The 72,089-nt window shown below is 41.3% G+C and overlaps 1 protein-coding gene across 1 annotated transcript; it reads right to left on the minus strand.

Moving 5' to 3' along the window:
- Positions 1-44,196: 44,196 nt before the first annotated feature.
- On the minus strand, positions 44,197-59,870 carry SLC22A7 (solute carrier family 22 member 7; the record flags this gene model as incomplete). Its single annotated transcript, XM_083349188.1, has 10 exons — positions 44,197-44,785; positions 45,600-45,806; positions 46,737-46,845; positions 48,738-48,952; positions 49,048-49,163; positions 50,511-50,634; positions 54,031-54,199; positions 55,001-55,155; positions 56,804-56,907; positions 59,496-59,870. The coding sequence occupies 10 exons, from the start codon at positions 59,868-59,870 to the stop codon at positions 44,719-44,721; spliced, it is 1,641 nt and encodes a 546-aa protein (XP_083205314.1). The 3' UTR covers positions 44,197-44,718.
- Between the last annotated feature and the right edge of the window lie 12,219 nt (positions 59,871-72,089).

Below are 72,089 nucleotides of genomic sequence, written 5' to 3' on the forward strand. Positions count from 1 at the left end.
AGCTGGACAGAGTAATAGATCATGTTATGTTGCATTTATCTGTTATTTTATTTAGAAAGAGGGAATGTGACGAAATTGCTATTTACTAAACATTGAACCTACTCAGGTTACAGGGATGTTTTCCTATATTATTTATAACATGTTAAAATTCATTTTTGTTCCAAGTCAAAGTTGAGTCCAAGCTGATCTTAATAAAACTCAGGGCACCTCTCACATAAATGAACAACCTATCACTTGGTTTTTGACCCTTCCATCTCCTTTGCTGTCTATTTTGGGTGTGGGTAGACCCAAGATGACAGGTACTGATACTATGCCACTAATGGCACAAACAAATTCATATTTTTATTATGCTCTAATCAGTCACATATGCATTTATTTCCCTCTGTGTTTCAATTCAATAGATTCCCATAGAAATGCATTTTTTTTCTAAGACCAACCAAAATGCACACAAACTTTCAGGTTCTCCAGAACACCTTTTAGGCTTTCAGATTTTATACCCTTAACTAATAAAAAATTCAGGAGAACAGAAGTTTACAGACTCTTCTGAGGCGTGTTCTTTAATCCTACTCCAGGTAAAGTGTAATGGACAATAAAACTTGAAAAATACATTTATTTTTGCTTCATTGATTAGACTACAACAATTATGAAAAATGCTAGACTAGAAGAAGCACAAGTTAGAATTAATGTTCCTGGAAAAATATTAAGAATATAATGAAAATATCACTTTAGTGGCTGGAAGTGAGCAAACATTTTATTGATGGTAAAAGAGGATGTTCAAAAGAAATTCTGATGTTCAATATTTTGAAAAATGTCTGTGGCTGGAAGTGAGGAAACCTTAACTTTTGTTGAAGGTAAAAGAGGAGTGTTCAAAAGCTGTTCTGGTGCTCAATATTTTTAAAAATTACATTATGTCTGCTACCAACCCAGTGGAAATTAGTGGAAGTAGTAGATACTTTATCCTCCTGGGCTCAAACATTTACAAGAATGGTGACTGTAACCTTGAAAAAAGCAATGTCTGTTTCTTGGGAGGACAACTATGACACATCTAGACAAACTATTAAATCATAGAGATTTCGTTCTGACAACAGAGGTAAGTATTTCAAGGTCACACAGTCTTACTAATCTCAGCATACGGCTACGAAAGCTGGAACCTCCAAAAGGCTGAATGAAGAAAAATTGATGTTTATGAACTGGAGAAAATTGCTGAAAATATTCTGGACCATAAGAATAAGAAATTCTTACTCAGTATAAGTAGTCCTCCCTTAACAAAAGTAATTGGGGGAGCAGAATTTTCATTGCTAATTGATGAGGCCATAAAGTTCAATGTTATATGACCATGCTGCTTAGCAACAGAGCTGTGGTGGCACAGTAGTTAGAATGCAGTACTGCAGGCTAGCTCTGCCCACTGCCAGGAATTTGATCCTGACTGGCTCAAGGTTGGCTCAGCTTTCCATCCTTCCAAGGTCAGTAAAATGAGGACCCAGATTGTTTGCGGGCAATATGCTTACTTTGTACATTGCTTAGAGAAAGCTGCAAAGTACTATGAAGTGGTACATAAATCTACAGTAAGTGCTATTGCTAATAGCAGTTCCAGCAGTCCTTGGTTATTGTCCTTAAGTGAATTTCTATGGTTCATTAAGCAAAATGTCACATGATTGTGACTTCCAATGTCCTGCCAGTTTCACCATTACTTGTGAGCAGGGAAGGTCATAAATCATAATCACATGACTGCGGGACCCTACAGAGGTTGGTAATCTGGGCTGGTTGATAAATATCCAGATCACAGTCATGAGACCAGAGGGGCATTGTGAAGATAGAACTTCCAGGACTAGTTTAAGTATTACTCGTTCAATACTGTTGTAAATTTGAACAATCACTGAACAAGTGGTCATTAACCAAAGACATTTGCACTAGATTAAATAAAAACAGAACGTTCACTGAAAACAATAATAATGAAGATAAGCCTAAATATTTGGGATACAATGTGGAAGCAAGAGCCTTTGGAGAAGACCCTTTTGATACTTGGAAAAAGCCTGAGCTTTTAAAAACTCAAGTCAAAGAAACCACTACGACAAATTCCTGTTCATTGAATCACAAGGACAGAAGTGATTAAACATGAACAAATGTAGATATGCAAATTTGTTGTGGGAATAAATCCCAAACATCATCTTTTCCCACTTTTTTCATACATAAACATTTTCTGCAAAGCCTAGCTGCTAATAGCAATATAATATTTACAGCCAGATGTCATTCACTTTGACTCTTTTGGCATTACTTGCATGTAGCTCAATTCCACATTTTTACTTCTTTGTATCATTCTTCACAGTTCAGGGTGAGTTCTTATTTTCTATCATAGGCAATATTAGTTTTAAATTTTTATTTCATATTTTAGCTCTGAGGCTCCTGTCCAATTAATGATAGAATTCCTCTCAGCACTTTGAGCCTGTCTCTTTCGTTCTTTACAAGCATTGTCAGCGGTCATTTTTTTCTTGACGTGATTTGTATAGAATCTCAAAGGGAGGATCTTTTTTTAAATGATGTCAGATCTCAAGCTTCTCAAATATTAAAAGATTGGAAGTCCAGTGGGATTTCATTTAGATAAGAACGAACACCATTTCGATTCCGCTCTTGTACATTCTGAAAGTGGCTTTGCAGCTCTGCAGGTGCCTTTCTCTCCACTGGAAATCAGTCATGCATTGCTTTTGTTCTTCTTAGTTTTTCTAAAGCAGGTATGGGAATTTGCACCCCAAGAATGCCCATGCCCATTCGCCAACTCTGGCATGGTCCTCTGTCAGTGTTACATACTGGCCAGGTGAGCGGGTGGGAGGATCTGGAGGAAGAAGATAGACAGAGTGGGAATATGAGCAAAAAGGAGTTGATGCAGACAGGGCAATGGAAAAAACAGAGAAGCTTTCTTTATGGGTGATCAGTATAGACCTCTGGCAGTAGAGGATGAACCACGAGAGTAAGGCAAAATGGATAAAGAAGTCAGGGAGGCTGGAAGCCTCTTGAAGAGGTCTCTTCAGAAAAGCCACTCTTCTTTCTACTTTTGAGGAAGCCCCCATTCTCACTTTTGGCTCTTGCTCAACCCATAAGTGGCCATCAATTATATCAGGACATATTGCCCTTAACAGAATAAACCAAGCTTCTGCTATAAGTTGGCAGGAATTGACCACAACAGCCTAATTATGGTTGCTCGGAGCAATGCAGAGTAAACCCATCAAATGCAGAAGGCATTCATAGATGAGTAAAGATTCCCCTTTTTTGGTCCAAAAGATTCTTAAACAATATTATCTGGCATCCAAATCTGAATTGCCACATTCTGAAACTGTTCACAATGAAATAAAACAAGCAGAGGGAAGATCCAAGCTCTATACATGAGGCCAAAAGAGCAGTGATGAGATTCAGCTGGTTCACACCACTTCAGCAGAACCAGTAGCTAACTTTTTGTTGCCCAGGCCCAGAATGGACTTTCGGAAGCGGCATCCACACAGACAACTGGTTGTTCACATATTTGAATCCCACCACTGTGAAAGAGTTTTGTTAACTACTAGGAAGACCTTAGTAAGATGGCTTAATTAATTTTCAACTGATAATTCCATGTGGTATAGAAGTGAAGGTATTGTACTGGCACCAGAAAGTTTTAAGATCTACTCCACCCTCGATCACAGAAGTTACTTTGGTCATTCTCTCTCTCTGTATCTCTGTCTCTGTCTCTCTGTCTGTCTGTCTGTCTGTCTGTCTCTCTCTCTCTCTCTCTCTCCCCTCTCTTTCCCCCCCCCACAGTCAGTCTAACTTTTAATGCAATTATAACGCTGGGCATTCAGATGTGAATTGCCATGTTGTAGAAAAAATGGGAGGGGGGAACATTGCATATACCATCTTAAGTTAGATGGGGTTTATTATTGATTCATTATTTATTTATTTAAAAAATTATATAGATGTACAACTCAGACATAGGGTGGCTTGTAAATTTGAAAATCCACTGCATAATAAAAACTCAGAAAAATCCTAACTCCCTTTATCTCTTTGCTCCCATCTAGTGATCGACTGGATTTTTGCAGCAGAAGTATGATAGCTTAGCGACCTGAGAATCTAAATAGGGAGTGAGAAAAAGTTGTTTTGTATGTGTGGAAATGCAGTACTTAATTATGCATGATTGTATATCTGCATGATTATTAAAATTATCATTTGAATATTTAATGCCCTGCACAATGTAACTACAGATGGACTCATTAAAATGAAATTGATTAAAGATGAGCCCATATTTAAAAATATGCAGCCACATTTCTCCTGTACCACCATTGCAAAATTTATTTATGTCCAGCTTTGTATACAGAATCATATTAAGCTGGAGCAATTTGTTGTCTTACTTTACAAACCAACATATTTCAATTTAATTCAATAAGGTTTGTTAAGATTTCCTAATAAGAATCCTGCCTTGGCCCCAAAGAACGGCTATTCCTGTAAGTATATCAACTTTTGTCTTGCAAGTAATTATAGTATACTGTTTCTTACATGAACACAAATAGTTAAGAGTTTTCTTGGTGGCATTTGAACTTTGAACTATACCTGCACAAAAAGTAATGGCATCAGAAGAAGGAAAGGCAGATATGAAAGTATTTAGTAAAACCAGATCACTCAAAAATACGTTGGCAGTCCACATCTGAATGCCCAGGGCTCTACTTGCATTAAAAGTTGAAAAAACAACAATATATCTTGTCTAAAATGAAGAGTGGACAAGAGAAGAAAACCTAAACAAAACACTTTTGTTAGTGATTTCATCTGGACTAAGAACATGAATAATATTGATATTTAATATTTGGCATGATATTAATCCCAAAGAAATTGGTATTGGAAACCTCCATGATTCCTGCTCCAAGGTGTATGAAGGCAGAGATGAGAAAACTATGAAAATATAGGAACGTGTCAGTTACAATTTGATCCTTGCATTGCTTGAGTGACTCCACTCATAAAGAAACACAATTTTAGGTACAGATGTTTGTAAAATATTGCCTAAGCACATTGATCCCAATGCAGATAGACTCTCAGAAAAGCTATAAACCTGATCCCTTGGTGATGCATCTCCAAGAGAAGCATATGTCCAGAGATATTTTATGGCATGTGCCAATTCCACAAATGGGTGCTCTTTGTATGAAGAATAGTATAAGTTTCTTCATCCCAATCAGCATGCCTATTGACCTTCTTGACTGAGAATGATAAGATTTGTAATCTAGCACCTATCGACTGACAATTACATGCAAAGCCTCAGAAAGTAGGTGGTGATTTTCCAGTGAATCCAAGTCTTCCACCAGCACTGCACTCACCAGCTGTCATCCAAGTGGAATTGATTGTAGAAAAAAAAAATGTACAGCCTCCCTACAAGCAGGGGGAGCTGTGGTGGCACAGTGAATAGAATGCAGTGTTACAGGCTAATTCAGCTCACTGCCAGGAGTTCGATCCTCACCTGCTCAAGGTTGACTCCACCTTCCATCCTTCCGAAGTCAATAAAATGAAGGCCCAGATTGTTGGGGGCAATATGCTGACTCTGTAAATCGTTTAGAAAGGGTTGTAAAGCACTATGAAGCTGAATATAAGTTTAAATGCTGTTGCTATTGTTATTGTGAAGCAGAATTTTGTGTGCAAATGAAAAAACCCTGGAACGGATTGCACATCTACCTTAGTCCTTCGGGAAAGGGCGGTATATAAATCTAATAAAAATTAATTAAATTAAATTAGTATTAACTGCCCATTAAGAAAGAACAATCCTTGTACAGTTTTTTAAACTCTTAAAACATTGGCTAACATTGTAAAACTGGAATAATGTAATGGAAACACTGCAGTGGATAACGTGAAGTATATTAATGTTTTATGGCTGACTGAAAATCAAGGAGAAAGTCAAGAAACACACCACTTTCCCCTCACACCCCCAGATAGCTTAGTTAGGAGTTAACCCCGCTTCTGCGCTGATTACTTGGGCAACCAGAGTTCATAAGCATCTCTTGAAAAAATACTGTGAAGTTTTTTACATTAAGTGACGTTTCAGGGATCCCGGCATTGGGAAACAGGCCTGCTTGCTGCTGTCTTGGCTTTCTTTGGCCATTGCTGTTTTAAAAAACTTAAATAAGGAGAGAGGGTTTTAACATGAAATTTGAGTATTTTATAGAATTTAGGAGCAGGATCAAGCCAGTCCTTGAGAGACAAGAGCTGGTGGCTGGGATGGATATATTTCTAGTTCAGAACCACGTTACAAATCAAGACAAAAATCAGCAAAAAACTGAGCCTGCCTTTGTGTGAGAGAGTAATTTGTAAATGTGATTTGTCACCTCAAAAGCCATAAGAAGCACCCTGACGGTGGGAGCGGGTGCTTCTGGTGCAGTGTATTTAAGCCTAATTGCTGGAAGAGAAAGACAACTAGATGTGAGAAGAGGATCAGGAGAGCATTCTGATGAGAGTGATGTCTTCACTAACTCGGTGGTGCAATGCAGTAAGCTGGGTGGGTAAAATGCTCTGTCTGGATATAAACTGCAAAGAACGAGGGCTGTCAGAAATAGCTGCATAGAAATGCTGGGGGAGAGAGAAAGAGAGAGACAGCTGGCAAGAGAAACTTTGCTGGGTGGAAATAGCTGTCTCCCCGTGGGAAATTCTTGATATTGCAGTTCAATTCATTGTTGCTTTTCATTGTCACAACATTTCGGTTTCATTTTTCTTTTGGATGCAAATCAGCCTTTCTCAGAGAGAAAAAAAAATGGGCATGCACCAAGCCCTTGTCTTGCTCCTCTGTGTAGCATGACTGCAGAATGATTCCCCTTTGATCGAGACTGTTTCCTTTCTCTCTTCCAGCCTTCCCAACCGGCAACCTTGTTCAGAGAATATTTAAATATGCTTTAGGAGGGGTCTCCTTAGATGTAGATTCTGAAGAGCCAAGACTATACTTTTGACTGCGTGGCATCATTGTGGATGCTGATGAGCAAAGTGCCTTTGTCTGGCTGGAAGATAAATCCCTTTCTGTGCTAGTAGAAAGCTGATGCCATTGTGTTCTACCATAGTCCAAGGGACACGGTGGCTCAGTGGGTTAGGACGCTGAGGTTGTCGATCAGAAGGTCGGCAGTTTGGCGGGTCAAATCCCGAGTGCCGCGTAACAGAGTGAGCGCCTGTTACTCGTCCCAGCTTCTGCCAACCTAGCAGTTCGAAAGCACGTAAACATGCAAGTAGAAAAATAGGGACCACTAAGGTGGGAAGGTAACAGCGTTCCGTGCGCCTTTGGCGTCTAGTCATGCCGGCCACATGACCACGGAGACATCCTCGGACAAGCTCTGGCTCTTCGGCTTTGAAACGGAGATGAGCGCCAGCCCCTAGAGTTGGAAACGACTAGCATGCATGTGCGGGGGAACCTTTACCTTTAACCATTGAATGTATAGCAAAAACATCGACTCTAACCATTGTGGCAATCACAGTATAGATTGCCATCCCACCCCATCCCCCAACTGTAAAATCAGTAAAATCAGAAGCACAGAGGATGCCTGAGGCTCACTAGCAGATTTCCCTCCTTAGTGCTCCTTGGGGCCCGTTTTCTCATGATGAACCAGTACTGCAGCAGGAATGAACAGATCACCCAGGACAGCTTATCCTAGATGCCATCTGGTCAGGGTTAAGAGAGGGTTCCCAATGGGTTACCACCAGCACCTAGCCAAAGCATTTCAGCAGAGGTCACTATTGGTTCCTGTTGCTTCATTTCAATTTTATTTTCTGGCCTGTCACTTTAAACCGTTTCAAACTCCCCCTTTTAATGAGCTAGCATCATTGTAGGTCAGGATGTGATAGGAAAGACTTGGCTTAAACCACATTTAGCTTTCTCAGCACTGCATAAAGCTGTGCTGCATAGCCCAACAACAGAGCCCTGCCAGAGGGAGCCCTCTAGAGCAGTATTTCTCAACTTCAGCAACTTTTAAGATCTGCAAACTTCAAGTCCCAAAATTCCCTAGTTCCGGTAATCAAGAAGAGATAAACTCTCAGCTGGTTGGTGGTGGAATTCTGGAATTTGAAGTCCACTCAAACAAAAGCTTCCAAGGCTGAGAAAAACTGACCTATGGCATTTAACATATGCTTCATTTTTTTAAAAAAAATCATTTTAATTTAAAGCACTCATCCTTGTAAGCTGTCTAAACAACTTCACAGCATATGCACCCCTTTTAAATCCTTCTTTTTAAAAAAAGCCATTAGTCCTCTCCTTGTCCCCTCTATGGAGACCTTATGTAGTCCAGTTAAATCTGCTATATAGATAAGACAATATAAGTGGTATTCAACTTATGACTACAATTGGGACTAGAATCTTGATTGTTGAGTGAGGCAGTCATTAAGTGAGATGTCACATGAACGTTCAGTCAACGATCTCAATCCTGGCACTCCAGTTGCTGTTGTTAAGCAAGAATCATTGCTCTCTAAGCAGGCAGAGTCCCAGGCGAGGAGTGCAGTGGTGCCTTGGTGGGAGAAGCCCAATGCAAGCCATGTGCAAGTTGTGTGGTGCTCCTGCAGCCCACACACCTTTGGCTGTTTTTCTCCCATTACTGTACAAACAAGTGCTGTACACCATGCTGATATCCAATTCTCACACTCCTTCAGATTCTGCAAATTTCATTTGCCATTCTTTCTCCAAATCACATAATTTGCAGAGTGAGGCTTCCAAAGCACTGCAACAATTGGATGCTGGCACTGATAATGCTGTGCCAATATGTCAGCAGTGGGAGAAAAAAGGCTGAAGGTGAGCAGTTGAGTTGCAGTATTCCTGAGGTCATAAGTGCAGGCAGACTGCCAGATGCCTAATTTTGAGTCCCATGGTTGCTAAATCTACTTTAATTATAAAATTACAGGAACAGAACCTTGAAAGTCTCAACACACTTCCCCAATCACTTCTTTTGTGTTCAAGAGAATTAGGGAGGGTCATGTCTGAGACACTGAGATGCTCCCTCAGATTACGACTCGGGCTCAAATTTTCTTTTGTCTGGCTGTCTGCTCAAGGCTATTGCTATCACTTCACTATACAGATGCAGAAATTATGCAAATCTATTACTTTTTTATTTTTAATACTTTTCATAGTATTACCACTCATCTGTTAATAAAAAGATCCCATCTGTATCCATCCACCAGCTAGTGAAGCTTCAATTGCTCCAATATACTATCTTCCCTCAAACATCTCGTCTTTTTTTCTATCACTACTACATCATGCAACTCTTCAGCAGAACTAATCTTTCTGCATCTGTAAAGTCCTTAGAAATAAGCAGATGCTTTATAAATGCTTTATATGCTTTTTAAGATCATTGGCATTTACAACAATGACAATAATCCAAATAATAATCCTGGAAGCAGCAAACTGTATAGGGTGGGATGACCTGATAAGCAATAAGTATCACTCAGTGACTAGGTTCAAACTACATATTGTGGACTCTCAGGAGTTGTTTCTTGCATCTCCAAAGTATCATAACATATATACAATACGAATATTAATATGTATACAGTATTAGTAACACAGAACAGCTCCGACCGCCACGTCACTAGCATCGGCTTGCACAACGTATGGCGCTGCTGGGTCGGGATGCAACAGTATGGGCTCTCGGGTAAACAAGAGGTTTCAAGGTCTCGAAGGCCCGTTGACACTCTATGGTCCACGTTACACGCAACCCTGGCCGTGGCTTCACCTTAAGCAGAGTCTACTGAAAGGCTTGGGAGCATACAAACTCAGATTAGACATAGGACTGGACTTTACAGAGGAAGGACCCCAGTGTTGCACCAGTTCCCTGTCCCAAATTCTGTTGGCTGCAACAAACAGAAGGTCATCTTGGTGAGGGAAAGCACAGCTGCTCAGAGCCCATATCATCATTAGTACTACTCACAGACTGTTTGGACTGTTGCCCAATTCAGAGAAATTGGAGAGAGCTGCATGAAGAGCAAGGATGAAAGCTAGAGGACAAATAAATATTGTGGAAGAAATTTTGCCACTTAAAATTCAGTCATCAAGCTTAAGCACTATTCCATTAACACCACAGTTGTATAATCAGAGGGAAAACTACTTAAACATACTGCAACAGCCCCCTTCCCCTTCATTAGTAATGGTGTCAATAAATATTTATATGGATTATTCAAGTTTAGATAATCCCTTTTCGACATACAAGTTACTCCGCATACAGTCAAACCTGGCCCTTCTGTGATGCTCACTAGGGCCAGTCTTAGGCTCCTTAGAGACCACACCTGGCTTTCTTTCTTTCATTCATTCATTTAGTTTCTTTTATTTAAATGCAAAATAGCTTTGGTCTTTACTTTTTATAGGCAATGGGCCCTGTCAGACTCTCACATCCTCAGCTAAATAAACCGAAGTTAACACAGCTGGAACAGATCCTCAGCCTTACTCCAGAAGAGCACAGATTATCAGAGCAGGCAGGGCAGGCTGGATGCATTCAGTCTAAGACAGCGGTAGGCAACCTCGGCTCTTTTATGACTCATGGACTTCAACTCCCAGAATTTCTGAGTCAGCTATGCTATGCTGACTCAGGAATTCTGGGAGTTGAAGTCCATGAGTCATAAAAGAGCTGCCTACCCCTGTTCTAAGAACTTTTGGTCACTTACACCAATCAACATACTGTGCAACCTACTGTATATTTTGTGCTCTGGCTTCACCGTGTTGCTTTCAAACCCTCCCTGGACCATAAATGAGACAACTGTACATCATCCTTAATTGTCAAGAGGTTAACATAATATTTTCCCAGTCATTCTGACACCTTCCAAAAGTAGCCTCAAGGCATTAAATCCTATTAAATTTCATCATTAAATTAGAGGAAAGTTAGGTGATTGCTGCTATTTGAAGCAGAGGCCAGAGTGGCAGGCCAGCGAAGAGCAATTGAGACTATACATCTCATGTGAATCTAGTTTTCAGTTGCCTCAAGCATGGGTGGATACAATTTTTAACTCAGCAACAGGAAATGCCCTAAGATCACCTTGTGTTCAATTGGCTGGCTCTACTATTTAAGTCTTAAATTAATACTATTGACTCTGCAATTATTTATTCCTAAGGTAAATAAACATTGAGTGGGAAATAATCTCACCTCTTAAGAGATAAGCAGGGATAAATTTGGCAACAAAATTCAGAATGGAGGAATGTATAAATCTGTCCAAAGCAGTTGAATTTGGAAAGTGCCACAACTGAAAAAAAATAACGATGTAATCTATGCCCCACCCCATTCTAAATAACTCTCCATTGTACTATTTTCAGCCCCCAATACCTTCACATTGTTTTAAAGCTGGCTCATGAGATCATCTTACACCAGTGCAGACCTTAGAATGCAGAAAACACCCTACTCTGGGCACTGAACTCACCCACTGCATCCAAGCTCTTTTAAAAAACAAACCAACCAAGTTTGATGCTTTGCAGCTGCCTAGTATCTGCCAAAGAAAAGGGCAAAACAGATGGAACTTTTCTAATTTCACCCCAGCTCCTTTTTCCTGGAGTACTGTAGCTAATGGAACAGTTGCAGCATCTACAAAGAATGAAAATCATCCACATTAATTTCAACAGAGTTTTAATATGTAATCAATTGGGCGGTGTAAATATGTTTAGCAATGTGCAAAAAAATTTTTTTTTTAATGTGAGTGGTTGCTGTGAAGGGGGATTTGTGAAGCCATCAAGCCATCTTTCTCCTTCAAGGATTCATGAAAAGAATGTTATATCAGCTGAACCCCAGACACCAGAAGGTTGGGTGAGACAGGGTTCATGCTAATAGAAAAGCAAATCATTTAAAGGCTTTGTATAAAGACTGCATAGTCCCCTTCCCATGGCTTGGTGTATAATGAATCAAGAAATCTAAGGACACCTTGTCTATCTTCAGGAGATTCCATGTCCTTATAGCTCTAACTTTGTTCCCATCGTCTTACCCCAAGTCACTACATGGACAATATATTTAACAAAATCTACCTTAAATTGGATCTTATTTTTTATTAAACTTAATATTTTTAGCATGCATTATTGCCGTTATCTGATACAAAATATGAACATGGTCTTCTGGAGTTTTTGCTGCAATAATCGTATCATCTGCTGTCACCTGCAATATATTCTCCTTATATGCCCATTTTTTTTTCTCTTCTTCTCCTTCTCCTTTTTTGTTGAAATAGTTCAGCAGAAGACTTTAGCCCAAATAGAAGGTAATGGAAAGAACATCTTCCACAAGGAGTATGAAATATCCATCACCATGATCACTCTTTCACCTAATCAAAATTCACCTGCCAAGACCTATCCATCTTGTCAAGAACTGTCTATATACAGTCTTATTTAGATCACAAGAATCCAAATATATATTTAACTCATTTTTCTCTTCTGTAGTGACCAAGTTACTAACCTAGTTTGTGGGTCCTATGACATCTAGAGTACTCCTACTCCTACTTCATCCAAAATAGTGTCTTTCAATCTATTTAATATAGCAAACCTTTCTGCACTCAGGCATAACAGGAATAACTGCTGGATCAATGTGAATATGGTAAGACCTTCAGAGTCTCCCAAGCCTTCAAACATATCAGATTAAATAGCAATCCCCTAATGTCAAATTAATGGTTCAGCTGTGTTCATCGTATCAGCCTGCTGAACAAAATGTAAAAATTTCCCAAGCTGCATTTCCCAATGTTGGAACTGAAACATTTGTTATATGAAATAGCAATCTTGTTGTCTTTGTATCTTGACTTTTCAAATAATTCCTAAGGACTATATAGTAGTTCATCCATAATCTACCAGGGAAACACCACTCATAATCAGCTTAGTAGAGATTATTGGTGTTTCTTCCTCCAGTTTTAAAACCACCCTCATCTTCTTCCATTTCAATTCAGAGTTATTAGTTTTTGCTTTAAGTTGAGTAAAAAAAACTTTCAACAGTATGTTGCAAGGCACAAACAACAGCTCCACACAAAAAGGGTTTGAAATGAATGATTTATTGCTCAAGCCTATACACAGGTTTGCATGTGGATAAAACTAAGTAAGGGCCAATAGCATTCAAGGGGGGTTGGACTTACTAAATTAAGAAATTAAACACAATATAGCATATTATAATGCAGTTTTGCTCACATTTGGAAACTCATGTTATCATCCTACAATATTCCTTATGTTGGATGTCTTCGAGGGATAAATCTACTTTGCTGTCTATTAGGAGGGAACATTAAGAGAAGCAACCTAGAACTAAGGAGAAACTTCCTGACAGTTAGAACAATTAACCAGTGGAACAACCTGCCTCCAGAGGTGGTGAATGCTCCAACACTGGAGGTTTTTAAGAAGAGACTGGACAGCCATTTGCCTGAAATGGTATAAGGTTTCCTGCCTGAGCAGGGGGTTGGACTAGATGACCTCCAAGGTCCCTTCCAATTTCTTCTTCTTCTTCTTCTTCTTCTTCTTCTTCTTCTTCTTCTTCTTCTTCTTCTTCTTCTTCTTCTTCTTATTATTATTATTATTATTATTATTATTATTATTATTATTATTATTATTATTATTATTACCAACTTGTTGGTTTCTTTGTGCTCTGTTAAACATCATATTTATAGGAGATAATAAAGTTATATAAAAATTAAGAACTAATGGAAAAAATAGCTCTAGTGGGAAAAAGAGAGAGTGGGAAATTTTAATGTTGATAGGCCGTATACATCAGCAGTCTTATGCTGTAAATCAAATGTAGATTTGTTTTTCTAGTAGCCTATAACAATTCCTTTGGCCATTTTCTTGTATAAACAATCTATAATTCTTGGCAAGCATTTCAGATACTAGGGACATGGCCAAAAAGAACATGTGCAGCCCTGAAAAGCAATAATTACTCTGGAGTCACATGAACAGTTCTGTGAATTTCAGCCCCTAATATGTCAATCCTAGAATAAAACTAATCCCATATAAACTTATTCTAATATATCAACTTCCAAACTGTAGTTCCAAAAATCCAGACTAAGTCTAGGATCTCATGTGATTGAAATGCTCTGTTCCTTGTGTAGCATACTTGGCAGCTCTGTGCTGTGAAAAGTATGGTAATTTCCAGTGGTGTAATCACTCAAGTAGCAAATTTCAGATGAGAACAGTGAATGATACTTATGCATAGTTCTTGCACATCGTTTAGATGGAAATTGTTAAGTACTGGGTTCGTTGCTTCAATGACGAGACGAGGAGAGTGAGTTCAGCAAAGAACATTGTTTATTGCTTGCAGGAACTGAACTGAGAAACAGGGCTGCGAATGCAGCAATTTATACCCTGGCCTCTAGACGGCGACTATAGATTTAAAGGAACCTATTGCCGCCCTAGAGGCAGCCAATGGCGGCGCTGGAGACGGGTTGTCTGAGGAGCTGGGAGCCGTTAGCCAGCTTTCCTGCTTGAGCAACCTTCCAGCAATTAACCCACGTGATATTCCTTTAGCAAGACAAAACCCAATACATTACTGAAATTGCATAGCCTCTTTCCCGGAAGAGTCATTCTCCTGCTTGGGAGAAAAACATTTTTCCTGCTGGGTTTTGTTTTTTTTTTTTTGGTAGGACAAGCCCTGCCCAAAGCAGCAATGTGACCAAGGTAGCTAAAGATAGAACAATCATGGCTAAGAGGTCAATACTCTTGAATCCAAAGCAGAATTCAGGTATGATTTTATTTCAGGGGTTCAGACTAAAATATATCTGCCTCTCTTTTTTATTTTGGCTGATCTCATCAAGTTCTGGGAAATTCAAAGGAAATGAATCAAAACCACAAAATGCCAAGGAAATGCTTGGAGTAATCATGAAAGAACATTATTTCAGCTAAATAAACCAGGGCTGATCTGACTTCAGGCTTACCTGATTTATCTTTGAGACTAGGGGATTTTTTTGGTCCAAAACTAAATATTCACTTACCAGGCCAACGCTATCAGATGGGAGTCACCAAAGGGTTGTGTATTTAAAAGGGGGTGGGATTTGCATCTGAACACTGGTCCCCTTACCTTGTCTTTTGTGATCCCCCTCCCACCAGATGCCCCTGAACCAGAACCACAGAAAAAGAACATGCACTTAAGAAAATACCTTACCATATACTCAGATCAGAGTGTGCCAGGTTAGTTCATTCATTCATTCTCAAATCCTCCTTATACTGTATATACAGTAGATATCTTAACTTGTAGTGAAGGCTTTGTTTTATTTTATTTTGCTTCTGGTAGTCAAAAATCAAATTTTGACTCTACATTTAAAATACTGTAAATCCCAGTCTAATTTCTCTCCAGTTCTAATATACCATAAAAAAGCCAAACAAAAAATGTCTCTAGTGAATATTATTTTATTACAGAATAAAGCAGAAAATATTAAAAATATATAACTTTGTAAGAATGATGGCAAGAGAGAAATTAGTCTTGTACTGAGTTTAATGTACAATTACCTAGTTATCAATATTCAAATTTATATATGATCTGGAAATTTTTATACATAAAATTATATTCAAGGAATCAAGTACTGAGAATCTCCATAAACAATGACTAACAATTATTACTGTATATTAGCCTGAAAGGAAAATTATCTGAATTCAAGGCAATTCTCCCCACAAAGGAAACATTAAATGGGGAAAAGGCCTTTTGTGCCTCCACTATTTATAGATTGATTTGATTTCTATAGCCACCCCACCCATCTCAACAAAATACAACTTCTCTGTGAATTTCAGAATGCCTTTTTATAGTATAATTAAATTTAGGAAAAATAGACAGACACTGGTCTGTCCCTCTACATATGATAAAAAGAACAATACAGAGACTAAAGCAAGGAAAATAATATGTTATATACTTTCCAAATTAAGGTTATATAAAATGTCTACTTCTCAGATGATCAGGGCCCAGCATTCAATATTCTTCACTGATGCTTTCATTGGCACAAAGTTCTTTCATAAAGCATCCTATATTTGAATTCCTTCACTGAGCAGGAAATTGATTCAATTGCCTACATAGTCATTTCACTTTATAATTATATGATTCTGTATTATAGACCAGGAAATTGTTATTACATTTTTATTTCCTAGCTGGGATTAATTTTTATTTAAATTTATCAAGACCACTAAGAACAAATTCCACTACTTATTATAAATTATGTTAGAGCTGTGTTGAATTCAAGAAAACACAAATCCAAACCAGTACAGAATTTATTCTTGTAATACCCAACGAAAGAGAAAATGGACATGGAAGAAAAGGAAGGAAGTGAAAGTAACAAGAGTGAAAGTAGAAGAAATTATACAGGTCCTATTGTGTACTGGGTTCTGGACCGCAAGGAAGACAGCAGGCAGATGAGTACAGCATCAGCTCTTTATTGTGAGTAGGACTGTACTGAAAAAAGGGGGTTACCTGTACCCCTTATATACCTTGCCAGGTATGCTCTCGGCCAATCCGTTCATCTGAATCTCCCACCGAAAGCTAACCAGCCAATACGGTAATAGTATAGCGCCACCCGGTGGTATTTGCTGAGCTACTGCTTAAACCCCATACATAACACCCCTTCCCCCTTAAAAGAACAAGCAATATATTTAATATAATACACCATGCATAATATTTCCCTGCAGTTACAATGGTTAACGGCAAACCATGACTTGACTCTGGGCTGCCCCCCCCTCAAAATTGTACATAGTCTGTGAGATAGGCAGGTGGCCTGTGAGACCCTGGATGACCACCTCAGAGTTTGCCATTCATCCGGAACAGCAGAGTCAGTGGTTGAGTCCTGGCTCAGTGTTCCTGGTTGACACCTCCCAGGGTCAGGCCTTGCAACCATGCTGTCGTGATGGTCCTGGGCCTGTTGTTGTAAGGACCGGCTCTCCTCCCGTCCTGTTGTCAGTTGTTGGGGTTGATCGATCTGTGACCTTTCAGGAACCCACTTCCTGATTTGATCTATGTGTTGTCTGATCTGACCGTCCCCCTCCACCCCTACAATGTAGGACAAGTGCCCAGTTCTGTCAACCACCACCCCCAGAATCCATGCATGTCCCGGCCCATACTGTAGTTCCGTGCTCAAACCAGGTCACTGGTGAGAAGTTCCCTAGAGGGCTTGGGTTGCTCAGTCTCCGCAGCCACTCTGTCGGGGTGTAGCCTGTCCAATTTGGTGATGAGGCACCTGCCCCAACAAAGTTCCGCTGGCCTCTTCCCCGTGGCTGTGCAAGGTGTGGTGTGTTGTGCTAACAGGAATTGTGCCAACCTTTGATGCCAGTCACCACTGATGATGCGCCTCAATGCATCCTTGGTTGTTCGTACCATGCGTTCTGCTAATCCATTGGTCGACAGTTGGAAGGGCGCAGCTGTGATATGCCTAATCAAGTTGGCCCTGGTGAATGCTTGGAATTCAGCAGAGGTAAATTGAGGCCCATTGTCTGAGACTAATAAGTCAGGGAGGTCGTGTGTGGCAAAGAGCCCCCTGAGCACTTGGATAGTTTTGGCCGTAGTCATGCTATTGAATGGTATCACCTCTAGCCATTTGGAATGGCTGTCTACCACCACTAGGAACAGCTGTCCTTGAAAAGGACCAGCGTAATCAATGTGGACTCTGGATCAGGGTGTGTGTGTAGCCTCCCATTTGTGTACAGGTGCATGAGGTATCTCTGGTCTGGACCTTTGGCAGTCATAGCAACTACTAACGTGTTCCTCTATGGGCTTATCTAGACCTGGCCACCACAGGTAGCTCCTAGCTAACACTTTCATCCTGACTATTCCTGGGTGTCCTTCGTGTAGTGACTTTATGACTTTGTTTCTCAGTGTCTCGGGAATAATGACCCTACTTCCCCACAAAAGGCATCCCTTGTGAGCAGACAGTTTTTGTCTTCTATTAGTTTTAGTTTAGTTTTATTAAATTTTTATACCGCCCTTCTCCCAGGGGACTCAGGGCGGTGAACAGGGCATACAATAAAAATACAAAACTACAAGTTAAAAAGTTAAAATAGAATTAAATTAATGCCCACGATAAAACAGTAAAATATAGCAATATTTAAAACCCAATTTAACTCCCCATCAGGCCAGGCCAGCTTGTTCAAATAGGTGGGTCTTTAACCCGCGCTGGAAGGAGCGGAGATCCGGTGCCATCCGGAGCTCCACCGGCAGCTGATTCCACAAAGCCGGGGCGCCCACAGAGAAGGCCCTCCCCCTGGGGGCCACCAGCCGGCATTCTCTGACCGGAGGCACCCTGAGGAGGCCCTCTCTGTGGGAACGCACTGGGCGGAGGGGAGTTGACGCCGGCAGCAGGTGATCCCCGAGGTATTCCGGACCCATGCCATGTAAGGACTTAAAGACCATCACTAAGACCTTGAACCTCACCCGGAAGACAACTGGTAACCAATGCAGCTCACGGAGCAAAGGTGTAACATGGGAGTACCGGGAAACTCCCAAGACAACTCTCGCGGCCGCATTCTGTACCAGTTGGAGCCTCCGAGTGGTCTTCAAGGGAAGCCCCATGTAGAGAGCATTACAGTAGTCTAGGCGAGAGGTCACGAGCGCATGAGTGACCGTACACAGGGCATCCCGGTCCAGATAGGGCCGCAACTGGCGCACCAGGCGAACCTGGGCGAAAGCCCCCCTAGTCACAGCTGCTACATGTTCTTCCAAGGTAAGTCGTGAATCTAGGAGGACTCCCAAGTTGCGAGCCCTATCCACGGGGGGTAACAGCTCACCCCCCATAGAAAGAGATGGAACATTTTGAATGTCCCGGGATGCCGGAATGCACAGCCACTCAGTCTTGTCAGGGTTGAGTTGAAGTCTGTTCCTCCCCATCCAGACCCGAACCGCCTCCAGGCAACGGGACATCACAGCGAGGGCATCACTGGGGTGGTTTGGGGTCGAAAAGAAAAGTAAGCCTGGAATTGAAGTAAGCCTGGAATTCCGGGCCTGGACTCTTTTCTTGCCACCCCGTGACTACCCAAGACTGAACTCTGGTCAGGATTCTGTCTGCTATTGTTTCAGCGGCTATGTCTTTTGCCTGTAAGGGGCACTCGGGTAGGTCCTCGATGCTCAGTATTTGGGCTGCAGGTGCCGGATCGAGTTCTGAATTCGCTAAGGGTAACCTGCTTAACCCGTCTGCATGGCCCATATCTTTACCTGGTTTGTGAACCAGTTTGTAAGTGTATGCAGATAGGAATATGGACCATTTGAGCATCCTAGGTGACAGAATTTGAGGGGTTTGTTTGTCTGTTGTGAACAACCCCAATAAAGGCTTATGATCCGTGAATATGGTGAAGTCCCTGCCATAGAGGTAGTCATGGAATTTTTTGACCCCGGCCACTATAGCCGGGGCTTCCTTGTCAATCTGGGCGTAATTCCTCTCTGCCCCTGACAACATACGGGAGTAGTATGCAATGGGCACCTGTTCCCCGTTCTCCTCTAAGTGGCTCAGTACTGCGCCCACTCCATAGGTAGATGCATCGCAAGCGATGCAAATGGGCTTTGACTCTATGAAGTGAGTGACAGAGGAATTACTAGATAGTAGTTCCTTTAGGTTTTTTAAAACTCTTGTCGTGGACCTTGGTCCAGTTCCATGCAGCTTGCTTGTCTAGGAGCCTGTGCAGAGGCTCAGCTATGGCTGCCTTGTGTGGGAGGAATGGTAAAACTTCAGGAGCCCCAGGAATGCTTGCAGTTCCCTCTTGTTTTTGGGGGTAGGGGCCATTTTGATTGCCCTTACCTTGGATTCTGCAGGGTGGATTCCCTTGGCATCAATCCTAAACCCTAGGAATTCTGTGGATGCCACCCCAATGCTACACTTGTCTTTTTTTAGTTTGAGCCCTGCAGAGCGGAACCTACATAAAACAGCCTGCAGTCTCTCAGCCAATACCTCCTCAGAGCTTCCAGCAATGAGGACATCATCAAAGTAAGGGCACACTCCCGGAATGCCCTTCAGAGTCTTCTCCATCACCTCCTGAAAGATTCCTGGAGCTACAGAGACACCGAACTGCAAACGGTTAACTCTGAAAGCTCCTCTGTGCATTACTATGGTTTGAGCGTCTGCCGTCTCCCTGGTAACCAGGAGCTGCTAGTACACTTGCGCGAGATCCAGCTTCGCAAAGATGGCACCGCCCTGGAGAGAGGCGAGGATGTGGCTGACCGTCGGAACTGGGTAAGCATGCGGATTAAGGGCCCAGTTCACCGAGCACTTATAGTCAGCACAGATCCTCACCTCCCCATTAGCCTTTAGTGGGGTAACTATAGGGGTCTCCCACTCTCCCCCTTCTACTGGCTCTAACACCCCTTGCTCCACTAGCCTATCTAATTCGTTCTCAATTTTGTGTTTGAGAGCGAAGGGAGCTCTCCGGGATTTAATTCTAACCGGCATGATGTTGGGGTTCAGTTTGAAATTAATGGGTGGCCCGGTGTACCTTCCTAACTTGCCATTGAATACATCTGCAAACGCTTTGCAGATGGATTCGAGGCTCGTGGCCTGGGTGCTATGGATCCCAGAGAACCCTATGCCCAGAGGCCCAAACCAGTCCAGCCCCACTAGGCTAGTCCTCCAGCCCTCGACTACTACAATATCCAAGTGCCCACGGAACTCCCTGAACCCCACTGACAGGGTGGCCTCCCCCTTAATTTTAATGGGTGCATTTTGGAAATCAGTTAGTTTAAGATTGGTCAGTCTTAATTGTGCCCACCGCTTGCTCTGGCCGCACACTAGTTTAAATGTCTTGTAAGAATTATAGAGACGGCGGACCCAGAGTCGAGCTCCATCTTGCAAGGCACACCTTGCAAATGGACCTCTAATTTAATTTTTGGGGTGAGCAACCGATGGACTCCAGTGTAGGACACGGTTCTCAGACTCACGAAGGCATTGGAGGTGGTGACTAGGGGTTTACCAGTACCTTTTGGCAATGCATCCTCGTCCCAGGAACGACTCCAACAGACCACTGCGATGTGGCCTGTTTTTCCGCAGGCCCGGCACTTAGCCAAGCGGAATCTGCAGGCCGCCCTCACATGGTTCCCTCCATAGCCGGCACACTTGGGACTGGTCGCTCCGCCTCCAGAGGTAGTTTTGGCGCTGTTCCCTCCAGTGTATTTTTGTGATGGCGTTGGCCGCCAATGGGCCCCTTGGTCTCCGCGCTGTTGGTTTTGTCGATTATCCGGCCTCCGGTGTACCGCGTCAATTTCCACTGCTTCATCTTCGTCTGCCCCACTGTACGCAGCGCTCTCATGGTGGACTGATCCCCCAGAGCTGCTGCTGGGTCGGTGAGTGGTCTGGCCTGAGTCGCTGGCCGCCTCGTGTGCCAGGACCTCGTCCAGAAACTCTTGCAGGCTCATTGTAGGCTTCACGAGCAATTTCTGTCGCAGCCACTGCTCGCTTAGACTGAAAACGATCCGGTCGTGAAGCCTCTCTTCTAAATTGGGAAACTTACAGAGACGGGCGGCCTGTCGCATGGCCGCTATAAAGTTGGCCGTCGGTTCGCTGGGTAACTGGATTCGCTGGACGAACCGGAAATGCCAGAACATTTCGGTCCTCCATAGCATGAAATGCTTGTTTAGTTTGGCCGTGAGATCGCTATAGGAAACGGTTCTGATAGCTGTCAGTGAGCACAACCCGATGGCTATATCGTAAACGGCAGGGCCACTGATGCACAGCAGGGCCGCCGCTTTAAAACGGTCTTCGATGATCCAGTTGACCAACAGGTATTCCTCAACCTGGCCCAGATGCGATTCCCAGCGTTCGGGATGGCTGACATCGAATTCACGGATCTGACCAAGTTTTGCCATGCTGTGCCCGATCCTGTGGATGCTGCTTTGGTAGAAGGGAATCAGAGAAAGATACTCTTTCCTTTGTTCCCTAGTGACTTCAGCTAGTGATTTCAGCTAGTGATTTCAGCTCTGAGTGAAGCAGCATCTCACCTTCGTCGCCACTATTGTGTAGTGGGTTCTGGACTGCATGGAAGACAGCAGGCAGATGAGTACAGCATCAGTTCTTTATTGTGGGTAGGACTGTACTGAACAAAGTGGGTCACCTGTACCCCTTATATACCTTGCCAGGTACGCTCTCGGCCAATCCGTTCATCTGAATCTCCCGCCGAAAGCTAACCAGCCAATACGTTAACGGTACAGCACCACCTGGTGGTATTTGCTGAGCTGCTGCTTAAACCCCATACATAACAGGTCCTAAATGAATTTTTTTTTAAGGTAGCTAAATCTGTGAAGAGAATGAACAGAAAGAGGATGTATGGAAAGAGGATGTGAAATCTGTTGGGAAGAGATTGAAAAAAATTCTGTCCCCAAGTGCCACAAAAGTTTGTGAGATTAGGAAATTTGCAAAAGAATGATTGGTGGAATGATAAAATGAGTTGGGGGAAGAGGAAGAATATATAAGGGAATACTTGCTACAGAAAATAATGAGGAATATATAATATATATATATAGGTGCTTGCAAAGCCTGGTTAAGATTAAAGGCTGTAGTAGAGAAAATGTGAAGTGGGTGAAAATAGTTTTAAAAGGAACCGTTAGCAGAATGAATGGAAGTAAGAATAAAAGTGATAAAGATTTGAGTTTAAAGTGAAGTGAGAACTTCTGGGCTAGAGAAATCTCTAGAGCTTCCTATGTGTGTACTGCAGAAATAAAAAAAAATGGCATTTCTGCTCCTTCCAACTCAGGAGACAGAGGCCATTTCCTCACTAGTGATTTATGACTTTTTCTAGCGTCATCCAACCATTGTTGCACTGATATAACAGTAATGAAGGCAGGCTTTACATTGCCTCAACAATGGCTGGATAACGTGAGAGGGCTTTAGAAGATACTAGCGAGGAAATGACCAGAGAATAGAAATGGTGTTTCCTTGTACTGTCAGGCCAATGGTGGGAAGGTGCCATCTGCAGACAAAGGCAGCTGATTTCCTCTGTTTCAGCTGTGCAAGCCCTTAAGATTACTAGCATTTATAAGTTACACAGGAGAGACAGTCAGCCAAATTGATCATTCTAATAGACACCAAGGAAAAACTTGTCCTTCCTGCTTCTTTTTTTCAATTCTGCTTTTGTCTGAAACTGCAGAAGACCAAATTAGCTTTCACCGAGTTACTAAATTTAAAACATTTGCCACAGCTTTGAGGGTTATTCTCTCTGCCTGCGTTGTTTCACTTGCCAATTCGATCTTTTTAATCACATTGTGTGATAAGATGACAATTACAGGCAGAGATCCAAGACCTGCAGAGAGAGCTGACTCACCCTGAAATTATTACAATTTTAGGACCTTCCTTTGCTGCCAGCTTTAAGCCACCTTCCTAATTTTCTGATTCTTGATTATATGGGTAATAATAATAAATAATCATTATTGTAGTAGTTTGCCACTATGGTTAGCCCTGAGTAATTTTTCATTTTAATTAGTTAGTGTAGCTCCATGTGTGTGACTGTGTGTATGTCTGTGGGGGGGGGTTGTGTTTGTGTGTGTGTGCTTTAAGTGGTTTCGGCGGTGGAGAATGGAAACTGTCCAGAAAGTACTTGTCTGAAATGGTATAGGTTCTCCTGCTCAAGCAGTGGTTTGGACTAGATCAGGGGTAGGCAACCTTGGCTGTTTTATGACTCATGGACTTCCTGAGCCAGCCATGCTGAGGGGAAGGGAGAGGTTTCCAAGCTGAGCCATGCTGGCTCAGGAATTCTGGGAGTTGAAGTCCACGAGTCATAAAATAGCCAAGGTTGCCTACCCCTGAACTAGATGACCTCCAAGTTCCCTTCCAACTCTGTTACTCTATGTTCTATATGAATACATTGCTCTGCATCAAGGAGATGATAAAGATTCACTGGAGGCATAAAACAGAAGTTGGATGGCCAAGTCTTAGAAGTTCTACCGGTATAGCTAAAAGAATTTTGCACCTAGCACAAGTTGAATAAAGTTCTAGGCAAAGAGTTGACATTTGAGCTCCTTTCACCTCTAACATAACATTATTTTATTGAAAATCAGGGCTAGAAAAAAATGCTTGTTTCCAAAGAGGTTGCCCCCTGAGGACCACAATGGTAGATTTGATGTCATTAGAATAGGCAGGTTTACAGGGCCTCACCACTTCATCACTCTGTTAATAGATACATTACACTTATTGAAAGTTTAGCATATCTATATTCCTTCCCTGCTGAAAATCAGGGGAAACCACACCATTTTTATTCAGCTGTTTGTGCCAAATTTGGCTATATTATTGAGGAGCAGGGATGCTGAAGACAAAGGTTGGGTAAGGTACTTGCAGCTTGGAATCCATAATTAGTAGATCTGCTCAGAAGATTTAGTTCACTGGAATTCATTGCTACGATTTATAACATTTATCTGCAAATTAATCCCATTGAACTAGGTAACACTAACTCCAAATAGGCATGCAAAGATTGATTAATGAGTTATGTAAAAATCGAAAGAAATTATATATATAAGAAAATAAATAGTTGGATTTATTGCAAAAAAAACCCTTGACTTTTTCCACAAAATCTTTAATACAATATTAGAGAAATCTTACAAAGATGGTATCATGCATCAGTTTGATTATAATCTTGTCAATACAATCTAATAAATTAATGCAATTTTAGCAGAAGGTACTATCACCTATGAATTGTTTTCATGGTCATTTGTGGATAATTTCCTGAAATAGATTGAAAAGGTATTTAATTAGATTCATCGTTCAAATCTAAAAATATTCTAGGATTTTTTGAGAGTTTGAAAAAAAATTATTGTATCTAATGTAAAGGTTAAATACACGGTATGGATGAGATTCCTTTACTATTAAACAAAGTCACTGTATTCTTTAGATGTAAATTAGTGGTAATTGGTAAGAATGAAATGGTTGAACTTGATTCATATGAAACCAAGTTGAAACTTGTGATCAATCTTTTTACAAAACACATTAAGCAATAAAAGGGTATTCATAAATCTATAAAATCCTCTAGCTACCCATTCCTGTTCTGTTACTACCTTTTCCAAATTTTTAAATAGAGTTTTAAGTGTGGATTTAAGGTAGTAGTGGTTAATTTCTTACTGTAAAGCGAAAATGGGATTGTTTTGACTAATAAAAAAATTAATCTAACTCAATCTTTATCTATTAAACACTATGTGTTTTTCTGATGTTATATAGTAATTGAAAATAAAGCTCAGATTTGGTAGGTCTAAAGTGCTATCATGCCTGCTGACAAGGTCATGGTCAAATTTCCTAGGGCTTGAGAAGCTCATACTCAGGTTAAGACTCTGAGACACAAGACATAATCTAGATAGATCAGAATCTTTATTGTTGGGCAATTTTGGCATAACTAATATGTCAATTTATGTCCCACCACTTTTATTGTGCTTTTGTCGATCAGCTGCTTTGCTGCTTAACTGCAACAAACTGAGCTAGTTCTCCTCCTTTGGACTCTGTAAAGAAGAGAAGATTCCATTATGTGAGATTTGTAGGTTTGTTTGTTTGTTTGTTTGTGTTGTGTAGTGGGTCCGATGCAAGAGAGACGCCAGCCGGTGTGTGAGTTCAGCTCTTTATTGGAAGGGGAAGTGAACTGGGGAATGAGGGCTACCTGGCCTCCTTATATACCTGGCCAGGTAAGCTAACAGCCAATGGGGTTGGCCCTAGGTTTCCCGCTGAAACTGTCCAGGCCAACGCCCCCTGATGGCTGTTGCTATGCAGATGCCTGCATACATAACACCCCTCCCCCCTTAGAGAAGACCCACATAACAACAACAACATGCAACTACTATAACTATGAGTATATATATATAAAAAAACAGTGGTGTCCTTGTGTGAGGGTCACTTGCACACATAGTCCGACAGGTAGGCTGGTGTCCTGTGTGGACGGGTGGATCGTCTGGGTGTGCTTGGCCCCTGGGCTTGGACTGTGGGTTCCTGAGGCCTTTGTGCAGGGCTGCAAGGAGCCGGCATCAGGAAGTCCTCCTCCTCTGGTCCCTGCCCTGTGACGTCCTCAGCTGGGTTGACCCCTCCTGGAGTGTGGTCCTCCTGTTGATCCTGTGCGTTGAGTTCAGGGACGTGTGTGATGCGCTCAGGGGCGTGTGTGACGTGCTCAGGGACTCTTCCTCTGAGCTGATCGATGTGTCGCCTTATGCGTCTGTCCCCCTCCACCCCTACAATGTACGAAAGGGGTCCTGTTTTCCCGACCACTGTCCCCAGAACCCAAGGATGTCCAGCCCCATAGTTCCTTGCCCAGACCAGGTCCCCCAGGTTGAGGACCCTGTGTGTGGGTGATGATGGCAATGGTGATGGTAGTGATGCTGGTGGTGATGGTGATGATGGTGATGTTGCCCTTCCGGTTTCGGCTGCTACCCGGTCTGGGTGTAGGCGGTCCAGCTTGGTGATGAGGCGCCGTCCCCATCGCAGTTCTGCTGGGCTCTTGCCGGTAGCCACGCATGGTGTTGTGTGTTGGGCTAGTAAAAATTTGGCCAGTCTGTGGTGCCAGTCCCCGCTGATGATGCGCTGGAGTGCATCTTTGGTCGTCCTTACCATCCGTTCGGCCTGCCCGTTGGTGGATGGAAAGGCGCGGAGGTGGCGTGCCTAATCCAGTTCGCCTTCAAGAACGCCTGGAAATCAGCAGCAGTAAACTGAGGCCCATTATCAGACACAATTACGTCGGGGAGGCCGTGTGTGGCAAAGAGCGCTCTGAGCACCTGGATTGTCCTCCCCGAGGTCATGTTGGGGACAGGGACTACCTCTAACCACTTGGAGTGACTGTCCACCACTACTAAAAATAGTTGACCCTGGAATGGCCCCGCATAGTCAATGTGAATGCGGGACCATGGCGTGTGTGTGGCCTCCCACCGGTGTACTGGTGCATGTGGCACTTCTGGCCTGGATCTCTGGCACGTATAACAGGCATTGACCCGATCCTCAACCTCCTTGTCCAACCCGGGCCACCAGAGGTAGCTCCTAGCCAGTGCCTTCATCCTGACCACCCCCGGGTGCCCTTCGTGTAAGGAGTCCAATACCCTGGCGCGTAGTGCGGGTGGAATGATGACCCTGCTACCCCAAAGGAGGCACCCCTTGTGTGTGGAGATTTCATCGCGTCTAATGAAATAGGCCTGAAACTCTGGTCCCGGGGATTTGTCCTGCCACCCTGTGCAAACCCATGAGTGCACCCTGCCCATGATGTTGTCTGTGGCTGTGTGGCTGGCAATGTCCTTGGCAAGAACTGGACACTCGGGTAGTTCCTGCAGGGCTAGGATCTGTGTGGCTGGTGCTGGGTCTGGGTCGTGTATGTCTAAGGGGAGCCTACTTAGACCGTCTGCGTGGCCCATCTCCTTCCCTGGCTTGTGCACCAGCTTGCAATTGTATGCTGCAAGGAAGATGGACCACCAGAGCATCCTGGGGGACAGAATCTGGGGGGTTTGCCTGTCTGTGGTGAACAGGCCCAGGAGTGGTTTGTGGTCCGTGAAGACAGTGAACTCCCTGCCATATAAGTAATCGTGGAATTTCTTGATTCCTGCCACGATTGCCAGGGCTTCTTTGTCTATTTGGGCATAGTTTCTTTCTGCTCCAGACAGTGTCCTAGAATAGTATGCTATGGGGACTTGTGCCCCGTTGGGCTCAAGGTGGCTTAGGACAGCGCCCACACCATAAGGGGATGCATCGTAGGCGATACAAATGGGCTTGGACTCGATGAAATGGGTTACTGTGGACTTGTCCGACAGCAATGCCTTCAGGGTCTTGAAGCTCTGATCATGGGTGGCCGTCCAGGCCCATGTTGCCTGTTTGTCTAGCAGCCTGTGGAGCGGTTCAGCGATGGCTGCCTTGTGTGGGAGGAATGTATGGTAGAAATTCAGCAGACCCAGGAATGCCTGAAGCTCTGCTTTGTTCTTGGGTGTGGGTGCTAGTTTGATGGCCCTCACCTTGGATTCTGTGGGGTGGATTCCCCTGGCGTCTACTCTGAACCCCAAAAATTCTGTGGAAGGAACGCCTATGCTGCATTTTTCCTTTTTGAGTTTGAGGCCAGCTGTGCGCAGCCTTGCCAGCACTTCCCTAAGCCTCCCTGCCAGTTCCTCTGCTGACGCTCCTGCAATCAGGATGTCATCAAAATAGGGGCAGACTCCTGGAATGCCCTTGAGTGTCTTTTCCATAACCTCCTGGAAAATGCCGGGAGCAACGCTGACTCCAAACTGCAGCCTGTTCACCCGGAACGCCCCCCTATGGGTTACTATGGTTTGGATGTCAGCTGTTTCCCTAGTGACCGTGAGTTGCTGGTATGCCTGTGCAAGATCGAGCCTTGCAAAGATGGCGCCACCTTGGAGGGAAGCGAGAACGTGACTGACCGCGGGAACCGGGTAAACGTGCGGGTTTAGGGCGCGGTTCACCGAGCACTTATAGTCGGCGCAGATCCTTATTTCCCCATTGGATTTGAGGGGGGTCACGATGGGGGTTTCCCACTCCCCTCCATCTACGGGCTCTAAGATTCCCTGGGCCACCAACTTGTCTAGTTCGCGCTCGATTTTGTGTTTGTGCGCAAACGGGACTCGCCGCGGCCGGACCCTAACGGGGCAGACGTTCGAGTTAAGCTTGAACGATATGGGGGCCCCGGTGTACTTGCCTAATGACCCGTCAAAGACGTCGGCGAACTCCCAGCAAACGGCCTCAACGGAGTCCCCCTGGATCCGATGGATCCCGGATACTGAGATTCCCAGGGCCTCAAACCAGTCCAGCCCGACCAGGCTGGCTCTGCGGCCCTCTACCACTACAACGTCCAGGTGCCCTTCACGACCCTTAAACCCCACTGAAATGGTGGCCTCCCCCTTCACCTTGACTGGCGAATTCTGAAAATCGGTCAGGGTTAATTTAGTAGGCCGTAATTTAATCCGTTGCTTGCTCCGGCTAATTATGTGGTTAAGGGTCTCGTCCGAAATAATCGAGACCGCTGATCCGGAGTCAAGCTCCATGCTGCAAGGGACGCCTTGCAAACGGGTTGCTAATCTAATTTTGGGTTTGAGCAGCCGGCGGCTACCCGTGTGGTTAATGGCCAGCCGGCTCTCGACATAGCCAATTTTTGTTTTGGTGGGGGCCCCAGTACCTACGAACGGCGGTTCCTCCAGCTGCAGCTCATGGATCTCCTCCCGGGGGCGGCAGCTACGGCAGAGGGCGGCTATGTGGCCTGTTTTCTTGCAGGCCCGGCACGTGGCGGACCGGAACTTGCAGAGGCTGCGCATGTGGTTCCCACCACACCCTGCGCACCTCTGGGGAACGGCGGTGTTGCTGGGAGGCCTGGGCCTGTCTGGGCGTCTGGCCCGCTGGTCGGGGGTCGACTTCTGCTGGAGGAGGTCGATGCTCAGTTCGTCCTCCTCTGTGGCCCCTTGCCGGTGGACGCTGGTTGCCTGGTTGCCGGGCCGGGTTCCCTGGCAGGCTTGGACGGCCCCGCAGGCCGCTTCGTGTGCTAGGATGGCGTCCTCGGCTTCCTGGAGAGAGACCTCCTCTCTTTCGAACAGGCGCTCCTGTAACCGCCTGTCGCGTAGGCCGCAAATCAGCCAGTCCCGTAGTCGCTCCTCTAAATTTGTGAACCTGCAAGTGACGGCAGCTTCCCGCAGGGCAGCGAGGAAGTCGGTGCCGGTCTCGTCGGGGCGCTGGTACCTTTTCTCGAATTGTGACCGTGCGGCCACCTTGGAGCGCCGGGGCCTGAAATGTGCGTTGAGCCTGGCCACGAGGTCTCGGTACGCGACAGTGTTGATGGCCTCCTGGGGAACAGGTTTGTGGCGACTTCCAGCAGCGCTGGTCCCCCAAGGCAGAGCAGGGCGGCCGCCTTTGCACCGTCCTCCGATATCTGATTGAACCGCATGTACAGTTCAACGTGAGCCAGGTAACGGGTCCAGGTTTCGGGGCGGTGGGTCTTGAATTCGCGGGGTTGTCCGGCTCTAGCCATGGCGGCAGTTGGTCGTGGATGTGGCGTTTGGCGTTGCCGGTTCGGCTGGCAGTCGTGGGGGGAAGAAGGAAAAATGCCTTTCCCTTCAGCTCACGGAGCATTTCCCCAGTGACTTCAGCTCTTGGTCGGCAGCAATCCCACCTTCGTCGCCACTGTTGTGTATTGGGTCCGACGAAAGAGAGACGCCAGCCAGTGTGTGAGTTCAGCTCTTTATTGGAAGGGGAAGTGAACTGGGGAATGAGGGCTACCTGGCCTCCTTATATACCTGGCCAGGTAAGCTAACAGCCAATGGGGTTGGCCCTAGGTTTCCCGCCGAAACTGTCCAGGCCAACGCCCCCTGATGGCTGTTACTATGCAGATGCCTGCATACATAACAGTTTGTTTGTTTGTTTGTTTATGTATTAGTAGATCAAATAAACCCTTTACACTTTTTTAACGGAACAGTTCAAGATATTGCACACATCTAGAAATAGCATGGCACATATTCATATAAAAATATGAACATCTGAGCTGCTGTAATGCGAATGATTCATTGGCTGGTTGATCTGTGTTTGATAGAAGATAACATTTATAGTTGAAGTTTGCACTGTGGTGTCCTTGGTGCTCTCTGTGCTTGGTGGTTTTCTGACAGACATTTCTTTCCCAAACTAGGTAACATCACTAGTGCAATGGTCTGTTTTCTAATACAAAGGGAAGAAGACTATAGTTAAGACTGCCTACCAGTGCCATCTCTACTGTCACATTTTGAGGCTTCTGATCAAAGACTTGTATCATGTAGTGGTTCAGCAGCAGGAAATGCAGCTCTCTTTAATTCCATGCTAAAAAGGAATATAGATTTTCATATTCAGCCCCTACAGAAGTCCTTTTAATGATTGCATGAGTCATCTATAAATAGTGGGGTTGAAGCCTTTATTCCCCTTTCTTCTGCCATGTATGGACTCATTTGCAGGACCAGAGCTTTTTGCAGTGGTCTGTTCATCTCAGGAAATAACTAGCCAGACCTCTAACTAAATTCTCTCTATTAAAATGAATGCTTAGCTAATCAATTTGTCCAGTTTTTGACTCATGAAGTCCATACTGATAGTTTCAAAAAAATAAACAAAATACTTCCAGAGCTGCACTGCTATTGAACACCATGGATGGATGGATGATAGATAGATAGATAGATAGATAGATAGATAGATAGATAGATAGATAGATAGATAGATAGATAGATAGATAGATAGATAGATGATAGACAGATAATATAGATACAGATATACAATAGATATAGTTATACAGATATAGATATAGCTAGATAATGGATAATTGTCAAAAAGCATATTCAAAAGTGCCAATATATTCATTTGAACTGCCTGGACTCCTGATTCCTATAGGTTTGCTCTATTTTCATTTACACAGCCCATTTTTTTAACAATACTCACAGCAACTTGGCACAAACATCAACTGATAGGTCTTCTATAAACATAAATAGGGATTTTCCCCTCCCCTTTGCAGCAATGAAATGATGAAAATATGTTGTTTGGTTTGATATCAAATAATAATAATAATAATAATAATAATAATAATAATAATAATAATAATAAAAGATGGAAGGGATCTTGGAGGTCATCTAGTCCAACCCCCTGCTCAGGCACGAAACCCTATACCATTTCAGACAAATGGCTGTCCAGTCTCTTCTTAAAAATGTCCAATGTTGGAGCATTCACAGCTTCTGGAGGTGGGTTGTTCCACCGATTAATTGTTCTAACTTTGAGAAAATTTCTCCTTAGTTCTAAGTTGCTTCTCTCTTTGGTTAGTTTTCATCCGTTGCTTCTTGTCCTACCTTCAGGTGCTTGGAGAATAGCTTGACTCCCTTTTCTTTGTTGGCAACCCTTGAGATATTGGAACACTGCTATCCTGTCACCCCTCACCCTTCTCTTCATTAAACTAGGCATACCCAATTCCTTCCTTCCTTATATGTTTTAGCCTCCAGTCCTCTGATCATCTCTGTTGCTCTTCTCTGTACTCTTTCTAGTCTCAACTTCTTTTTTACATTTCTTTAGTATAAAAGGAGAAAGCAGTGAAACAAGCAAGCAAACAGAAGATTATATGTTCTGGCTTAAAGGAAAATATGTTTGGGGGGAAAAATCTGCCTAGTAATATTGCTTTTTGATTTAGAAATCCTTCGCCTTAATCCTGGGAATTACATTGACAGCATGCAGTTGCATTCATATAACACGATTGTTGAATTCATTCATTTTCAGTGTACCATGAACCAACCAAATCATCTTGGTCTATCCAATGCACTAAGTCACAAAAAAAGGAAGCTGAACTACCACATAACTACCACATAATTTTGCAGTTCAATCCTGCAAAATTCCAGGTGGGGCCACTAGGTCTTTAATTGGTCTAGATAAGGATTAGAGCTGTACATACTTCAAAATAATTCAGAAGAAATGCTTTGGACCTCACATGAGTACAACACTACCTGAATCACAGAATAAAAGAGTTGGAAGGGACCTTGGAGGTCTTCTAGTCCAACCCTCTGCTTAAGCAGGACATTCTATGCCATTTCAAATGGATGTCCAATCTCTTCTTAAAAACCTCCAGTGATGGAGCACTCACAACTTCTGAATGTCTACGGATATTCTCAATCATTAATTGTTCTCACTGCCAGGAAATTTCTTCCTATTCTATTTACTGAAACAGCCTGAATGTCTAGACTTCTGTGCAAGCTGAAAAAAAGAGATGGCTGCTTTCCTAAGTCAACTTTGGGCCTCCAGCAAGATGCATAGTTATTCTGTTACTTCTTATTCTGGCAAGCTAGCTTTATTTTAATTTTCTCTTCCACAAGAGACCAAGATTTTGATTCAGCTCTAGGTCACAGGTAATTAATCTGCATCAGCAATGCACAAGAAATGTTGCATCTGCCGACAAGGCTCCCTTGCTGGAACAGATTATTAGGGATGTCATTCATTTACTTTCTCTTAGCCCTGTGGAAGAAAATACAAGCTACATAATTCTTGATTAAGATGCCCAACGGCCAGGGGGTGTTTCGGGTTCAGCTGACTAAAGGAGAACTCAGGACTATGTAAGCTACTCTTTCTCTGTGTGGCCATTTTCAGCCTGCCCTCAGGCTTCCTTTTGAGGCATCACCAGGTTAAAAATATTCTCCTGGAAGGTATCATTGCCACACTGCTGCAGATGTCACTGACTTAGCACTTTCTGGAGGATCTATTAAAAGTAATGCCATTAATTACTTAGCATGTCATCGTAGGACTGACTTCCAGTGGTTTCAAATAGCATATTCTCCGCTGCCCCAAATTAATCATCTCCTGGGTTAAACTGGAGGGAGTGGGGAAAGGGGGAGAGAGACTTTCAGCAGATAAGCAATGAGATTTTGCATTTATGGAGCAGTACAGAATCTGTTACCAGGCTGCGCAGCGTAGGCAGTTGTCTGCAGGGAGAGCCTCGCATTCGACAAAGAGAAGCAACTGCCTTGGGAAGGAGATGGTGGGAATAGCTTTTTGGATTCCTTAGCTGCTCCCCTCTATTGAAAGGGAAGGTGTAACTATGCAATCCAATGACCACCTAATTTGGTCTGTTGCCTCAACAATCAGCTTGACCCACATTTTTGGTTGCCAGAGATAACACACAAAATGGTGCTCTTTCTCTAGAGTCTAGCCCATACAGACTCTAACATGTCTTGTAGGTGAATCATAAACGAGGATGATCAGATGGCATCTTCCAGCATACCAGAGACACAGGTTATTTTAGGGTCCAGGATAGCTTATTTATCATGCCCAGCTTCGTCTCTTCAATAGAGAGGAACAGCCAAAAAACTGACAACGATTGCCCTTCTTACCTTTCAGTTACTATCTGAGCTGTCCCTTCATTTTTTAAAATTTCTTTCTTTTTTCTCTTTCTTTCTTTCTTTCTTTCATTCTTTCTTTCTTTCTTTCTTTCTTTCTTTCTTTCCTTCTTTCCTTCCTTCTTTCTTTTCTTTTCTTTCTTTCCTTTTTTCTTTCTTTCTCTAAAATATATAAAGGTGCCCATCTATCCAGCTATGCTCTGGCCAGCATTTGGAAAACATCAACAATTATAGGTAAAGGTAAAGGTTCCTTCACACATGCGTGCTAGTCGTTTCCAACTCTAGGGGCCGATGCTCATCTCCATTTCAAAGCCGAAGAGCCAGCGCTTGTCCGAGGACGTCTCCGTGGTCATGTGGCCGGCATGACTAGACACCAAAGGCGCACGGAATGCTGTTACCTACCCACCGTAGTGGTCCCTATTTTTCTACTTGCATTTTTTACGTGCTTTCGAACTGCTAGGTTGGCAGAAGCTGGGACGAGTAACAGGCGCTCACTCTGTTATGCGGCACTTGGGATTCGACCCACCAAACTGCCGACCTTCTGATTGACAAGCTCAGCGTCCTAACCCACTGAGCCACCGCGTCCCTCAACAATTATAAAACATGCTAAAATACCCCCAATCAAGATCCCCTTCATTAGAGACCACAAAAGGCAGCCTCTCCATATAACCACAGCATAGCTCCAGAATACAACTGGCACCAGTGCCAATAGGCCAGGTCGGGGCCATCTGAAGACTGTTCCATGAGGCAGGTGCCACCACAAAGTTCTCTTCCTAGGATCCATATGAGACAGCTTCAGTGAGGGGGCCTGGAGCAGGTCCACTCTACCAGCCCAATAGGCAGCATTCCCTCCCCACGAGGGAGAGGCAGTCCTACAAATAATCTGACCTCATGTCTTACAGGGTTTAAAGGTGACAACTAGTACCTTAAATTCTACCTGGACGTCTACTGGGAGCCAGTACAGCTCATGTATCAATGTTGTTATGTGGGCATACCTTGGTGCACCCAATAGTACACATGCCACAGCATTTTGGACTAAAAAGCCAAATGCTTTTCTTATCCTCCAAAATCCAAGAAAGAGACACTGAAGTTCTTCTAAGTAGTTTCCTTTATTATTCCCCACTTATAGGTAGAATTCTTGCCAACTAAAGCAGACAGTATAAACATATGCTTTGAGACAGAGGAGCAATTTTAACTGTCTTTCTCCACACAAACTACCTAAACTTCATTGTCTTTTGCTCCTCTGGAATTTACTCCCTTCCTCCTCAGTATCCACACTACATTCCATCACATTCTTTCTAAGGGCTCTTCCACATGAAGGGGCCAGCCCTGGTTTAGGGTGGTTGAAGAAGTGCTCTCATTCCCAGGGTTGATTCAACTGGTAGCATATAGACTGCAAGAGGACACCACCACCACCTTGTCTACAAAATGTTTTGGACTGGTTCTGGGTTTCCAGTTTCTGTTTTGTGTTTCTGTAGACTCTTGATGTCAACAACTGGAGCTTCATTCTAAACGTTAGTGTGGGCAGGCATATGGCAAAAATGAAAGTATAGGAATTTCCTCATATGCTCAGCCCATGGAATTAATCAAAATCTGAGACACCAGCTCAGATTCTTTTATGTGAAAACCCAGTGCAACATCAACATTCCTGGTGGTAAGATCTGTACAGCTGTAGAACACTCTGCTACGGACATGAAGTAAATTTACTCTGTGAAGTTCTTAAGAAGAAGGTGAATAATATAATCAGCTTTCCTGCATACTGCAAAAGGTTGAAGATAATCCTTGTGGTACCCCCCATCTCTAAAAGCCTATGATATTTTATGGCTACCTTGAAAACACATCTGCAAAAGTAAGTCTGTGCATGTGTGCATGTTGCTGCAGAGCCAGGCATGCTTCCTCTTCCTTTACTCTTTTACTGATACATGAATCAAAACCCTCCATCCTCTTCTTGCCTGTCCCTGTTATATATTATGCATGCATTGTAAATAGTTATGTGTGTTATAGTTATTAAGGAGGTTCTTCTCTAAGGGGGGAGGGGTGTTATGTATCCAAGTGCAGGCATCTGCATAGCAACAGCCACCAGGGGGAATTGGCCTGGACGGTTTTGGTGGGAAACCCAGTTTCGGCAGAAAACCTAGTGTTGTGATTCAGGGTCAGCCTGTGGGTTCGGCAGTTGGGTTGGATGATTCAGAGGAGGAGGAGGGGGGTGTTGGAGAGCTTGCTGAGAATAATATTGAGGCTCCACAGAGCCCTCAGCCAGGCCCCTCCCATCTGGTCACGACGCAGACCCAGCTGTGTGAGCCTGACAGCGTGGATGAAGATGACCCACAGCTGGCCCTGTTCAAGGACGCCCGACGCAGGAGGCAGTCAATCAGGAGTAAACAGAGGAAGGCAATGGGGCACCTCGGAAGGAGGCAGAGAGAAGCCACGCCCTGAACTGTTTAAAAGGGGAATGTGTGGGAGAGCTGGTTTGCTGAAGGCAACCGTTTGAATAGCTCCTGTTTCATGGTTCGTGTTTGCTCTCTTTGCTCTGTTTGCTGTTTTATGTTAATAAATTTGGCAGGCTTAGTTCCAGCCTCTTGCCTTCTTGTAAAGGGGTTGTCCCTGCCTTTTCTGCAGGGCCGGTAGCAGGCTGGTACAGAACACCTAGGGCCAACCCCATTGGCTAGCCGCCTGCCTGGCCAGGTATATAAGGAGGCCAAGTAGCCCTTGTTCTCCAGTACGAAGCCCCCCCCCCACAATAAAGAGCTGAACTCATACTCCGGCTGGCGTCTCTTCCTTGCATCGGACCCACTACATTACAGTCCCACTGTCACCAGCATGTACATTTTAGCTCTGCAAATATTTATCCGGGTTTCAAAATTACAACCTGGAAAACAGCACCTGGGATTGGCCAGTAAGTCATGTGCAGAAATGTTGTGTGTACAGAGGTCTCTCATTCGTGGAAGAAAGTTGCCTGGGATTTTGCTCTCCTTGCCTGGGTGCTGGTAAATGAGCACTAGTTCTTTTTGGATTTACAGGGATCTGCTTAGTCCCTCCCTGAGGAAGTGGTGGGAAGTCTAAAGCTGTGACTGGAAATGTCCTAACAGTTATACTGAGAAAGAAGTGGGAGGCAGATAGCCCTAAAGCTGGGAAACAATACTTGGGCTGACAAAATACAAAGACAAAAAAAAAGCAATTAAGTTGCACTTTGCTAAGCTTGGGGCGGGGGGGGGGTAAGCCCTGGGGCAGAAAGCACGGCATGTTTGTTGAAAAAGGTGAAGTTACAAGAGAGAAATCCTTGTTTGTTTACTTAAGAAAGTGCTGCTAGCATTCTAATATTCCTGGTAGGGTATAAACAGGATCTTCCTCCACTTCTTTTCTTTTTAAAACGTTACATAATGATTTGTGCCTGAAATGAACAGTTAAATCAGTTAATGGATATTGCATAGGGAAAATTTCCCTGTATGAGAGGATTAAACAAGGCCAGTACAACCACTGGAACATTCTCTATTTTCTGCTGAAAGAAGCATTTGTATTTTGCAGAGGAGATGTCCACTTTCTAGGACAACATAGTGCCATGCTTTCTGTTTAGAGAGGTTTGCCTAATTTCAGTGTCTGGTAATTCATATGTAGGGATGCCAGTTGGGGAAAAATGACATGGAAAAGATCTTGAATAGGAGATTTGTGTGTCTGTTGGTTAGATTATTGGCAGATGCTCACAGCTGAGCAACTTCCAGGCCCCTCCTCCCTTCTTGGTGTCATTTTTTTCCAACTAGTCTGGACAGCCCCATTTTTTTCCAACTAGCCTTCGAGTAGAAAACAGCCCTTTGAGGAAGTAGGTACATGACCTCCTGCCTTCAACTCCTTAAAAAAAGAAAAGGTAGAGGTTGCTCTAAATTAAGCTGAACTCCTGGCAGTAGCATTTCTTAGCAAAAAGACATAAGTTGTTTGTCTTTGCCATTTTCCAAGATGTTTTTTTCATCATCCTAATCTAGTTAACCTTGACGTTTTCCAAGTACTAACCTGTTCTGTCATTGTTCTGTGTCCAGGCTGCAGGAGTTTCTGGGAATAATAATAATAATAATAATAATAATAATAATAAGAAGAAGAAGAAGAAGAAGAAGAAGAAGAAGAAGAAGAAGAAGAAGAAGAAGAAGAAGAAGAAGAAGAAGAAGAAGAAGAAGAAGAAGAAGAAGAAGAAGAAGAAGAAAGTTGGAAGGGACCTTGGAGGTCATCTAGTCCAACCCCCTGCTAAGACAGGAAACCCTATACCATTTCAGACAAATGGCTGTCCAGTCTCTTCTTAAAAACTTCCAGTGTTGGAGCATTCACCACCTCTGGAGGCAGGTTGTTCCACTGGTTAGTTGTTCTAACTGTCAGGAAGTTTCTCCTTAGTTCTAGGTTGCTTCTCTCCTTGACTAGTTTCCATCCATTGCTTCTTGTCCTGCTTTCAGGTGCTTTGGAGAATAGCTTGGCTCCCTCTTCTTTGTGGCAGCCCCTGAGATATTGGAACATTGCTATCATGTCACCCCTCACCCTTCTCTTCCTTAAACTACACATACCCAATTCCAGCAACCGTTCCCTATATGTTTTAGCCTCCAGTCCCCCAATCATCTTTGTTGCTCTTCTCTGTACTCTTTCTAGAGTCTCGACATCTTTTTTACATCGTGGTGACCAAAACTGGATGCAGTATTCCAGGTGTAGCCTTACCAAGGCATTGTAAAGTGGTATTAGTACTTCACGTGATCTTGATTCTATCCCTCTGTTAATGCAGCCTAGCACTGTGTTGGCTTTTTTGGCAGCTGCAGCACACTGCTGGCTCATATTTAAGTGATTGTCCACTAGGACTCCGAGATCTCTCTCACAGTTACTACTATGAAGCAAGGTACCACCTATACTATACCTGTGCATTTGATTTTTCCTGCCTAAATGTAGAACCTTACTTTTTTCACCATTGAATTTCATTTTGTTAGATAGTGCCCAGTGTTCGAGTCTGTCCAGATCCTCCTGTATCTTAAGCCTATCTTCTGGAGTATTGGCTATTCCTGCCAGCTTGGTGTCATCTGCAAATTTAATGAGTTCCCTGTCTATCCCCTCATCCAAATCATTGATGAAGATGTTGAAGAGCACTGGGCCCAGAACAGAGCCCTGGGGCACCCCACTACACACTTCCTTCCATGTAGATGCAGTTCCACTGAGGACCACATGCTGAGTATGTCCTGTCAGCCAGCTACGAATCCATCTGGTGGTGATGCTATCTAACCCACATTTTTCTATCTTATCAAGTAGTACGTTGTGATCTACTTTATCAAATGCCTTACTGAAGTCCAAGTAAATTATATCTACAGCATTCCTCTGGTCCACTAGTTTTGTCACTTGGTCAAAGAATGCAATAAGGTTTGTCTGGCATGATCTGTTTTTGACAACCCCATGTTGGCTTTTAGTGATAACTTTGTTCGCATCAAGGTGTTCGCTGATTTGTTGTTTGATTATCTTTCCCAGAATCTTCCCAGGTATTGAGATCAGGCTGATAGGTCTGTAGTTTCCTGGATCTATTTTTTCCCCTTTTTTGAATATGGGAACTACATCAGCTCTCTTCCAGTCCTTTGGTAGTTCCCCAGTGCTCCAGGATCTTTGAAAAATATAGTTCAGTGGTTCTGAGATCACGTCTGCCAGTTCCTTGAGAACCTTGGGGTGTAATCCATCTGGTCCTGGTGATTTGAACTCATCTAGGCTCACTTACCATTTTCTTGCCTATCTTAACTTGCATTTCTATTCTGTTTTTTATGGCACTGTTTTTGGTAGGTTGGACTGTTTTTTCCCTTTGTGTAAAGACAGATGCAAAAAACGAGTTAAATAGTTCTGCTTTCTCCCTGTTGCTTGTCACCTCCTTGCCACTTTCCCCCACTAATGGACCAATCATTTCCTTAACTTTTTTCTTGTTTCTTATATGTTGAAAGAAGCTTTTTTTGTTATTTTTGACTTTGGTCGCAAGCCTTAGTTCATTTTGAGCCTTAGCTTCCCTCACTTCATCTTTGCAGGCACAGGCTGTTTGCTGATATTCTGACTTTCCACTTCTTATGCTTGTCCTTTTTATCTTTCAGTTTATCAGAGAGTTCTTTATGCAGCCATGCTGGATTTTTTTGAAAGCTTTTATTTTTCTTCTTTGTTGGTATTGTGCTAGACTGGGCCTTTATTATCTCACTTTTCAAAATTTCCCAAGCTTCTTGAGTTGTTTTCCCCTTTAGGATTCTCATCCATGGAATTCTTCCCAAGGTCTCTCTAAGTTTATTGAAATTAGCTCTTTTAAAGTCCAAGACTCTAGTTTGGCTGTATTCTATTGCTTGTGCTTCCCCACAAGGTTCCTGTGGCTTTGACACTTTCTATCATTTCATCTCTGTTAGTGAGAATTAAATCCAATATGGCTAATCCCCTAGTTCCCTTCTCTACTTTTTGGGAGAGAAAGTTGTCTGCTAGGTTTGTCAGGAATCTGTTAGATCTTCCACTTGGTGCAGAATTTGTCTCCCAGTTGATATCAGGGTAATTAAAGTCCCCCATTACTATTGTGATGCGCTTCCTACATACCTTAGTTAACTGACTAGCAAAAAGTTCATCTATTTCCTCTGCTTGGTTGGGCGGCCTATAGTATACACCTATGGCAATGTCATTTTCCCCCCTTCTATATTGACCCAAATACATTCAAGTTTACAGTTTTCATCATTGTTGTGCTCTATTTCTGTAGAGATAAAGTTATTTCTTATATATAGAGCAACTCCACCTCCTCTTTTGTTTAGTCTATTTCTTTTAAATAATTTAAATCCCTCTAGCTGTGTGTTCCATTTGTGGGTTTCGTCCCACCATGTTTCTGTAATGGCAACAATATCATATCAGCCCTCATTTACCTGAATTTCTAGTTCACCCTGCTTTCTGTTCATACTCTGCGCATTGGTGCACAGACATTTGAGTCCTTTATGACTGACCCTGTGTTTACTTGCTACATAACTTGTGTAATACTGGACCTCTCTTGATTGTAGTTTCTTCATATAATCAACAGTGGATTGTTTCTTTAAATAGGAATTTGTGATATCATAGGGAAGCAAGGGAATCCACCTACTCTATAACAATTCAGCACATGTACACATTTTCCCAGTCGTGTTTTAATATTCATTCAAATGTAGATTTTTGCTGCCCTCTGCTGGGTAGTACATGTGACGATCACAGCGAAGTGATTTATTATTAGCACTCTAAAAGATAACTGGGATTTCTTCTTAACTACTGTACAGCTAAGACTATAATGCTGCATATGATGCAGCATTTCCTCATTATAAGATTTGGTTTTCTCTTTTAAGTAAGCAAGGAGGCTGTGTCTAACATCATTAAAGGTAAAGGTAAAGGTTCCCCCGCACATGCGTGCTAGTCATTTCCAACTCTAGGGGCCGGTGCACATCTTCGTTTCAAAGCCGAAGAGCCAGCACTTGTCTGAGGATGTCTCTGTGGTCATGTGGCTGGCATGACTAGACACCAAAGGCGCACGGAACGCTGTTACCTTCCCACCATAGTGGTCCCTATTTTTCTACTTGCATTTTTACGTGCTTTCAAACTGCTAGGTTGGCAGAAGCTGGGATGAGTAACAGGCGCTCACTCTGTTATGCAGCACTCGGGATTCGACCCGCCAAACTGCCGACCTTCTGATCAACAAGCTCAGCGTCCTAACCCACTGAGCCACCGTGTCCCTCTAACATCCTTAATATAAGCAAATAGTTGTTACCTCTTACGAGTGGAAAATGAAAACATGCAATTTAAAATGTTCAGGTTATAGAAAGCCACTTCAGCCAAGACTCTGGAGGTTCAGCAGAAACCAGTAGTCTCAACAGAAACACACAGCCTGAACCTCACAAATGGCTGTGCTTAGCTGGTTTAAGATGGCAAGAACTCAATATCGTAAATTCAGTCCAGGTTTTATACTCGCAGAAATAGGGCAAACAGTCTTCAAAGGAGACACAAGAGAAGAATTAGAAGACAAACTGAGTCAGGTTTCCAGGAAAAAGTCTTGGCAGCTGGCTGTAACAGAGTAATTGACAAGGCCATTATAGACTGGTATATAGTATACATATTCACCAGAAAAATCTCCCAGTGTATTTCCCACCCAACTGGACAAATACTATAACTTTCATTAGCATCAGTGAAAAATCCCAGGATCTGAGCCACTTCATATTCTACCTGGCCTTCAGCCAGCAGAACAGGCAGTCACACTGCAGGCATATAAGCAGGGTGACAAGGAGGGTCAAAGACTAGTAAAGATCAAAGGAATGTTAAGTGGAAGCACAATGAGGAGGGAAACAGTAACATGTAGGCCTCAGGGTTGACTTGATCTACAGGTTAATGGGCTGAGGAACCTGGCATTTCAGGAATGCAGAAATAATGACAGCAAGACTTTCTAATCCTTTTTCTACAAGGTACCTCCTATCAATTACAGTCAGCGAAATATATTTGGATATAAAACTTCTCACAAATATATAGACCTTCTTAGACTACTCAAGTTGTTCCTTCAGGACATTTGGTACTTCTTGGTTCTGGTCTGCTGCTGGCACATAATTCAGTGGTGGAAAGAGGCAGCTCAACCATTGTTCTGATGTAGTATTTGTTTGCTCCATTTATCCATCAGTTGAGAACAAAATGAAATTCTCGGCAACTCTTTCCCATTCTGGGTATCATATGTGGTGAATCAGTTTCTCCCCCCATCTATAAATAAATTGCCAAAATTTCATGAGATACCACCTGAGAACATTTATGTCATATGAGAATGCTGAAACTGAAGGAGGCATGTTATTTCTGCTGTCCAGTTTAATAAGAGAAAAGGTTAAATCACATACCAATTCCAGAATATTCAAAATAGTCTTCTTCTCAAATATGTGTAAGTAATGGCATATTTGGTAATGTGTGTGTGTTTGTGTGTGTGTTTAAATGTGGCTAAAGAGATGTGGGAAGTTAGCCCCCTCTGTTCTCCATGCCTTTGTCTGATCAGCACTGCCTCTCCTGGAAGAGTCATCCATAAATACTTTCAAAATCACTATATAAGAAATGCCTTATTTTTGACAAGGGAAAAGACAAAAATGAAAATGTATATGAAAATACCAGGATGGATCTCAACAATAGAATCATTTGTGCACCCAAATTTAATCAACTATGAGAAACTTGTGACATACAAAGACATTCTGAATACTGATGGGAAATTACAAACTAAACAAGAACGAGAAGAACAGAGCATTGAGCTATCATGCAAATGCAAATGAGATATGAAAAAGATGCTAAAACTTATGGTTTTTGTAAATATCAAACAGTGTTTGACCAGATACTATTGTCATCAGATGAAAAACTGATTAAGAAACTCTATAAATTTTTATTAAACCTGAAGATGGAAGACGAACAAGTTAAAGAAACAATGATAACTTGGCTAAAAAAAATTTGGGCATAATGTAGCATTAGAAAAATGGCAAAAACTGTGGGAAAGAAAGTACAAAATAACAAGGGCAGCTAATTATAAAGAAAACCTGTATAAAGTGTTTTATAGATGTATATATTTAATACTACATGTACTAAAAGCAGCGAGAATTGCATTTGCACAGTATTGGAAAAATGAAGAAACACCATCGGAAGAAGACACAATTAGGAAAATTTCGGATTGTGCAGAAATGGATAGGCTTACATTGAAAATGAAAGGGAAAGAAGGTACAGAATATTTCCAAACATGGGATAATTTGTATAAATGGCTGGAAAAATGGAGTAGAGAGTAGAAATGGAAGTTGCATTATTACTAATGTTAAATATGTGAACCCAGACAACATGTTGTTTATTAAGCACTAAAGACTTGTAACTATAAAAACTTAATAAAATATTTATAAAAAGAGAGAGAGAGAGAGAGAGAGAGAGATATCCAGCATATGCAGTGGCGTAGCGTGGGGGGTGCAGGGGGGGCCGGCCGCACCGGGCGCAACATCGGGGGGGCGCGTTCGCACTCGCAGCTCTCTGCCCCTGCCTGGCTCACTCTCACTGCAGTGCTGGCTGTGCGAATCCGATCCGAGCCGCCGGGTCGCCGCCCACTGTGGAGGGGGGGTGCCAGGCGTGCGGTGCAGGTTAGGGGGCGCAAATTACTTGCCTTGCCCCGGGTGCTGACAACCCACGCTACGCCACTGAGCATATGTTCTCTAAATGGCTGCTCCTGAAGAGGAAACCACAGGATAGTAGTTTTCTGTGGGTTTGAGTGCTGGGAGATCACAGGATCAGCCATCTAGCTGGCAACACTAAAAGACACTAAGTTAACAAATCTTATTTTTAATCACTTTTGGAAATTGCTCATTAAGTACTTTTATGCTATTAGAGACCTTTGGAATGACACGTTGGAAAATGCTGGGTAACTCTGCCTTTAATCCTGAATGAAATAAAATTTTAATAATAAGCTTAAGAACATAAAGAATCTGAAATAAACAAGAAAATGCTGAATAAGTTTTTGATATTTATAAATGTACTCAGGGTCCAGATAAAACTGAAGTATTGAATCTTTTGCAATAAAATTTTGGAATTAATTAAACAAAACAAACAGGTTTTCCTGGGAAATAGATTCTGTTTTGGTTTTTAAAGGCATTTTGTGCAACATAATGGAGGATACTGGGTTTTTGCAAGCTTTAGCTGTCTGACTAACTACCTGTATTATATGGATGAATAATAAGGGAACACCCTACATAAGTTTATTGGACACTTGTTTTTATTTTTTATTTTTTTATATTTATTATTTATTTTTATGACCCACATTCCCAAAGGCTCTGGTCTTCTTGGTGAAGTATGCATTGGATATTACTAAGTTTCCACTACTCCTGGAGAATGCCAGTTGGAAGAGATTTATGACAGCAAAGCATCTGATCTGGAGATTCAAGATCCACCAAGCCTTTGCTTGCCTGCTAAGGAATCATACAAAAGAAAGCTCCATTATTCACTTTAATGTAGTGTAAAAATTAGTACCTTCAAGCAAATGTTGCTACTTCACTTCTTTCTACAGCTTCACTTACCTAACCATTCAGTGGGTCAATTGGAGCGGTGCGACTTCAGGTGCATCTCCATGAAGATGTTTCTTCCCTTCCGAGCTACAATTAAAGAAGGGAAGGGAGAAGACTGATGCTGTTTGAAAATAAATTTGACTGAAGGAAAATAGAGTCCCAAAAAGTTTATCCTATAAGGAATATCCCAAAAGAAATCAGTTCGTGTTTTTCAGATACTTCTGATAGAACCAGACAGTGCATTATGAACATCTATACAGGCACCCAACACATTGTTATACTTTATCGGAAACTACTCATATTGTATAGTTTAGTCCAGTAAACTAGACAAAACTTTGGAATTTGGTGCCAGTAAATAATGCTCAGGATCTTAATTCTAATAGTAATATTTATTAGTATTATTAATATTAGATGCTGTCGGATGGACAAATGGAAAGTAATCCACATTTAGACCTTCACTAAAACATCTGATTCCTATCATCTCCAACACTTAACCGTTATGTTTAAGTTTAATAGACTTTAACTTTTTTAATCAATATGTGAACTCAAATGCTATTAAATTGTGCAATTATCTACTGGTTTGGGCACTTCTAGTTTTATGTGCAATTCTTAATCAAAGAATTTGACCCAAGTTGGGGAAGATGGAATATCAAAAGCAAATGCTAACAGATCTTGAAATTGGGGAAATTGTATAGAAGAATGTTACATCTTTCTGTGCATAAAACACATTTTATACAAATATGCTTATGACTTTTCAAATAAGCTCTTTTTTAAAAAAAAATCATAACCTTTTTTTTAAAAAAATATATAAATGTATAACTCCATAAACTGATGGGAAGAAATTAAGCTCTGCTTTAAAAATGTGAAACTTTTTTAAATTCTTGGGGAATCCCATTCACACCTTGGTTTTTCAATGTCCTCTATTGTTTCTGGCAGGTGGATGCCTCGGGTCTCCGGGAGAAAGAAGGCTGATGAACCACACAGCACTGCCATGGCAAAAGATGCCACTTGGGGCAGAGGCTTCCATATGCTATCCAACAGGAAGACAAGCGGAGCCACAGATGCCCCTAGGCGGGCCATGAAGGAGCAGTATCCTTGTCCACTCTGTCTAGAAGCAAAGGCAGGAAGAAATCAAAAAGAGGTTGAAAGTTGAATTCAAAGGACACAAGCAAGCACCGATGCCTCCCAGGCATCAGAAACAGCCGCATGCAAGCACCCTTTGCCTGCCACCACCACCACCCTGCCCTTCTCAGATCTTGTTCTTTTCCTGTCACCAATCACAGCCCCCCTCAGTCGCCCTTTGTTACCATCTGCCACCCGATTGGCTGATGTCTTCTTGTCTCGAGGAGGGAAACACCCAGGACAAAGGGTACCTGGGTGAATCGATTGGGCTGAAGGGCGAGCGGCGGAGGGCCAGGGGCACACTGGCCAGGGAGAATGACTGGGGAAGGGCCAGCAGAGGAGGAAAGTTGGCTGTAAATGGGCTGAGGCAAATGGCCCGAGGTGAAGTGGGTGCGGCCAGTGATGGGAGTCTAAAGGTCCTAGACCCAGGCTGGATGTGCTGATTTAAGTCAACATCTGCATCCCTCTGCTTATCTATTACAGTACAGGTTATAAGAGGAGCAATCTAACAAGCAGAATGTAAAGACATCCTGATATTAAGAGACTTGATAATGTACTCAGTACAAATGCATGCACACAGTTGCTCATTGAAGTTTTTTATGCCATCATTAAGAAAAAACATGTGAATTCAATCATTAAGTAATTTCTGTTTCAGTTAAAAATAATAGATCTGAAAGAAAAAGAGTTTTAATTGGTTAGGTGATCTTTTTGTTCAGCCCTGCAGTTTCAGGCCCCAAATGGCCTTGCATGATCTTAAATGCAGAAAAGCAAAATTTTAAAACGTACTGGGGGGAAGTGGATGCACACACCAGAATCTAGGATTGTAGGAAATAGCAGCAACTCTTTTCAATCAGACCAAAATCTTCTTGATCCATCATGCAATCCATTATTCATCTCAAAAGGATCTCTTTCTTACCTAAGAATGGTGGGATAGAGTTCTGAAGTATACAAGAAGACTATAGTGAAGGCAGCTTCTGAAAATCCTTTGCCTATGATGGCAACCACTGAACGCAAAATCCCCTGAGCTGGGGTGAAAAATAGGGTACAGCTGAAATTGTGGGAAGCACCAGTTCATACTGAGTCATTACTACCGATCGTTAACTGACCCTAGCACTTGTTGCCTGATAAGACAGAAATGGGACCCAGCACTCTACAACAAACCTGGCAACTTTAAAACATACTGTATGGACTTCACCTCCTAAAACTGCTGGCTTAGTTGCCAAGCTTAAAAAAACACTGTGCTACCATGTTCATCCTTTGGGAAGGGTTGTAGATATATAGACCAACCATTTGCTTGCTTCAGCACTTCAACAGCCCTTTCACACATTTAGAGCCTGAGGCTGGGAGGGTTGCCTTTGTTGTGTAGGCTGCATTTTCTAGACCAGAAAGCTGAGATGAAGTGAAAGATTTCACTCAAATAATCCTGACACAACTCAGCTCTGCAGTGAGCTGAGAACAAGTGAGAGGTTTTAAAGGTAAAGGTAAAGGTTCCCCCGCACATGCGTGCTAGTCGTTTCTGACTCTAGGGGCCGGTGCTCATCTCCGTTTCAAAGCTGAAGAGCCAGCGCTTGTCCAAGGACGTCTCCATGGTCATGTGGCCAGCATGACTAGACGCCAAAGGCACACGGAACGCTGTTACCTTCCCATCGTAATGGTCCCTATTTTTCTACTTGCATTTTTACGTGCTTTTGAACTACTAAGTTGGCAGAAGCTGGGACGAGTAACAGGTGCTCACTCTGCTACGTGGCACTCGGGATTCGACCCGCCAAACTGCCACCCTTCTGATCGACAAGCTCAGCGTCCTAACCCACTGAGCCACCGCGTCCCTTAAGAGAGGTTTTAATGCCTCCTATAAACCTACCCTGAAAGTCATTATTCTCACATGGATAATGTGTGGCAAGATATAAATTTTGCCACTAAAGGTATAGCATCAGAAATCTTTTAAAAAGCATTTTGTTTTCATTTAACATCTCACCAAAGTCACTCAAACCTGATCTGACCCAATAAGCTACAAAAGACACTGAGTTTAAAGTGATGTGGATGTTTCCTGTCAGTAAATGTGAAATAAATCGCTTTTTCAAAATCTACTAATTCTATTTGATTAAGAATTGCCTGAGATAAATATGCAAATACAAATAGTTAAGATTACTTCTTACATCCAGTTTGAATAAATATTTATCTAAATTTGAGGGGTTTTGTCTAGCTACATTAACAGAGCGTGAGCAGTTTATAAAGCTGAAATAAAAATCAGAAATAAATAGCTAAATTAAACACCTGACTACTCTTCCCTTACCCCAACTCTCCTCAATTTAAACCCTACATTAAGTCTTTTAATAAAATACGTTAGTTGAAAAAGATGCTGTCAGGTGCTCCTGAATTTTGATTACCTCGGGCAGTTTAAAGCCTTCCATTTTTCTTGTCCAGGACTCAGGAAAGTCTCTTCTTGTTGGGATATAGTAGGCCAGGCAAGTTTACAGCCTTCAGATTTTGGAATTACCACTCTCAGCATGTTCCACTATCAGTGGCAGTTTGGAATAATGCAGCTAGTTTACTGTATACAGCTAAAAATATCTAAAAGGTAATAGTTTGCCTATCTGGTACCTTTGAGATATGAGTAACACTCAGAATTGTGTCCCGAATTGGAGGTCATCTCATTGGAGAAATTTGCTCTCTTAAATAAAAAATTGGGGGAATTAATTTCAGTAACGTTTACTTAATCACCCCTGCTGGAGCGACCAGTCCCCAGATATGTGAGATAAATCAGTATTTCTCAACAGGGGAATTCTGAGAATTAATGTGCATGCTAAGTTTGAGAAATGGGAGGAAGGGAGGGAGGGAGAGGGAGGGAGGGAGAGAGAGAGGAAGAGGAAGAGAGAGACAGAAACAGAGATGAAACAATCTAACTAAAACTACTTACATGTTGGGACAATAAGATTGATTCCTATAAATAACCCACTTAGGATGAGGGCCCAGGCTTGGCTTTTCCTTCGTCCAACTCGATTTACCATAACAAAAACGAAGAGCTTGGCAGGAACTTCAATAAACCCGAAGACAAACTGGGTCATATACATTCCCAGGCCAAAACCAGTGATGTTCATGCTCATGATATAATAGGAAAAAGCTGCTCCGAACCTGAAGTGGCAAGATGAAGAGATGCATAAAGATACCCCAGAATTAGGTCCCAGCAGGACAAAAATGTCCAAGAGAACTCGGAAAGTGTGTCTCACCATACAAGTCCCAAACAAAAGGAAATGCTTCTCAGCTTTGGTGTTCGGAAAAGACTGATATAGGAATAGTTCCCATCTGATTTCTGGCTTATCACTGCTGCAGTTTTGAGTAAGCTCTGAAGAAGGGAAGTTGGGTTTTAGAGCAGCCACTTATGCATTGCAAGAAATAAGAAGAGAAATGTATTATCAAAAACACACTAAAACAGCATTTGCTAAATCTACTTATTTGAACCAAGTAGTTTCAAATATACATGGAAATATAATACATTGTCCAAATGGAGAAGATTATGTGTGCTTGCACAATCTGCTGTCCACGGGTGGACTACTGATTGCCCTCTTTAATACGTGCAGTCTCCCTTCTATTCTTTTCTCTTTAAACCAAATTTGAACTCTTCAAATGAAGGACCCACATCAATAGAAGATTGACTGCCATAAAGGGAAAGCATACTCCTGCCGTTGGTCTAATGTTTTCCAGTTTTTTAACTTGGGGAAATTGTATGAATTGGGCTTAGGATGTTTGGGATCACGCAAGAATGCAAAATCAAAATCAAAGACATATTATGACTTAGCATGAGGTATGAAGCCAGACCCAGAGATAGAATGGGATTCTGTCTCCTTCAGGCATTGCCAGGAAACTGGTCTCAGGTCACCTCAAGGCAAAATGACGGCTAACCAATTGGGAAAGTGGTCCTGTACACTGTAGGTCAGGGGTAGGCAACCTTGGCTCTTTTATGACTCATGGACTTCAACTCCCAGAATTCCTGAGCCAGCTCAGGAATTCTGGGAGTTGAAGTCCATGAGTCATAAAAGAGCCAAGGTTGCCTACCCCTGGTGTAGGTTATTTAAATGTATTGAGAAAGGACATAATGATATGAGCCCCCTTTTCCCTTGTTAAAAGTTGACAGTATTAGGGAACTAAAGGTCTTGAATATAAGATAAAATGTGACTAGCTCATTCTGCCTTGTGTACCCAACGTCTGCCTGAACCCAGTCTGCCTCTTGTTGGTGCCATTTTCATGTAAGGATGTGAGAAAGATTTATTTAATTTACATCAGATCTGGGTTATTACTCAAAATTAACATCTCTCTAAATAGTGTAGTGCAGTTTGCCACTCCAAAAACAACATACATTAGATAAAAACGTTCATAAACATAGAAACAAATTGTTTGGGAAAACTGCGCACGTGAGGGAAAAAAGCTTTTGCTCGGAGAAACATATACAAAAGTACACATAATTTTAAATGCAACCTTATTAAAAATAAGGTAAATTTACTAATAGCCAAACCCAAATGGCGTGGAGAATGAAAAAAGGGGGGAATCCAAACTGAATAAATTTGCAAAAATAAGAAATGTGATTCATTTGTCCACCCTATCTTCACAGCAGTTGGGGGAATGAGGAGGGCATGGAGAGCAGAGAAAATCAGTTTCATCTCTTGAGTTTTTAGGTACTGATGTCTTGACATACCTCAGTATTTATTTTGTCAGCAAATTCCTTCCTTCTGTTCATTCTGGCACATCTATTTAAATGTCTGTGAGCTTCTTTCAGCTTCCCTTTAATTAACAACCACCTGGCAGATTCTGAGAGCCACCTATTAAAGAGAAGGGTGAAAAAAGATCATGTTCTCTGCCTATAACCTGTAGCTCAATGTACTGGCTGGGGAATTCTGGGAGTTGAAATCCACACATCTTAAAGTTGCCAAGTTCGGAAAAAAACTGCTCCAGCTAAAACTCCTCAAGATGTATGGCTATGAATACGATGGGCTGACCAAAGTATTCAGTTACATACATTGCCTTGTTGTAATCATGGCGATTTTATCAAAGCTTCCCATAAATCTGAAAATGTGCATGCAGCATGTTTGCTTGCTCATCTAAAACATATCTTTATTAAAGCAGGGGTCCTCAACCCCCGGGCTATGGCCTGTTTGAAACCAGACCACAGGAGAGATGAGCAAGGGTGCTTGCATACGTGAAGCTCCACTCGCATGAGCGATGGACAAGCTCATGTGAATGGAGCTTCGTGCACAAGCACAAGCACCCTCCTCTCAAGCCGCCCTCTACTTGCATGAATGGCATTTCACATGTGAGCACAAGGACCCTCCACTCGTAAGCGAAGTTCCATTTGCGTGAGTGGAGGGAGCCCACGCCTGCCACTCACACAAATGAAGTGTTGCATGCACATGTGTGCCTACCATTCAAACACACACACACACCTGCACCGACTGGGCCCCCAAGCTGGAAAGGTTGGGAACTGCTGTCCTAAAGAACCTTGCTTCTAAAGTCACGTTTGTGAGCACATGCTATTTGCAGATGTACACAGGTTTCTTCTCGCTTATTTAAAATAATAGAAGCATCCTGCGCTTTATAGATAGAGAGATTCATGGAGTCATAGGTTGGCAGGGACATTGAAGATCTTCTAGTTTAATCCCCTGCCCAACTCAGGCCATGTCAGATTGCTCAACATTTGCTTGAAAACCTTCAGTAATGGAGCATCCATAGATCCAATAGGCAGGCTGTTCTTCTACTTGATAGCTTCTAAAATCAGGAAAATCCTGATTTCAAGTTTGGATGACCTGTAAATTTTCCACTGACTGGTTCTCGTCCTACCCTCAGTCATTAATGAGAATAAATCCATGCCTTCTTCCCTGTGGCAGCTTTTCAAATATTGGAAAACAATTATTATATCTCCTTCCTACATTTGTTGGTCTTTCTCTCCATTTTTTCCAGTTCCTCGCCATTCTTCTTGTGTTATGGTAACCAAAACCAGATACAGTATTCTAGGTGGAGTCTGAGCCGTGTAGCACAGAGGGGAACAATCCCTTGCTGTGATGTTAACATTCTACCTCTATTGATGCAGCTCAAGATTGCATTGACTCTTCACGGCTGATTCATCCTTAATCCTACCAGAACACTCAGATCTGTCTCGGAAAGGCTACTGTTTTCAAGTAGGAGAAGAGATCAAGGATGGGTGATTAATGGCGATGATTTTTTAATGCTCAAACTTACCCTCCACTACATTAATAGCAATGCAGTAGAAAATGGGGGGGGGGGAAAAACACGTTTGTGGAATATGTCCACTATCTTGCATTCTGCCATGCTTGTTGAAACTTTAGCTTTCAAGGCCACTGTATTACAAATTACTATTGTTATTGCTGTTTTTGGAGCAAAGGTCTCTGTATCTAATTAGACTGAAACCCCTAGCAGTTTAAGGCAATTAGGGGTACCTTCAGGATCTAACAAAATCTGCCCTGTCTTATGCAGTTTCTACCAGGAGGGTTTCAACTAACATGAATAGGGAAGAACCTATTCAACCAAGGAACAGGCCTTAACAATATGCCTTGTCTGTAACTGACTCCATACATGAAATATTTTGTTTTCCATGATCTCCAAAACTCAGAACTTCCTACCCTCTGCAGGGTAGTGTTAGAGTGTTGAACCAGGAGGGGGCCAGGCATTAGTCCACCCTTTGCCATGTAAGCTCATTGGGCGTCATTGAACCAGTCACTTACTCCCAGCCTAACCAACTTCACAGGACAGCTGTTGGAAGAAAAAAAAAGTCTTATGCCACATTTAGATACAAATGCATACCAAATGAAAATGCTACAATTATTGTTAGCCTTTCACAAGTAGCTTAAAACTTGGTTGTTCCTCAAAATATTTAGAACTTACTGGTTTGCAGATTGCTTAGTAGGTAGTTTTGATATTGTGTGCTCCTGGCTTTTTTGCATGCATGTTTCCTTATTTTTTGTAAACCACCCAAAGTCATGTAGAAATGAGAAGCGTAGTATATTCTATAGTTAATAAATGAATACAGATTCAGGCTTCTTCCTGTCTGTTCTTATAGGCTAGAAAATCTGACTGCATCAGTGTCTACTTCTGAGCACCATCTCAGTTAAAGAATAGAGGAAAAGAAGATGTTGTTTATTTCAGGGCCTTTGACCTGAACTTTGAAGCAGGATAATGTTAATCTTAATTTGTTACTGATCCAAAAGCATTAAATACGTAAACATATCTGAATATTTGGATATATTAAAGGGATGGATATGTAAATTCCAATCATAGACTTCAGAAAAGAAAATGTTCTTACTTGCATGAGCAATGCCTAATTCTTTATATATATATATATATATATATATATATATATATATATATATATATATATATATATATATATGTGTGTGTGTGTGTGTGTGTGTGTGTGTGTGTGTGTGTGTGTGTGTGTGTGTGTATGTGTATGTGTATATGTATATGTATATGTATGTATGTATATATATATGTGTATATACATACACATACACACTATCTGGGTACATTTTTTACTCAATGTTGCATCTTAACATCTTCAATATAAATCTGTTGAATACTACACAATCCAAGCAATGCCTAATTCTTGTTCAACCAGATGATTTTTGTATTCTTGGTGAACCATTACTGTGTTATCATTTAGAAATGCCAAACACTGGGTCATTAGCACTTGAGACAAGCTGCTAGATCACTCATTTCAGTTTATAGCAAACGTGCTAGGCACAAATTAACATTTTTCTCTTAATATTTTAATTTTGGGGCTTTTCCAGATTGCAAGCCATGAGCCAAAGTTGGGAAGTCCCTGTAATGTACTTTGCTCTGACTTTTTGTGGAAGGTTTTTCTAGAGAGAAGCACCCATTTCTTGGTCTTTTAACAACCTAGACATAAAAATGGGTAGAGTTTCAATTTCATCATCTTGACTTTTTGTCCATGCCTTGAACACATCCTTGATGCTGCCCCTTTCTTAGAAACAAAGTTGCTTCTGATTAGCTGCCTGCAACTTTGAGTTTCCAAAGACCCACCAGTAAAAGCACTATGAATCCTTTCACCACCATTCAAATACCCCAAATCTTAGTCGCCCTGGTGTAGGACCTGGCCTAAAGTCAAGGCAAAACAATTTTTTGCTTTGCTAGTTTAACCTGATTTTGCAAAGGGGTTTTTGAGAAATAACATTCTTACCCACCACATAGAGATGATGCCGACTATAAACGGAAGAGAGGTGGTGAGAAGCAGCCAGTGCCAATCCCGCACCAAATAGGCAATCAGAGCAAGAAACATATTTCCAAAACTCCAGAAGAGACTGGTTATAACCCCTGACATGGTGCGATGTTCTATATCCACCCATTCCATGCCTAGAAGATAGAAAAAGTGCTCAATAGGCCCATCTGTGCAGAGGTCACCCTTTTATTGGAAGAGGAGGACAGATCTGGATATTGCAGCACAGAGGATGCATTTTTATAGCCCTTAATCTTAGCCTTTGATTCTCCAGAACTGAGATATAATTTGCCTTCTCAGATGTGCAGCTTTCTTGATCAGCTTGCTTTTATCTCTTGTATTCCTGTCTTGATGGTTGTTTTCATTGCTGTTTGTCTTGTACGGTAATTTGATTTCAGATTTTGTTTTAAATCAAGAATTGCAAACGTTTAGGGCCAGTGAGTACATTTGAAACACACACTTTTTTAAAAAAAAATTCCAATTATTAAGAAAACCCTCAGTCTCATCATCTTTCCCTGAGAAAAATCAAAATTGCAAAATGGGGACTCACACTGAAAGGATCTGGAGCCCTTGTGTATTTGCTCAGCTTAGACTGTGTTTCTCAGTCTTGCAACTGACGACTGCATCAGACTGTTTTTCATTTATAGATTTCAGTTTGTAAGGATACCATATATCTGCAGGGCATGGTAAGGGAAAGCTATCAAAGCTCCACTTATTTTTTATGTGCAATCTTAGCCACCATCTTGCTTTTTTGACCATATACTGCAGACACCTCTGCTCCATAGCTACATAAAATACACTTGACCCTTTCCTTTTTCCACAAGAAGCATGCAGATATCAAGTGTATTTTTCATACCCATGAATTCCTTTGCACAATGGATTCCTATTTATCCATAGCTACTTTTTGAAGGCCCACCTTGGCCTTCTTTTTGGCTTACCGAGAGGTATCACAATGATGGAGAGTCCACAGATAAACATTCCTGTCAGAGTCCGTGTCACTACAAACATACTGTAGGAAACTGAGGCAGAGCTCATTATCCCAAAGATGAGGGTGCCCAAGTAGGACACTAGAAGCATTCTCTTCCGACCAAACCTGAGACACCACAGAAAGAAACATTATTGTTGTGATCAAGGAGGCAACTTGCAAGTCATCTCCAGATTCCTACCAAAGGTCATGAGAGTTGCAAATTGCCCTTTTAGAGAAATTGGCTAATAGTTCACTTTTTATCCAAGCAAGTAAAGAGTTGCTCAGGGAACAGAATCAGCACTTGACAAAAAATCTTCGTGTAATAATAATCTTTATCGTGGCAAAAAAAAGCAAGACCTTGTACTTTAAACAAATCTGTTTTCGCCTGCCTAAGAACAAAAAATAGAGCACAGAAATTATTTTGGAGCAGTTACTAGGTTCCTGTAAAGTATGTACACAAATGGAAATAGATGCATTACATATGAATAAATGAAAATAAATACATGTGGAAGGGTATTACCCATTTAATTTTTTCTTGACTTATTTTGTATTTACTATGCCATTACATCTATGCTAGTCTTTTCATGCAACCTAATTGGTTCTTCATAGTTAAGGACAAATAGGAGTTTGTTTCCTGATGTAAAATTGGAAGCTAGAGTCTTCATGCTTCCCCCCTCCCATAAAAGTATAGGATAAAATGTCAAGCACATGTCAAGAGACAGGATGTACCCAGATGTGCTTTCTGTGGACATAAAAATCATTGAAAACTATAACATTTTTTACTCTGGGGAAGTACGTTTTGGACCGTTGCTTACAAAAGGATAATATGATTATCCTTTGTGTTGGTCTTGATGCCTGGTGGTTTGTGAGTCTAGGACAACTCGCCACAGCCAACTCACCGCAGCCAACTCACCATAGTCAACCCTACACAGAACAACTCACCGTGGGCAAGAGCTACACTAATATGGAAGAAATGGTGGAATAGAATCACTCAAGAAAGGATACAAAAGGAGGGACAAAATGAAATGTGAATCACTAAAATTAAAACATTTCCTGTCTATTGAAAAAATGTCCACCTGATCATTTGCCTTACAAAGGGCCCCCATATTAGCACTTAGGCTGCAAAGCTCTAACAAGGTGGCAGCAAAGATGTAACAAAATACCAATACTTCGCTGCTATCGAGTGTCCATGGAGATTCTCAGTCATCCAGGTCATGATTGACCCAAAGGTGCTTTTTCAAGAGGCAACTGGACTTTCTTGTTTTTTCTTTGAAGATATTTCGCTTCTCCTCCAAGAAGAAGCAAAGGTGCTAAAGAAGTTTCTTGGGTGAGAAGTGAAACGTCTTCAAAGAAAAAGCAAGAAAGCAGAGCTGAAGAAGCTGGATGAGAAGGAAAACTCTTCCAAAAAAAAAAAAGTCCAGTTGCCTCTTGAAAAACACCTAGTGGTTGTCTAGAGTTTCACACCCTACGTTTGGTAATGTTATTTATAGGTTTTAGCAATAATATTGTTAATTTATTTTATTTAGAGTAAATCATTTTAAAGTAAATAAGATTTCAATCTATCTAGTATGGGGTTGCAAGTAGGGAATTTTGCAAATCTTTTCTAAAGTTGGGCTGAAAATTGAAAGAGCTGTGTTTTCACTCAGAAATTATGTGTGGGGATCTAGGGGGTTGGATTCTCACATAGATGCATTTTTTATTGCCTGCACATGAACTGTTGCAACATCTAGATAAAATATCTAGATAAAATAATGGAAGAATGAAGCCAAATTACCTATCAGAGAGGTCTCCAAAGATCACAGCACCGAACATCACCCCGAAGAAGAAGTAGGTAGCAGTTGCTTGGTTCAAGCTTTTGTGCTCACAGACCAAATCCCACTGGAAAATAGGCATTCATTTAATGATTTCCTTTTTCAGTAGCCCAGTAAGTTTCATGTTCATGATAGATACAGAAGATTAAAATATTTTAAATTTATGTATTCCAACTATGGATTGGATCCTAAGGTACCATTCTGGTGGTTGATGTTATTATGCCCTAATGAAATCCAAATATCATCAGGACTGACCCTACCATTAACCAAAGTGAATGGAAGTTGTTAGGGAACAGTAAAAAATGGAGTTTGTAGGAGACAGCAACATACAGTCCAGACTTTCCTGCATCCCTAAAGTAAACTGCTGCCTTCAGATGTTGTGGAAGATGCTGCTCCATAGTCTGCGGTGAAGAAATATTCAGTGTTAGTTAAATATTCGACTACTTTAGCTTTTCTACATAGAATGAGAAGAAGGCACCATGTTCTTGGGCTACCCCTGCATTCACCTTGATAACTGCTAAACGCTAATCCCTCCTTATAGTTGCACAAGTGGGAGTGCAGGGAAGATCCCTGTATAGCAGTACTGTGCTAAAATAATTTTAAATCAAGGCATTGTCAAAAATTCACAACTAACAGAATATACAAAGCAACTTTTATTGAAATCACCACATTTTATTGGAGATTAAATTAGCAGTTTAGATCCAAATTTGGTTGGTAGAATAGTCAGGAAGCCTACTTTCCTTCCACATGTTAAACCAAGGTGCTGACCCTTCTTTAACTATTATCCAAACACCATAACATTCATTCAAATTAATAATAATATAATAATCTAATACTCTTGATTTTTAGCATGAGGGGAGGGGAGGCACTCAGCCTATTTTTAAAGTTGAGTGAATTTCTTTTCCATAAAGCTTCTGAGTTGCATCAGATAATTTTCTAGGAAGGAAGTTTGCTATGCAATGATAAATCATTAACTCTCTAATACTTAAAGGACTTAACTGAAGTGTTGAGTAAATCAGGCATTTAACCTGCTAGGCAGTATAAGTGTTAATAATGTTTAAGATGGGCACCCAATTAAGTCCACTAGAGATCCATGGAGAATAGATTCCTCAAAGAGTGTGATTATATCCACTAACCCTGCCCTTAAGTTGCTGGTGGTACAGAGATGCTAGCAGGGGAAACCTATTGTAGACACACTGTGCTGATCAACTTCCTTGGAGTACCTGTTTGGTCACCGTGAGAAACAGAATGCTAGACTAAATCAACCATTGCTCTCAATCAACAAATCGCATGTTTTATTTTTTGGCAGGCATCTTTCTAATTATGGGATTGAAACCAATAGAGCATTTCAAATTCTTGCTGCTTCAATGGAAATGGGTGTCTGACAAATCAACAGGAAAAGGGGAACACAATAGAATAAACTGGAGATAACAGGCGGAGAAGAGCAGCAAGACATTTACTATCTCAGAATGTCATGGAAGAATTAATGTTTACTACAAACAAAGAACAAATTGTATACACTATATAGAAAGGTTTTCATGCCCATCCCCCAAACCGTTGCTAGATCTCAGAATAAATTGGCTGTGTTCTTGTGACAAACTAAAATCATAATTGACATATGGTCTACTGAATTAATCTATTTTTCTGGGCTCACAATGCACTGCCATAAATCACCTTCAATGATGTACATGCATTAGAAGATTGGGACATACACAAGAGCTGGTTTCATGTTAAAATTGTTGACTCCTTTATGGTCTTGTGTGTCAGGTGAACAGAGTCATTAAGTCATTTGTCAAAAGAGAAAGATTTTCAGTGAACACAAAGGAAACATATCCCTTCACCCCACCTCAAACATATACAGGCACTCAAAATTTTCTGGGAACAATATCATATCATAACAGCACATTCTCTTAAGGGCTTGTTGCCCCAAGAACATGACCAGCCTATTAAAAGGACCCAAACTGCAATGGTAGGTATGCTAGGAAAAATATGTACAAAAATTCTATGTATTAGGTGAAAAGGCACATATGCATATGCATGATTTTTTTCAGAAACTGAGGTTAAATCATGACAAAGATTGCTGAAATGAGAAACCAAGCAAGAGTGAACATGGGATATTCCCTATGCATGATAGTTACATCCAGGGCTTTTTTCCTCATAGAACGCTCAGAACGGAGTTCCGGCACCTTTTTTGGATGGAACCTTGTAGGATAGGCAAGGCGGGTTGTATGACATGTGTGAGTTCCGGCACCTTTTTCTTATACAAAAAAAGCACTCGTTACATCTTCCAGAAGCCACATGATTGGAATAGCATCTTCTGGCAAATAGACAAAATCAGACACGACTATTAAGTACCTAACAATTTCAGTCAAGTAAATTAACAGAGAGATGAGAGAGAATGACTATGTTTAGTTCAGTCTTGCATATTCAGCTAGAAATAAGAATTAAATGAATAAGAAATTACAATATAAGATTGCACAGGTGATTATCTAAGAAGAATACATGCATTCCCCACATAAACTGTCCTAATGAAAGATTTTGGAAAAAGAGAAAAGAGGAATAACATAACAACCATTTTTTTTCTCATGCCTTAATATTTCGTTCTCCTTTTTTATGATAGGCTTTCAGATAATCAAAACTAATTTGAAATTTTACCTGAGTGGCTATAGTGGAAATGAATTGGGACTGATCATAGATCCATCCATACTGGCAGCTCTGCACAGATACATTGGTCAATTCAAGGGAGGAGTTAAGCAGGAGGTGAAACTGAGGTTCAGAAAACATCTCACAGGAGCTGAAGGCTCCATTGAAATCCCTTGGAAGGTTGATGAGCAGCACCTCTTCTTCAGTAAGATTGGCAAATTGTTGCTGATGTGGGATGGCACAGTGATGTCCTGGGGTGGCTGCTAGGAAGTTATGCAGCAAGAAATGCAAGGGGAGGAAGAATCTTGGAAGGCAGAGCAGAAGCAGTGTTAAGATCTGGAATCGCCCAAAGCCTCCAACTTCCCTCAGAAGCTCTTCAAAATCCATCTTTGCCAAGTCACTTGTTTGCTCATAAGAGCTGAGATGCCAGAGAAGAAAAATCCTGCTGATGTTGTGTTCTGTATGAACTAGATGCCATGACTTTTTGCAAAGTCTTTGTGGACTTTGAAATGTAGAACATGCCCCTCAGCAGAAACTATGCCAAAGGTTTATTCACAGTGAGAACTGGATGGGGTCAGAATCAGTGAAATCATAATTACTGAGACATGAAAGAAAGAAATTCAACAGAAAAAATAGGGACAAGAAGCTAAGAGATAGGAGAATATTTAACACAATGGGTATTATTGATTGACTAATGACCTTTAATGCTGCCAGAGATCAGGGTGGACATACGGTATATTCTTCTCTCTCCTTATCTGTAAAATTAAATTACCAGTCCAGGCACAGGTCTAAAATTGCACACAGGCTACCGTACCTTCCTATTACAAGAATTTTTTTTGGGAGCATCTCATTTAGACAGAAGTGAATAGAAGACAGAAGGGAGATGTCATCAAACACATTTGAAAGATAAAAGCTTACATAAAGCTACCCTGGGATGACCAAAGCATAGGAATAGGTCATTCTCTAAAGAGAGACTTGCCAATCAGTTCAAACATTTTAATAGGACGTAGACAATATCCCAAAATTAAAATGTAAACCAACTCATCACAGTTTAATGTAACAAGTTGTGCAGACAGGACCCAGATATTTATTGATCAATTTTTAACTCAGAAAGCTGAGTTAATTAAGTAAACTAGGGTCACTGACCTTGTTAAGCATCTCATGAAAACACTGCCACATGCTATGTTCTTTGATCCTTACGTATCATATTGATACTTATGAGAAAACATTTACCTCAGAGAGAAAAAAATAAACTCAGGATACCCAAAAGTCACGTGATCAAAATTCAGATACTTGGCAACTGGCATGTGTTTATGATGGTTGCAGTGTCCCAGGGTCATGTGATCACCTTTTGCGATCCTCTGACAAGCAAAGTCAAAGGGGAAGCCAGATTCACTTAACAACCCTGTTACTAATGTAACAGCTGCAGTGTTTCACTTAACAACTGTGAAAATGGGACAAAATTCACTTAACAAATGTTTCGCTTAGCAACAAATATTTTGGCCTCAGTTGTGGTTGTGAGTTGACAAATACCTGTAATCATTTTTAGTCCCATTTATGACACATGGCTCTTGTGCTCAAAGGTAAGGGGCTCAATCATCCAATAACTTTAAGGAAGCTGTAACCATATAGAATAATTATTGGTGAGGGATTTGGGGAATTAAGACCAATGCATAGGCTACAGTAGCACATGTAAGCTGGCTGTCTAATTAAGTATAGACAGTATACCTAATTCATTTCTAAATAAGTCCCATTGAAGTAGATTTTGATTTCCTAAAAGCACTTTCACAACTGTGGGTTCCTTGTACAGCTCTTAAAAGTGCTGATATCATAGGCAACATGCAATAAGTAAAGAGCTGGTTCCCTATTTGAAGGTTTACCAGATGATATCTAGTTAGTGGTGTAGTTGTTGCTTGAGTTTAGCGTAGAAATCTGAGACCCCATTCTCAAGAGAGCAACAAATTGGACTCATGGGGTGAATAGTGGATGGGGCAATAACATTCAGGCCTATCATCTATAATTAGATTTATATGCCCTTGCTGGGATTCATCTGGGATCAATCAGCTTGCATAGCTGTAATTACGTATACAAAATTTATTTTATTTACTTTTAAAATATTTTGTTTTCCAGAAACAGTGGACTATTACCTAAGTATCATTGGATAACTAAAGGAATCCTCTCACCTTTATACAACAATTAAGTCAGAGATCTAAACTTATGTTGCTGAAGCTCCATGATCATTAGTGTGGAGTGGTGGTAAAGCAAAATGCAAACTTTCCATGTTCTCCTCTAGAGGAAGCGAAGTAACTAATGGCTACTTACAACCCCCAGCATTCCTCATCTTTCTGAGAGAATTTGAAATCCTAAGAGTAAAATACTTTAATGGGGGAATATTTCTGGGTCCTGGGCACAAATGAGTAATAAATGTTGCTTACTAGAATGATAAGCCTGTTAGGGCCTACAGTTGTCAATGGAATGTCATGCCACACAGTGACAAATCCATAAAGAAGGCAGGGAGAAAAGAACAGAAGGTCTTATTGTCATCTGAGCGACAATGATTTTCCACATCAGACTTTGGACCAAGCCAAGAGTGTCTTCTTGTGGCTGAATGAACTCATCACAAGTTACCTCAAGTGGTGGTTATCTGTAATAGAAATGTTATCATTTAGGAATGTGTAAGTAAAAGAAAGGGATGTGGTGGCTCAGTGGGTTAGGACGCTGAGCTTGTCAATTAGAAGGTCGGCAGTTTGGCGGGTCGAATCCCGAGTGCTGCGTAACAGAGTGAGCACCTGTTACTCGTCCCAGCTTCTGCCAACCTAGCAGTTTGAAAGCACGTAAAAATGCAAGTAGAAAAATAGGGACCACTACGGTGGGAAGGTAACAGCGTTCCGTGTGCCTTTGGCATCTAGTCATGCTGGCCACATGACCACGGAGACGTCCTCGGACAAGCGCTGGCTCTTCGGCTTTGAAATGGAGATGAGCACCGGCCCCTAGAGTTGGAAATAACTAGCATGCATGTGCGGGAGAACCTTTATCTTTACCTTTTTAAGTAAAAGAAAGTGTGCATAATCCAGCTTTTTGAGCTGGCTGCTGGAATTATTTCTGCTTCTAGTACAGAGCTGAGAAAATTTAAAGCACTGGGTCCAGTGAAGATGAGGCAGTATTGTTACCACAGATACATCTCTATTATTTACTTTATTTTTAAAAAAGTTGTATCCAGTCTTTATTTGAACATTACTTGTTTATCTTTAATTTAAAAGCCTAGATGAGGAAAATGTTCAGACTCCAACTCCCACCCTCATTTTTATGTTGAGTCTGGATAGAGATTTTGAGAATCTTTGCAAAAACTATAATTAGAAGAATGCACATATTTTGAGCTTCACTATTCCTATGACCTTCCACTTTGTGGAGGAAAAAAATATGAAGCATTGTTTCCTACCTGTTTGTATTTCATGCTCACACTGAACTATATTAAAAAAATAATTGCTTCATTTTTTTCTTTTGTTCTACTTTAAGGTAATAAAGAGAACCTAACAAGAAATTTGAAAGCTCTATCCCTGATCTGTGCAAAAAATTCAGATGAATTTGGATGCTCTACCCAATTGTTATGCAAATTTTAGGGAGCTGAGTCCAAAAACAGCCCGACTCAGAAAGGTTGCTCTGAAGCTGCCTGTTAAACGAGAAAGGCACCAGTGCAAAGGAAACATAACTTTTCTACTTGGGTGGAGATGAGGTCTTAATTACATGCCCCTGCATGTTCTAGTATATGGATATGGTCATTCCACTTTGCATCAGCCTCAAATAATAGCTACATGTGTTGGGTGGCAAACCCGCTGCCCCCCATTTTCAAGAATGAGCAAGGCTCTTTAGAATAATCTGGTTTTATATGGAGACAGAAAGAGACATTACATAGAGATATTGACAGTCTGCATGCAACCATAAATGGCTTAGTTCTCTGCCAAGAAGATATCATTTCGTGAGCTACCAGTAATGCAGTTCCTAGGAGCTGGCCAGGGTCCTGATCCCTAGATATGGAAAACAGGCTTGATTTGATCGGACTTTGATTTGACTGGCAGGTGCAAATCTGCTATGAACATATCTATCCAGAAGTCTGGGTAGTGGACCAGAGGCAGACAAAAAGGACAGATTTATCAGTGAGGCTGCCTATTTCCTAGTATCTGCCTGGTTATTTCAATAATCCAGGTTCCTTCAAGTAAATAATGCCACCTATCGGGGACCCAGAGTCATGCTTTCTCTGGAGCAGCACCTGCCCTCTGAAATTATTTATTATTATTATTTATTAATTTATTAATTTGATTTATATACCACCCTTCTCCCGAAGGACTCAGGGCGGTGTACAGGGCAATAAATATATTAAAAATACAAGATACAAAAGTTAAGAAAAATTAAATATTGTGCCCGATACAATAAAATTAATTAAAATCAATATTAAAAACCCCAAACCCATGAGACCAGGCCAGCTTGTTCAAATAAATAAGTTTTTAGATCACGGTGGAAGGAGCGAAGGTCGGGAGCCATCCGGAGCTCAACCGGTAAGCGGTTCCAAAGGTCTGGTGCGCCCACAGAGAACGCCCTCCCCATGGGGGTCACCAGTCAACATTCTCTGACCGGCGGCACCCTGAGGAGGCCCTCTCTGTGGGAGTGCACTGGACGAAGGGAAGTTGACGCCGGCAGCAGGTGCTCCCGTAAGTAATCTGGACCCATGCCATTTAGGGCTTTATAGGTCATCACCAGCACCTTGAAATGGGGTACCCCCTGAGATTCAAACAGACCCCAACCTATTGGCATTCTGAAGAGGCCTAAGATGCTTAGCTTTTTGTGAGGAAAAGCAAGACTTCTTGCTTCATATCATCCAGTCTGTTACTCTTGCCAACTTTTATCCACTCATCTTTTTATTGTAATTTGTTTTCTTCTGAGTCATACAAATATAATAAATTATTTTTACTATTATTATGCAAGGAGGGAGCAGAAGTTTGATTCAACACCAGATCCCATGGTAGGAGTAGAACCAATCAAGTAAGAGTCAGTATGACTTTCAGATGGATTAAACCACACCTTTTGTCTTAACTTGTTTAGAGAGTAGCAGAGGTTAGCAAAAAGTGGTTAGCAAAAATAAGCAATGAGATATGAAACCTTAGACCACCTTTGAGCTGTATGTATTTAAAACTTACCTTTCTGACCATTCAGGTGAGAGAAACATACTCCATAAATTTGACTGGAAATCTATTTTGAGATATAGTAAAAATCTGGCAAGCCTGATTGTTTTCCCTTCTTTCCCTTTTAGAACTCCAAGAAGTTATAGCAGAACCAGTTTGAGTTTTTTGCTTTCCTTATTTCTCAGGGATAAAGCACATTTTTGCACATGTGCTGTGTAGTTTCTCCTAGGTCATCTCTGTAGCTCTCTAGACATTGGAAATCCTGAGGAGGTTAGAGCAGAGTATTCCTGGTGCCAGAATATCATATGGTAAACAAAAGGATGTGTTTGTTGAGATATTTGATATCCCTGAAAGCAAATACTTCATGTCCCATGTGCTTGTTTCTTTTGCTCTGAAAGTTGGGTTTTCTGATTCAATACTTGTTTGGCCCTTATGACCAGAGCACTTCCACATAAAGATTCTGCACCACTTTGAAAGCAGATACAGGCTCCAGTGACATCCACTTAGCCTTGCAGCTTCATGACTTTGTTTTGTGTTGCGTGTGTGTGTTTTGTTAGTACACCATGGCTTTGTTGCCCTGTGGCCAAATCTTGTCCCACTTCTTCTCTTGGATCCCGAACTTTGGGGGCTGTAAGAAAAATGCCTCTTTGATGTCTTGCAGCCCCCCTTCCATAGCCCCCAAAGAACTAGTAAATTGGAAACTGCCAGCATTTTATCACATTCCCTTCCTCCCACCGCCAAACCACTAGGTATGTCTTTCTCTTCATGTCTTTTAGTGCAGAGAGAGAGAGTTGCCTTTTTTGTTGCTGCAGCAGGACCTGCAGCTGACCAAAATATAACAACGAATTGTCAGTAAGAACAGATCACATCACCATCTTCACCTGCAAAGTGTTAAGAGAATTTGGGAGTGAAACAAGTGAGCATAAGAACATGCACACTGTGGAAAAACAAGATCAGGGGTCTTCCAGATTCATGGAAAGAGAGAATGAATGTGTGTTAAAGCATCAAGTCATTACAGACAAGTTTAATATGGATCCTGAAATATATCACAAATATATTTCTTAAATATATTGATGATTATAAGAGAAAATATTGAAGTTTAACTTTTATTTTATTTGGAATTGGTCTTCCAGTCAGTTGCATACTTTTTGACAGATATTCTTTCCTTTCCTGTAAGCCTCCAAGAATCACTGAGGAACTAGAAGCCTTGAAATTGAATTAAATATATAAACATACTTAAAGCAAATTACTTGGAATTCTCTATACTACAGAAACTAAAAACTTTTGTAAACATTTTAATATACTTGGAGTAAAACAATTCTACTTCTCTTTAAAAATGTTGAGGTATTTCCTTTATGCCTATTCCTGAAATATAAATTGCATACATACAAGCATGGGAAATAATCAATATACTGGTAAAATTGCTGCTATTAAATTATGTTGAAACTGAAAATTAAAATCCCACCCTTGTTCACAGGCTACATGGTTTGACCATAGGATATATCCCTTGTCCTCTGTGTTTTCACTTTTGCTCAAATGGGAATTTGTCACAATCTTGCAGTTCAGGAAGAACCATTTGGGATGCATTCGTCTTCTTTCTCAAAGAGAATTCTTCATGGGCGACATTAACCAAATCTGAATTTCAGGCTGAGAATAGGGATTAAAGCCGGAGAGATCAGAGTTCAAATTTCCATTCTGATTTGACATAGAGTGGTTGATTTCACACATCATGCTAGATTATACTAAAATAAGGTTGTTCCAGTATCTCAGGGGTTGTCACAAAGAAAAGGGAGTCAAGCTATTCTCCAAAGCAGGACAAGAAGCAACAGATGGAAACTAGTCAAGGAGAGAAGCAACCTAGAACTAAGGAGAAACTTCCTGACAGTTAGAACAATTAAATCAGTGGAACAACCTGCCTCCAGAAGCTGTGAATGCTCCAACACTGGAAATTTTTAAGAAGAGACTGGACACCCATTTGTCTGAAATGGTATAGGGTTTCCTGCCTGAGCAGGGGTTTGGATTAGAAGGCCTCCAAAGTCCCTTCCAACTCATTATTATTATAAGGTTGAGTATTTTGTGGTTCAGTGTGTTCTAGGAACTCAGCCATTCCTGCTTGATAGGTCACAATAAAATGTTATGTGAAGAATAACTGTGTTCTATCAACTTGGATTTAGGGTTTAGCACACTCTTTCAACCCAGCCACTGGGTAATTTTGGACCAGTAACAATATTTTACCTTGACCTTTCCCTCTGAATTTCTAAGATGATCAAATAATAAAAATATCACACTTAATACCTTTTGCTTATTGTAAGAGTGTTTAAATAAAAGTGCAACTAAAAATGTATTTGACGGCTGGATCAGAACTGAGCAGCAGAGCCCTGTCCTCATCTTATTTGTTATATGCTAAAAGATTAAGTGCCAAAATTGGTTAAAATCCTGCCAGTGGGAGAATTCCGAGAAAAACAGATGAGTGGGCATACCAATGGTTTCTTTTACATGTGCTCTGAATTCTTTCTCCTTTTCAAATTGCTTCTTTGCAGCAGAAGAAACTTTCAGTGACTTTTATAAGAGTTTTCAGATATATATAGCACTAGCATATCCTCATTTAGAAAATAAAGTTTTGAGATAGTATAAGAAATGCTTGCTTTGTTTCCTTTTTGAATACTATTTAAAATGATATGCTTTTCCTTCTTGCAGTCTAGAAAATTTTACCCATAATATGAGCTGGATGGACATGATAGGGTCATCCATCAGACTTAGCTGGCAGGAAAAAAGCCCAGTATGAGGCAAAATAGACATGTTATTTCAAAATCTTGCTGAAATGGCAGACTTGAGAAACTTGAGAAAGTCATTAAACTTCTTTTTCCATCTTATGTAGCAGTTATTTATTCAGTAGTAGAATCATCATTTCTACATTGGCAAAAACGTGGCATAAAATCTGTACACTAAATGCTAATACGTTATGAGAGATATAACCTTGGAAACACTGCCTATAAATTTATACAGCAGCATAATATAGCCCATCGGAATGAGGAAAGTATTGTAACAAATAATCCTGCACAACCTCATGTCCAATTTTTGGTGAATGGGCAAATCTAAGATCCCACTACTTACCTTCTCACAGTTCCTTAATGTTAAATTGAGTTCCATCTTGACAGCATTTCAAAGTGCAAATTCATGCAGTGCCTTTTTTCCTATCAGCTTACTCAAAGCGATTAAAAAAAAGTTACTTTGAGTAACTTTCCTTATTCAAGATGGGTCCATACTGCATTTTTTAAAAAAACAAAAACAGAATTTACTTCTTTTCTATGTTTTGCTTTAGAGATTTATTTTGACTATTTATTAAAACATTATTTTATGGTGCCAATCAACAGTGCCATCTCTACAAAATTCTTTCCTTCTTAACTCCAATCAGGCATTCATTTCACTCCTCATTCCATTCCAACCGTCTAAGAAAAAAAATGTGGGGAGAGGGTAAGAGAATTAATTTACTAGAGGTGCCTGAGATTGAGGGCATTTGGAAAATATTTTTAGTATGCCTCTGGCTAATTTTTTATTGTTTTTATTGTGGGCAATAATTTAATTCCTTTTTAACTTTTGTACTTTTGTAGTTTTAAGATATGCCCTGTTCACCGCCCTGAGTCCTTCGGGAGAAGGGCGGTATAAAAATTTAATTAATTAAATAAATAAATAAATAACATCCAATTCAGCAGCTCATCAAACAAATGGTAAAAGACACATTGGTGAAAAGGCCGACGAGCTTTTTAATGGCATGACCAATTCTCTTTGATTAACAAATCTATTAATGACCATCATTCTTTATACAAACAAAAAAGTGATTTCCTTTTCTTTTTATTTTTAAGTCATGATTTAGAATTAGGAAAATGCCATGTGAATCTGTACACAGCTTGTGTGACGCATGCCAAACCTGTGGCGCTGTGAACGTTGCCATGCATTTAAACCAGATTTTAATGGTTTTTACTTTTTACTCTCAATTGCAATTGTACATTCTTGTTGTGATGTGTAAAACATTCTAGACCTGCTTTCAGAAAACCATAAAAAAGAAGAAAATACATTGAGGTGGTTTATCATGAAATCTGACAATGTTTTGAATATACAATACCATCAACTGAAATCCTGTCTGACGATCAGATGTATTTGTTCTGTGCTGTGGGACACAGTGAGACTACAGAACTGCTCCTTGGTGGGACATTTATGATCTTAAAAACACCCATTAACAATGCAAAGTTATTAGCAGTCTGCTATTAAATTTAGTCCAGAGAAATACCCTTATTGTTTACATTACACAATACGTTGCCTTTTATAGGAGACATATATAGCATCCTGCTTTGCTTTGCTTTGCTTTTCATTAGTCAGAATAGGTGGCTCATGCTCTCTTTCATATCTTGACTGAACACATCTGATTTTGCAGTTACTCTATACTTCAAGTTAGCCTGAGAAACAAAGTAGTAAAAGATTATATACGTTCCCAATTGACCCAAAGATTAAGAACAGTCCATGGGAAAATTCAGCCAACAAAATCTCCCCAGAAGCACCCCAGAAATCTCTTTCCTGGTCTACAGGTATTCTGCCATCTAGGTTAGCAAATTCTTCCAATCCCATTCAGAAAAAAAAGGAAATATGACATCTTGGTTCCAAAAAGTTAGTTTCTTGGGAGTGCATAGTAACGTTATAAAGATGATTTGAGTAAGCATGGGAATGAAGTTGCTTAACCTCCTGGGGCCATAATATTTGTCTCATATTTACAACTCTGGTTGTATATTATATTATACAGGAATATATATTCTGCTAAATGTACCGGTCCAAACTGCAAATTACAGAAATCATTTTGTTTCTACAACCTCTGCATAAGGTCTAATATAGCTTGTATATTACTATATTTCACATCTTCTTCCCCATCTTATGTTTGGCTTTGTCAATGATAGAAAGAGAAAGGTAGCATTGGGATATGTGCTAAATTCTGAGAAAAGGGTGAGATAGCTCCTTTCAATGGCACTAACTCTGTATTTCCATTTGAAACCAAATTTAAAATGCTGTAAGATGAATGTGACAAACCTGAGACTAGGACATTCTTGATAGATGGTTGTCTACTGACCAGTTCCTTCCAACAAAGGAACCTTTCCGACCACCCAGGTGCAGTCTCAAATCCGCTCCCAAATTGCTCTGAGCATTAAGAAGTGCCTCCCGGCTACACTTTCTCCTTAGCCGAGGAAATCTAGTCTGATCATCTGGGGCAGCAGAGAACAAGTCTTTGCCCTCACCACTGCTCTTTTCCTTTCCTCGAGAAACTTGTTTTCCACAATCCTGACTAACTGCATTGGTCTTCTCTCCAGACAGCCTTATCATCTTTAACAATTCCGGGGCGATTCTGTTCGGAATCCATTGTTGGTTCTGTCGTCCCTTTTCAACCTTGTCAATGATAATTGCTGGAGTTGTGAGGGGGGGGGAAACAAGTACGTACTGGATTGCACCTCATAATTTTGAGTGTTCCATAATAAAATAAAGTTATACAAGTGCTATTTAAAAGATTACCCGTTGCCAATCTACTTGAATGAAGCTATTACAAGGCTATTTTCTATACAGAGGGTTAATAGAAGCTTAATTACCCAGTGATTGCTGTTCAAGACACCTGTCTCACACACACTCCATCCACGTAAAAAAGAACTGTATTATGGTGAAGTATTCTTTCCATTTCTTTTGATCAGCACTGTTGCTTATATAACTAAAATATCAACCATACACAACAAAGAAGCAAAAGTGGAAAAGAAAATACTATAATGGGGGAAGGAAAACAACAATCAAGGATGCGCAGGCTGGCTGATTACTGAAACCGATAATGAAAAATGAGGGGAAATGGAATGGGGTACTAGGAGTTCTGCACAGAAACGCACCATGCTGCATTGTTTAAAAAGCAATGCAAATCATGCATCTGTGTGTTTTGTATAAGCTATAAATTAATCTTCATGGAAATCTCAATAAGAGTTATGATGTTATATTTAATTCTGACAAGATTTTCCTAGGACATGAAGTTGGTTCTTAATCCTTGCTGTGAGGAAATTGATGGGAAGAATGAGTTCATAATCAGATGACTAAGGCATTAAAGCAAGCAGTATATTAATGCTAGACTTAGCTAGATAATATCCCCCAACCTAATCTAGCCCCATTGTTCATGCTGATTCACGCAATAATCATATGGCAAAGATCTGACTGGGTTACAGTAAAAAATGTGAGGTCTGTGGAGGTGCTGAAACCCAAAGTCTCCTCAGAGAACACATTGTTTTCAAAGTCCCCTTACTTTACTTATTTATCTTGCAGCACACATTTCCTGATTTCCCCTGTTCCCCTCTCCCAATTCTACTTCCCTTCCTGACTCCCAAAAATCATCCCAACTGATTCTGCAGAAGACTCCCCATTTTTAATTAGCAGCAGCAGGAAAGGAAGTGAGCATGTATAGCAAGAGAGAGAATTTCTGTTCCTGCTGCTCTCACTGAATAATTAGAAAGACAAAAATAGGTTTGTGAGCTGGAGATGGTTTGAAGAACTGTGGAGGGCACAAAGATTTTTAAAAACCTGCCAATCATGTTATTAATCTTATAACTATTCCCGTATGCATGTTTGATTTATTATCTGTTCATTTAAAAAAAACATGCATTTGTGATATAAGTTTACCTGGCAAACGTTTGGTCCCAAAAGCCAGGCTACAAATGCACTAAATAGTGTAAAAATGAGGCTGCAGAACAAAATTGTGTAGATAACATTAACGGGGATCACACCATCCCTAGTTAACATACCAATTTAATTTATTATAAATGTTATAGAAAAGCGTAGCATCAATCAACAGGTCTGAAATACAAGTACTTAGGAGCAATAATCACAGCTTGTCCTCTGTAATTAATATCATTGTACTAGCTCTGGAAAATGAATGGGATGAATGCATAATGTACTGTGAAGGAAATAGATTAATTGGAGCTGTCTCATACGTTCAGGTTCTGGGCAAAAAAAATTGTCAGAGTCAGAATTATAAACAAAATGCTATAATAAGGAAATATGTGATAAGGAACTATGAATTCTTGAGGACATAAAAACAGTATTCAGGATTCAAAGGACACAGTGAAGTAGGTGTAACAATCTGTAACCCTAAGAAGAAATGCATGTGCTTTTTGAGTCTACCGTGATGCTTGCTTACCATACAGCATGCCACCATAGGTAACATGTGCAACTAGGCAATCCATGAAATCTCATTTTTGGCCTGGAGTTTTGATAACAGTCCTGAAGGAATATTATTTGGATCTCTAAAGCAAAGCACTTATTCCACCAGTTCACAGCTGTCTCAATCACCACCAAGGACTAAAGGTGCATACAGCTCAGCCTTGCTGCTACAAGAGCAATATTATTTGTTGCAAATGAA

The sequence above is a fragment of the Vipera ursinii genome (assembly GCF_947247035.1).
Source record: "Vipera ursinii genome assembly, chromosome: 1".
Taxonomy (NCBI): Eukaryota; Metazoa; Chordata; class Lepidosauria; order Squamata; family Viperidae; genus Vipera; species Vipera ursinii.